Here is a 72,089-nt window from a genome sequence, read left to right as displayed (position 1 = left end):
GGTGGCGACCCCATCCATGCCCCCCAAAAAATAACAAGGGCTAGCAAGCAAGGAACACTAACCTGGAAAAGAAAAAAGAAAGAAAAATATAAGTAACGTCAACTAAGGAGTTGCAAATGCTAAAATGGTAGAGAAATGGAACTAAACAAAACTATCGTTAGTAAAGAAAGAAGCCAAAGAGGCTTGGGCTAGCCTCTCTCATAAAGATCTTTGGCCAAAGATCCACTCGTCTCGTCGAACAAGATCCAAAAAAAGCGAACAGTTGTGCCCATCATAGGAACTATAAAAATAGAGGAGGAGATTCTTTTCTGTTGAAGAGGAAAAAAAAGCAAGAGAGTAGAGGAAGGGATGACAACGGCTAGTTTGGCAACCAGCCCTGTTTTTGGCTAGATAGAAAGCAAAGTCAGTGGTTGTACTGTTTTATTTTTACTATCATTTTTTAGCTGGCTGGAACCACGAAAAGAGAGAATGAGATGGTTTTATGTTAAAGGGGAAAAAAGCAAGGGAAAAAGATACCAACATTTACTTAACTTTCAATAGTGAGAAATCAGTCACTAATCATTAATATTTTTGAAAAACGATAAATTAATTATCCGAGCCTATTTTCTGGTATAGACCTAACGGGACAGCTGGCGTGGCCCTTTAGGCTATCATGTTGGACATTACTAGATGTCCATGTTGGATCTGGTGTCCTAAGTGTAGTATTTTCATCAAAGTACACATGTAATTTCCCGACCAAATTAGTTAATAAAATTATTCATGAATTACATTAATACTTTGTATATTATCCTCAAGTATTTTTGTACGCAAACTAAAATGGAAGTAAATGTTACTCACTAGTTGTCTATTATTTAATTAATATTTAGCAGTATTACGTGGTCGGATCGTAATATAGAAAGACAACTTGTATTAATAGACAAACCTAAACATGTCCTTAGTCTAATCGGAAATGAACAAACCGATTGAAAGACTAATATTTCATCTATCAAGTCCAATTTGGGAGATGCTTTATCTTGGGCATCAGAGCAGATGACTCCCAGAAGATAAAGACATAGATGTGACTGACTGGACTGACAGTACATCAAACTGGATCCAAGTCGAATAGATCCTAAATCCGTTTATGGATCTATTCCCTTGTGACGTTCATAGTGTGGCATACCTAAATCCTAGGTGGATGGCGGACTATGCATGCGTGACTCATATACTTTGATGTAAGTAAAAGCCCGAGTTCAAATAAATAAGGAGCCGAAAGTTGGTACATTGAGTATACGGCTTCTACATTATGTAATGTCATTCACAATAGTGGAATTCAAAACCTAAGACATGGGAAAATTATATCCTTTTATAGGCATTACATGGTTGCTGAAAAGTAAACGTGGCCACGGGTCATTCGTCTTTGTGATAGATGACTTGATCACTATTTGATCATCATTGACTTTTCATGAAGGAAGATATAATGGTTACCATGAGATAAAATAGGATTATATTAGGAAAACGGATATTATCTTAAAGAGATCAATGATAAACTATGAGGGTAACACACTTATGACAAGGTCATTGGACGAATGCTGAATAGTTGCTTTCGTAATGGTATGCCATTAGGGAGGACTCAACCACAATACTATAGTGAAATGTCTTCATGATTAAATGAGTTTATAATTAATAGATGAAAAGCCAAAACTTAATTAAAAATCATTTGAGCCTTAATTACATATGTCTAATCGATCCCTCTAATAGCTCGTTGAAACCAGAAATGAATTACGTGTTTGAATCAAAATGAACAGAATGAATAGAAATAGAGAAATGAAAAACATTCAAAAATGATTATGGTTTTCTCTAAAATGGAGAAATGGAATTGTTTGGAAATAAATGTGGGTTTTAAAAAAATGGAAATAGAAATGGAAATGAAAATGAGAAATGATCCATTTGCAAATATATGGATTACTCAGAAATGACCGGAAGAATGAGTTTATATTTTTGAGTAGTTTTAAAGCCCAAAAATGAAAATAAACCATTCAGTCATAATGAATAAGTTGAGTTGTGAAATATTAAATATATTTTCTTGGAAATTTTACCAGGGGTAAAGTCGTCATAATTTTACAGGGGGTAAAATTGGGATGAGAAAATTATTTAATTGGAAAATTAATATTTATTTTGGAAAGTAGAAAAATATGTACTGGGTTGGATTAAATTATAAAGTGTTGAGTTAAAAATTTAGAAAACACATATAATTGGGTTCAATACAATGGAAGGCTTGAATCCCCATCATAATACATATGAGGGGAAGCACACCCTATTAGCCCATCTCCCTTTCCTAGTTGGACTAGAAAGTTATTTTTCAATGTTAAATAAAACTCTACAATTCAATAAAGGTTCTACATTCTCTCCCTATAAATAGATGGCACTGGTAGATCTATTTAAATAACTTTGAGATATTGTTATAATACCGAAAAATAGAGACGATTTATTCTCAAATATTAAAAATATTTTTTTCAGAATAACAATTATACCAGTTTCTATTAAAGAAGACAGAATTTTTGTTTTTCATCCAAAAGATAAAAGAAAACTATTCTACTTCTGTGTTTTGATTCAATTGGTTCGACTCCACACTCAAAATAGTTCGTGGTACGATAATAGCGGAAAAGATCATTTGGAACGATAAACTGGTGGATATGATGGATAGAAAGATAAATGTCCAATTAAACCTTTTGAGATATAAATCTTTACAAACTCAACTAATGGCTCTAATCAACCCTCCAAGAAATCATCATTAACAAATTGAAGGGTGAAAAATGAATTACCACGACTCCTTGAGGGAAATCGAGAAGAAAACTACTTCTAAAAATCATAAAAAATAAATCTTGCACAAAGAAACAAACTTATAGAGTTGAAAAATTTATTAATAAAAACAATTGTCTGCTCAATGAACAATGAAGAAGACTTTATATAGGCTAACTAAATAAATCTAAATAAAACTTTTAAGTATACTAAAACTCTAATTAATCTAAATAAGAAGTAGTTTTAAACTAAACTTTCTTATTGACATAAAATTCCTAAATAACTTAAAATACTTAATAATAAATTTAGAATAATAAAATAATAAAACAATAAGAGCTGATGAATACAATATTAGGCTCATATATAATAAAAATTACTCCTATAACCTGAACCCAATATGATTTAAACTCGAATTAAAAGTCCAAAACTTGTAATTCTTGTCATAATCACGTCCAAAAATTCTACTCGCACAATCTTCACTAAAACAGTTATAACTTGAGATTCCGAACTTAAAGTTGAGTGATTCAAAGTGCGTTTCAAAGCTAAGAGATAGGTCTTTGAACGCCATGAAGAAATATTAACCAAGAAATGTCTGGATCCCATCCAAAAAGTCGTCACAAGTCTAATGATTTCCCAAAATTGAAAATTGGCGGCTTCGTTTAATGGTTAATGAAATTTAATAAATTTCACTCAATCTGTGCGTGTATCATTGAAAGCGGAAAAACGTCAAGGATCTGCCTATCTGAAAACACATGTATGATTTTAGTTCAAGGTTAATTGCTATAAATATCACAAACTGGGCCAGTTTTTAAATTTTTAATTATCCGCTGTGAAAGAAAATCATTTTCAAACCAGATTTTTTTCCAACGGTCCATTTAATGGGTGATTAATTTCCACCGTGTGATTCGAAAAAAAATTAACTTAATGTGCCAAAAAACAATTAAAACATAAGAAAACTGAATAGGAAAAAATGATTATCGAGATAGAGGGCTAAATTGAATAGTTTACAAAATATGGGTGACTTTGTAATTAATGTGATTTAGACAAATTTTGATATTATACTATGACTGAATTATTATTTGTAGCTAAAAGACGATGTAAGATCGTTGAAAGGGAAAGGAAAGACACGAGTCGACAATGAGTGACGCAAGCTTTTGATTTGTATTCTTATGGCCCGAAGTCAATTTAGTTACTGCATATTCATGATATACTATTTTATACAATATTAAGGTAAGCTATTAATAGTTATTGAGTGAAATGTTGTGGTTGGAATTGAATATCGAAACGGAACCTAAATTTAATAAAATAGAAAGTTGCATGACTTAATTGATACAGAAAATTGGTATGAAATTTTGCTGAAATATATTATATTACATGATGAATTGGTGTTGAATTAAGAACAATGGGATGTGAATTTAACTATATGATGATATTGAAAATTGGTTACTCTATTAAATGTACAAGTCTATAGTTTGATTTAGCAGATGATATACTACAGGACTAGTTTGAAATGCAGATTGTCTAATTTGAGTATTCATCTTGAAAATACAAGTTAGGTTATTAGGATTTTTTTTTGTAATTTAATGTAAACTACATGTTGTAATCATAGATAGAGTATGTGAATCAAATGAAACCAAATCCTGGAGGCCGAAACGAATTCAAACGAGTTGGAAGACTCCAGAAATGAATGAATTGGGGGATATTATAAGTGGTAAATTAGAAATAGGACTGATAATGGAATGTTTTATTATTGACATGTTTGAAATGTTGTTACTATAATCATAATGAAGTGTCTATATAAATTGAATTGAAGTGAGATCAATTGGTGCTAGTTTTGTACACTTAACATGTTTATACTGAAGATGTAAAGCTTGGTAACTCCAAGTTATAAGTATATGGTAGATATGTGGTTTAGAATGCATGATTTGGCATTGGTGATGCTTAGTTGAATTGGTATATTTCGACATGCAAGTTTGAGATGTATGGTGTATGAAATTATTTGTTTTATTGTGGATTGACATAGGTGAAGTTGATATGAAATGTGGTAGGAAAATGAGATGTATATGTGTATATGCATGCTAAGCATGGAGAATGAATAGATATAGTTGTAACTAAATATAGTACTTGAATAGAGTTAAATGGGCCATGAAATTGGTTGACTTGAACACAAATCTAGTGAGTTAGGATGTAAATTTATTATATACTTGCTTTGAGAAAATGAATATATGTTTCATAAAATGGTATGAGATTAATTTAGAAATGAAACAGATGCATGTTGCGTATCTTTATTTACTTTTTTGAATCATAGATTTACCACTGAGTTTATTACTCAGTGTACGATTTTGTTTTTCATGCGCAGGTTAGATTTGTACGAGATCCCGAGCATCGATATCAACATCCAGACGTAATCTCGGACTCAACAAAGTTGGTGAAGTTCTTTTGTTAGATAATTGGCATGAACCTAATAGAGTCCTTTTTGTATTTTGATATGTTTGGAATGTTGAATTTAGAAGTTGATATGTATATATATGTATTAGGTATTAGCAAGTTGGGATGAAAATGTGATATAAATGGATAATGGCTTGTTGGTAATGACATGTTCGGTAATGATTGAAATGCATATTTGGTGTATGAGATGGTAACTTAAAGGTTCTGAATTGGTATTGATAAGTGAATTGGTATGGAACCATTTAGTAGTTGGATAAAGTCTTACATATATTCTTGATAAGGAAATTGTATAATTGAATATTAAAGTTGGTAGGTAGGATGCATATGATTAGTGATGTATGTTTTGAACATGTTTTTGGTATGTTTCATCTAGGTAAGATTAGTTTAAGTGTTGGAAAAATTGATTTGCTTCACTTTGAGTACCAATTGGTACATTATGGCCAAAACACTATGTGACGTCTCAACGTCGTTCGAACATCATTGCGATGAGTGAGTGACCTATAGGGTCATGGTGTGACAAGATACCTATCGTTTCGACGAGGCTATTACAATAAGTAACATTTCACACCCTTTTCAAAATTGCACAATTACCCCAACTTTTACAATTTCTGCAAATTAGTCCCTCATTAATTAGCCCATCAAATAAGCTAATTTTTCTCAATTAACATTTTATCTAAATATTCTAAGCTATTATACAGCCTTTGATAAGCAGAATTTAATACAAAACCCTAAGACTTAATCTTTTTCAAATTTTAGTCCTAAAATCAATTTTTATTGAAATTACTTGATAAAATCATCATATAAAAAAATTAGAGCTTCCATTCCATGTGAATTCATCATAAACATTCAGCACTCATCAATGGTGACTTTCAAATTTATCCATGAAATCAAAAACTAATGAAATAAGTAGTTGGACCTTATTGTAGAAGTCTTAAAAACACAAAAATTTCAAGGAAAAAACAAGAATTGAACTTACATCAAGTAAAATAAATAAAACCATCTTAAAAACCTTCTCCTGTGGCATTTTTGGCTGATAAATTGAAGAAGGATAGCCTAGAAAAGTTTAGAATTCAATTTATTTAAGTTAATTTCACAAAATTTACAATTTTGCCCTTTAATCACATCATTTTTGTTTTCTTTTCTGCTTTTGCCGCCTCATGCCTTTATTTTAGGCATAATTGCTCCTTAAGTCCTCCTTTGTTCATTAATTAAACCATTTAATCACTATTTCTTTAATTAGCAAGTTTTGCACCTTTTTCAATTTAGTCTTTTTTAGTTAATTAACTATCGAAACGTTAAAATTTTCTAACGAAATTTTAATACTACCTTAATGACACTCTGTAAATATTTATAAAAATATTCACTAATTCATAAGCCTTCCTAAATTCATAATCGACTCATAAACACTATATAATAAAATTTACAAGCTCACTTGTCAAATTTAGTGGTCTCAAACTACTATTTCCGACACCACTGAAAATTGGGCTGTTACAACCCTCCCTCCTTTAAGAAATTTCGTCCACAAAATTTGTTACCTGGAAATAGATTCGGATATTGTGATCTCATCGATTCTCTGTTTCTCAAATAGCATCCTCTAAACGATGACAGTGCCATAATACTTTTACTAGTGGTACTCGTTTATTCCGTAATTCTTTAATCTCTTGAGCTAAAATTCTCACCGGTTCTTCCGAATACATCATATCCGATTGCAGTTCAATCTCACTATAAGGAATCACGTGTGAAGGATCAAATCTATACTATCTTAGCATCGATAAATGAAACACGTTATGAATTTTCTCAAGTTCTGGAAGCAGAGCTAATCTATAAGTTATTGGGTCGATTCTTTAGATAACTTCGTATGGTCCAATAAATCTTGGGCTCAGCTTCCCTTTTCTGCCAAACTACAATAGTTTCTTCCATGATGAGACTTTTAAGAACACTCGATCACCAACCTCAAAATCTATATCTCTTCTTTTCAAATCTACATATGATTTCTGACGGTCATAAGCAGCTTTTAGAATCTCCTGGATAATCTAAACTTTTTCTTCAGTTTCCCGGATCAAGTCGACTCCCACTAGTTTGGATTCACTCAATCCCAACCAATACAATGGTGTCTTACATTTCCTCCCAAAAGAGCTTCAAAAGGTGTCATTTTGATACTGATTGATAACTGTTGTTATATGCAAATTCGACCAACGGTAAATAATTTTCCCAGCTACCACCAAACTCGAGTATACAACATCTTAACATATCTTCCAAAATTTGAATTACTCGCTCTGTCTGCCTGTCAGTCTGAAGATGATATGCTATTCTGAAATTTAATTTTGTACCCAGGGCTTCTTGTAATTTACTCCAAAATCTCGATGTAAGCCTCGAATCCTGATCTGAAATAATAGATATGGGAACCCCATGTAACCTCATAATTTCTGATTATACAATTCCGGTAACTTCTCAAGTGAAAAATCTGTTCTGACCGGGATAAAATGTGTTGACTTAGTTAATTTATCAATAATCACCCAGATTGAATATTCTTTTTCAGAGTCACAAGTAATCCAGATACAAAATCCATTGTGACATGCTCTCACTTTCACTCAAGAATCATAACAGGTTGTAACAAAACCGTTGGTACCTGATGTTCTGCTTTCACCTGCTGACAAATCAAACACTTTGCTACAAATTCGTAGATTTCCCGTTTCATACCAGGCCACCAATACATCTATTTCAAATCATAATACATCTTCGTACTACCCGGATGAATGGAGTACATGCTACTGTGAGCTTCAAAAAGAATATCATTTCTCAGATCTAAATTATTTGGAACACAAATTCTATTGTAATAACGCAATGTACCATTTTCATCAATGTTATACTCTGAACTCAACCTGTCTCGAACCATCTGTCATTTCAACACCAATTTTGGGTCCTCATATTGCAACTCACGAATCTGTTGGAGGAACAAAGGTTTCGTTCTCAATTCTGCTAGTACAGAGCCATCCTCATTAAGAGACAAATGAGCGTTCATTGCTCGAAGTGCAAACAAAGATGACTTTCGGCTAAGTGCATTTGCAACTATCCCCGAGTGATAGTCCATAACTAAATAATAATCTTTAAATAGCTCTAACCATTGCCTCTGTCTCAAATTCAACTCTTTCTGAGTCATGAAATACTTCAAACTTTTATGATCCGTAAACACGTAACACTTCTCGCCGTATAAATAGTGTCTCCAAATCTTTAAAGCAAATACAATTGCAGCCAACTCAAGCTCATGTGTAGGATAATTCTTCTTATGCGGTTTTAACTATCGAGAAGCATAAGCCACCACTTTTCTTAACTGCATCAATTCACAACCCAAACCATTCAGAGATGCACCACTATAAACAACACACGGTACACTCGATTCTAGCTAAGTCAAAACTAGAGCCTCTGTCAACATCTTATTTAACTAATTAAAGCTCTTTTGACACTCATCAGACTACATAAATTCAACATTCTTCTGTAACAATTGAGTCAAAGGTGAAGCAATCATCAAAAAATTCTTGACAAAACGTCGATAGTAACCTGCTAGACCTAGCAAACTTCGCACTTCTATAATATTTTTTAGAGTTTTCCAATTCACTACTGTAGATACTTTGCTTGGATCCACTCGAATTCCTTCAGCTGATACGATATGACCCATAAATCCAACCTCGTGAAGCCAGAGTTCACATTTGCTAAACTTTGCATATAACTGCTTTTCTCTCAAAATCTGTAACATAATTCTCAAATGTTTAGTATGTTCGGACTCTGCCTCTGAATAGATTAGTATATCATCAATAAACACAACCAAAAATATATCCAAATAAGGTTGAAAATCTGATTCACTAAATCCATGAAAGTAGCAAGAGGATTAGTCAAGCTGAATGGCATTACCAAAAACTCATAATGACCATACTGAGTTCTAAAAGCAGTCTTTCACACATCACACCCTCTAACTTTCAACTGATAATACTGCAGCACCTTTTAGTTGGTCAAACAAATAGTCAATATGAAGCAAACGATATTTATTTTTAATTGTGACCTTATTCAATTGTCTGTAGTTTATACACAGTCTCAAAGAACCGTCTTTCTTTTTAAAAAATAAGACAGGTGCACGCCAAGGAGACACACTCGGCCTGATGAACCCTTTGTCTAAAAACTCTTGTAATTATGTCTTTAACTCTTTTGACTCAGCCGATGCCATACGATATGGTGTCATTAATATAGGAGTTATTCCCAGGATCACATTAATTACAAATTTTACTTCACGATCAGGTGGTAAACCCGACAATTCCTTAGGAAACACATCAACAAACTCATTAACGACTGGTAACTGTTCTAGCTTTGATTCAGAATCTCAAGTATCAAGAATGTAGGCTAAAAATGCCTCATTACCTTTACGCAATAATCTCTAAGCAGAAAAAGCTGAAATAATTCTAACAGTATCATTCAAATTCTCTGACCCAACCGAAATTATCTCCCTTGTCTGACATTTCAAGTCAATACGTTTCTCTCGACAATTTACTACAACATTATGCTTCGTTAAACAATCCATTCCTAGAATAACATCAAATTTCTGAAAGGGTAGCAACATCAAATCAGCAGGGAATTCACAGCCTTTTACTTTTAGTGGACAATTTTGACACACTAAATTAACTATCACACTTTGGTCTAATGGATTAGTGACTTGAATAGCATAACCAGTAGACTCAACATACATTTTCTTTTCTGTTACTAATGCAGTGCAAATATAAGAATGCGTAGACCCAAGGTCAATCAATGCATATACAATATCATCAAAAAGATAGAATATACCAGCAATCACGTCCGGAGCTATAGCTTCCTCCCTCGCCCGGATGGCATAAGTACGTGCAGGTGCCCTAGCCTCTGACCGGGCAGCAGAATCTTTCATACCCGAACGAGTAGTCTTAGTAGTACTATTTTGGCCCGAATGTTTACTTCTTTGGAAAGTGGCCATCTATTTCTCTTTTTGCTCTTCTTCCTCTCTTTGCAACTGAGGGTAGTTTCAAATAAAATGATCAGTGGCTTCACATTTATAACAAGCCCTCGCCTTACCTCTGCACTCACCCTGATGATATTTTCTACAATATTTGCATTTAGGCCTAGGAGCATTCTGTATACTGCCCACACTAATTGAAGGCTAATAGTTACCCTGAAATCTTGTTGAATCACTTTATTTTTATTTGATCGTTCCGACATTGGGGTGGCTCAACTGAAATCATCTCTAGACTTTTTCGCAGGTGCAGTTGAAAATGACTTGGAGGAACTTCTCTTGTAAGATTCTTTATTCCTTCTGTCTCTCTGCATTTTTCTTTTATATACCTCTTTCAATTCTGAGCACGATCTGACAAAACAACAAATTCTCGTATTTTTATGCCCCCATTCATCATTTTGATTTCAACATTCAGTCATTCCTCAAACTGAATACACATTTCTTCTTTGATTGGTACAATTTCTTGGGAATATCTGCTGAGGTATACAAATTCCCTCTTGTATTTAGCTACTGACCGATTTCCTTGTCGTAAGTCAAGAAATTCCTTCTTCTTTTTATCCAAATATCTCTTGCCAACATATTTCTTTTTAAATTCACTCTGAAAGAATTCCCAAGTGATTTTCTCTTTTGGCACCACAGCCACTATAGTCATTCACTAATTATAAGCTTTTTCTTTTAGTAGTGACACAACATGTCTCAGATAATCTTTGGAAGAACAAGCTAATTCCTTAAAAACTCTTATTGTGTTTTGAAGCCAGTACTCAGCTTTGACAAGATCATCATCTGACTTACCTTGAAATTTTTTGGCCCCACATTTTCTAAGTTTTTCGATTGGAGTACATTTATTGGATTTAATCACTGGAGGAGGGAGAGGTGCAACAGGAGGCATTTCGGACGATGCAGTAGGGGGAGAAGGTTGTTGAGCTTAATTTCTCTCTTGTATATATTCATTAAACCACTGATTCATAAACCCATAAAACATGTTTTTAAGTTCTTGTTCTTGAGCTGGATGAATTGAGACGTTACTGCTTGTCCCATGTTCAGATGATTGTACTCTACTGTTGGCCTTATCATCATCAGTATGTTCAGATCTATCTGATATCTTTATAATCTATAAGAAAAACAAGGGTTAGATCGGATCTTACACATCACACTATCACAGATTTATATGGCATGTATTTGTAGACACTTTAAACACTATATTTGTTCCAAGAATCGACTAAATCGAGCTCTGATACTAATAAATGTAACACCCCTAACCCTTATTCGTCGCCCAAATAAGGTTACGAAGCATTACCAAACTTTACAGATTAATTACGAACATTTCACAACCTTTATTATTCATATCAAGAATCAATCATATAACACTCATATTGTCCCTTAAATGGGCCCTCAAAGCCCAATATACTCCTTAGAAGTGAATTGGGACTAAGCCAGATACTCAAGAAAATTTTCCCTAAATCTCAATAATTTTCTTAGGAACAGGGGACACACACCCGTGTGGTCGGCTGTGTGGCTCACACAGCCATGTGACACGCCCTTGTCTTAGGCCATGTGGGCATTCGATGTGAGGCACAAGGCCGTGTCCCAGCCCATGTCCATACCCGTGTAACTCTCTGACTTGGGTCACATGACCATCCACATGCCCGTGTGATAGGCCGTATGAAAGGTGCAGGGATCACACGGTGAAGCTACACACCCATGTGCTAGGCCGTGTGTAAAAACCTAGGTATTCTGTTTTGAAATTCAAGGTGTAGGGGACACACGGCTCAACTACACGCCCATGTTCCAGGCCATGTGTCACACACGGTTGACATACACGCCCGTGTCTCTACCCGTGTGGACGAAAATAGGCCATTTTAATGTCATTTTTCTCACCCTTTTTTAATCAACCTATACACAACATTTTAATACATCAAATAGCCCCAATCAAACATTCAACACAAACCAAAAATCATGTTTTAAACATAATATATCAACACAAAACTCAATTACCTAAACTTACCAAAATAACTCAATTCATTGATTTACCAAAATCTACTACTAAACACATGCATACAAACATATATATATATATAATTCACAACCATACTTCAAATTTAGTTCTTTTCCAATCCAGCCTTAGACATGCCATATAAACCATAAAATGTATAACAAAATCTACCAGAGCAGCTGGATGGTGTGACCTGACGTGTTGATCCGATCCTCTGAACTTCTTGAAAATCTACAAAGAACATTAAACAACACAAGTAAGCTTAATGAAGCTTAGCAAGTTCGTTGGCTTTAACATAAATCCTACCGAACATACTATAATAATTTATTTAGGTAAATCATTTCATAAACATTTCCTACCAATCACAACTCAATTGATGAATTCATTTATTTGAGCTCAATATCAATAATAACTTAAAATCTTCCACATTAATTTCATGTAGCACTTACCAATCCTTATCAAACCAGAGAACTTCTTACAGATTTGAGTACATCGTAAACAGAAGCCCGAAGGCTGCACAGAAGCACATAAGTGCTAAACAGAAACCCGTAAGGGTTGAACGGAAGCTCATTGGAGCTGAACGGAAACCCATAAGGGTTAATTTGAAGCTAAGAATAGCTAAATTGAAGCCCATTAGGGTTAAACTAAAGCTCAAAAGAGCTAAACTGAAACCCAAAAGGGTTAATCTGAAACTCATATCATTTAACTAAAGCTCATGAGGGCTAAACAAAAAGAAAACATGAGAGTTCCCAAAAAATGTTGAACCTCGATTTACTTGGGTAATTTTGCTGTTAATTCCTCTTTTGCACTGAACAATTGTACTCAATCCTGCATTCTGTTCTCTTCGAACACTTGATTCAATTTCATAAATTTAATAATAATTTTATTTTCAACAAATGTTACGAATAAATACAAAATATCATTCATCAATTAACACATAAAATTAAAATTTAACCATACAAACTTACCTGGGCTAAATTGTAAGTTTGTATTAGTTAGGGACTACTCTGCTAATTTTTCTATTTCTCGTTGATATACGGGCTCTTGATATAAAATACAAAATTATTCATTCATCAGTATATATTTCAATTATAATTCACTTCACAATTTATACCCCTCAATTTTTGAAATTGCAAATTATCCCAACTTTTATAATTTTTACAATTTAGTCCCTCAGCAATTAGCCCATCAAATAAGCTAATTTTTCTCAATTAACATTTTATCTAAATATTCTAAGCTATTACACAGCCTTTGATGAATATAATTTAATACAAAACCCTAAAATTTAATCTTTTTCATAATTTAGTCCTAAAATCAATTTCTATTGAAATTACTTGATAAAATCATCATATAAAAAAATTAGAGCTTCAATTCCATGTGAATTCATCATAAACATTCAACACTCATCAATGGTAACTCTCAAATTTATCTATGAAATCAAAAACTAATGAAATAAGTAGTTGGACCTTATTGTAGAAGTCTTAAAAACACAAAAATTTCAAGGAAAAAAGCAAGAATTGAACTTACATGAAGTAAAATAAATAAAACCAGCTTAAAAAATTCTCTTATGGCATTTTTGGCTGATAAATTGAAGAAGAATAGCCTAGAAAAATTTAGAATTCAATTTATTTAAGTTTATTTCACAAAATTTACAATTTTGCCCTTTAATCACATGATTTTTGTTTTCTTTTCTGCTTATGTCACCTCATGCCTTTATTTTAGGCATAATTGCTTTTTAGGTCCTCCTTTGTTCATTAATTAAGCTATTTAATCACTATTTCTTTAATTAGCAAGTTTTGCACCTTTTTCAATTTAGTTCTTTTTAGTTAATTAACTATCGAAACGTTAAAATTTTCTAACGAAACTTTAATACTATCTTAATGACACTCCGTAAATATTTATAAAAATATTTACAGCTCGGTTTATTAAATCGAGGTCTCGATACCTCGTTTTCAAAACCAATTAATCTAACAAATATTTCTAAAGCATAATTCATTAATTCATAAGCCTTCCTAAATTCATAATCGACTCATAAACACTATATAATAAAATTTACAAGCTTACTTGTCGGATTTAGTGGTTTCGAACCACTATTTCTTACACCACTGAAAATTGGGTTGTTACACGTCAAGTGGCCTAACATCATGACGTGACAAATTGTTTATAGACGTCACGATTTGGAATTGACTCTATTTCTATCTTGGGTTAACTTTAGAGCTTACATAAGCTTGTGTAACACCCGAAATTGACTCTATTTCATGTCGAATGTATGTTTTAGCTGAATTTTAATTATTGACTGCTATGAATTGGTTATGCTTTAATCGTAGTTGCTTCAGCAATAAATGCAACGTCTCATAACTCAGACCCAACGATTGGGTTAGGTATCGGGGTGTTACAAATATACTAAATAGGCATTTTGAATTGATCTTGAAGTCCAACGGCATTCAAAGTCTCATATCTTAACTCAATCAAGTGGTTGTAATGTTCGTTTCGAAACTATTAGTAAATGGCATGTATTGAAGTCTTAAGGTCTTATGAGTCTTCATAGATTAATTTTGGTTAGTTGGAATATCATGATTATGTGAGTATATATTGGTATGTATTGGTTTCCATGTCCTTGTGTGATTTAAGATTGCTTGTGTACGCCTATATGATGAGCATCTTTTAAATTGATGAATGACTCAATTCAAGTATATTCTTAGGAAGAAATGTTGCTCGCAAGTGGTAACTCTTTAACATGTCTTATGTTCACTAAGTTTGAAAGTATTTGGTATGTACTTTTGACATCTTAAATTTGATTTTAAATCGTATATTTGAAATTATCTATTATCCTTGTTTTTATAAAATAAAAGGTTTTAAAAATACATCATTTAACTTGAGGCAATGAATTATAATAGTCTAAGTTGCTTTGACAACATATGTGACATCTCGCATTCAAATCTGCCCTCTAGATCGGGTGCTGAGTGCCACAAAATTGCTCTAAAGAAGCATTGTCTCGAGACAACAAGCCATGTCTCGAGGTAAAAGCTTGTTTTTCTTGAGACATAAACCATCGAAGTACCCTTGATGTCCCGAGACATGCATGTTTTGACTTGAGACTTAATGCTCTAACGGTCATATTTTGTTCATAATGTCTAAAGACACCCCTTCTTTGTCTCGAGACATAAGCTTGCAAACTCCATTAAATGTGTAAAATTAATGCTTCCAACACCTAAAAACTCCTTCCAATAGTTCCAAACATCTAAAAACCAATAAAAAGGTACAAATATGGTTCAAGGACACTCTCAAGAATATAATAAACAAGCTCAAAAGATTAAGAACAAAATTCAATTATTTCTTATTGTTATTCTCTTTCACTAGTAAACACTTGTAGGTTCAATTCTTATTTTTCTTTTAGGTGTTATTCTGTAATTGTGAGAGCTTTATCATTATATATATTCCTTTTAAAAGTGATAATTCTTTCTCAATTGTATCTCCTATTAGCCATTATTATTTTTTTGAGGGGCATAGATGGGGCCGCCGCCGCTTAAGTTCCTCGTTGGTCGAAGCTTGATAGTCCTTGGGTTTCGTCACACAAACTCTATTTCTATTAGCGGCTGAGGCCATTTTCATGGCTAATGGGTCTCTTATGTTGCTGCTCATGACTAGCTTCAACGGTGGTCGATAACGTCCTTTTTTGAGTTTGGCAGAGGCGTGGTCTCCTGCCGAAGGCATTTACGCTGACAACCGGTGCGGCTCCCTTGCATCTCTACTGCCCCAACATCCTTTGGCACTTCCTTTCCCGCCTACTCTGATGACAGCAAGGGTGAAACAGTTGAATATTATGGGGGCTGGGCTTGTTTGGACCTTGTTTCTATTATTGCATCTTTTGAGCTATTTTGAGACATTTCTATTATTGGGCTTTTTTGGGCCCTTGCTGTTCTTGATCCCATTTTATCGATGGATGCTGTAAGTTGAAAAGAAAAAGGAAAAACAAGCGGTACATATGTGAGAGGCATTGCGGCAGATTACCCAGAAAACAAAAGGAGAATCAAACGAAGACAAAGTAAAGAGAAGGAAATCTGAGCAAAAATTCCAAGAAATAACGAAAGTAATAGTTGTACTGCATAAGGCTCTGAAATGGGGGATAACAAGGAATTGACGCCGTCAAAGTATGACATGAACGCAAAATGGGACGCCTGCATCGATCTCACTCTCCGCCGCTTCGTTTATTCATCCTTGGCTGGCGCTTTTGGTGGCCTCCTTTTCTTCAGTTTGTTCTCTTTCCCTTATTTCTTTATTTCTTTCTCCTTTTAAGATATGTTGTTTTCGATTTGCCCCATTGCAGATTAGCCTAATTGGTTCTACAAATTTTGTTTTCTCATATCCACTTTTTATCTTTCTTCTAGTTGTTTCTATGTTGTTCTGCACTCGGCAGCGTTGGCTCTTCCAGTTATATATGCGCCTGCTCTATATTCATAGCTGTAGATGTTAATGTAAATATGATGTATATACATGTCCAAAATATGTAGGGATTTAAATTGCAGTCGTGGATACTTTTTTGGATGGATGTGTTGTGTTTATTGGTTGCGAGTGCGAGGTATATTACTACACTCAATTGCAGCAAATATCTACAGTGAATACTGGTGTCAAAGAGAGCCACAAATGCAAATGGCAGCCATAATATCGTGCTATGGCTGCTATTTACGTTTGTGTTGTACACTTTACTATCCATTTAAGTGGAAACGTTTGAGACCAAGTGGCTTTCTTAAGCAGAACCTTGCATCCCTGCATGTTGGTTTTGATTCACCTTATATTCCAACACCAGAAGTAGCTCCTTTTTGCCTTTGTTGTAAATCGCCTAGAAATGACGAGGAACTTGATTAAGGCTTTGCTTTGTGGGGAGAGTGGAAAGGAACTGTTTATGATTTATGACTCATAGCCACCTTCAATCATCAATGCTACCAAGCAAAGCCTAAACGGTTGAAGTGATTATGCATTTGAACTTTTTACTAGATGTTAATCTAAGCAGTGGACAAAGTAAACTGAGTTCTTCCATTTTGAATTGCTTCAGTTTTCTTCTAGTACTCGTATTTCCAGGCATTGTCGCTATCATGCCTTTCCGTTTTTGTGCTTTCTGCTTTGCATGTCTTCCTTAATCCTTCCTTGAATTCATAACTTTGATTTGTCATGCCAGGGAGTCCAGTGACTCGATGGGCATCTGTAGCTTTTGGTGCTGGGATTGGGATTGGATCTGCATACACTGATTGTTCTAGTCTTTTTGGTGGATATTCTCCGAAGTTGGCTCCTCCTAAGCTTGATGATGCTCCTGCACCCAAGGTTGGACTAATGTTTTATCGAACTATGGATTTAATCTTCTGGACTCTTTCTTTTCTAGGTTGCACATTCATGTTTTAATTGTTCGGTGTAATCCTTTGTCCTTTACAAATGTTAAAATTTTCTTCAACCTATCAACAGTCATCTCAAGGTATTAAATGAGAGGATATGCATCAGCACTGGTGGGGTCATTCTGGGTTAGGTTATGAATGCCTGCTAACTGATTTTGTGATCGTCAACTTCAACGCTCACACTCAACCAACTTTATTAGAGCCATCTAGGAGTAATCAATCTGAATTAAAAAAATGGTGATGATGAGTGAACTTTTTTCGTAGGTTAATTTCTTATAACAATGACTAGAATTAGATACATATATATATAAACTGAAATATTGTGGAAAGTGAAACTGTGATGCTGATGAATCAAATATGGGCATTGGCATATATTTCAATTACTGAGCTGAAACGACTTTCATTGAGCTTTTCTTGGATAATTGCTTAAAATGTCATAAACCATCCAGTTATTAATTGTTTTTCACCTAGAGTACGCCCTACTCATAGGCCCTTGACCTTTGAGTAGCCCTTTTAAAATAAAATATAACGACCTATAGGTTGAAAATTGAAGGGGGTGTTCAGATTTTTATGGAGTACTCCACCCACGCCCATCTATGCAAAAACATAGGCATCAGATCAACTTATATTTGAATAGGGACTGGAGGTCTCTAGTATAAATTATTGCTTAGCTGAAATGTTTTAAACTTTTACGAAAGGCGTTTTGATGGGAAAGTTGTGTGGAAAAAATCTGCTGCTGCAAGGGGAAAAAATATTTTTTGCCAGTGCCCAAGCATAACCAATTTCGCAGGTGAAAATGTCTAGTTGGTTATTGGCCCCAGTGTAGTGGATGATCTTTGCATAGACCCTTGGCAGTTTAGGGCAACTATTCTTGTCCAGAGTAGATGTTGTTGTTGATTTTTCTGACACTTTTACAGTCTGGTCTATTAAGTTCTAACTTTCTCAAAAATCTGCATAGCGAGGATGCTTCTATATTTTAGTTTATTTCAGTATTATTCTACATATTATATGTTTCAAGAATCTCTATAAGAAAGTTAATTTAGTTCTCTTTTCTTTTTCCAGGAGCAAGTGGAGTGAGTTGATGTTGTTGAAGTTCCTCTAAGATTATATGTTGGTGGGTAAACAATTAACTTGTTGCACCAAAAGTTTGTTATGGATCACATTATCTTTTATTATGTAATTCTATCAAATGAGTAAACACAATTTGAAGCGGAAAAATAAAAACAAATACTTCTCTTGCAGTCCTGCATTTTGCGTGATTATTGTTGAGAGTTGGACTTGATTTATCTGCCGTGTGTTGATATCTAGAGTTCTTTTTCAGCTGCCTCATGTCATGGAAAAATTAAGGATGCATGTGTAGGTCATATTTTGTCCCCATCTTTTCTTTATTTCTTCTCCTGCCCTAGTTGAACTCTCTGCCCTAGAAGCTAGCTTTTGAGATTGGGTTGGAGCTTCTTTAGCTTGGTATCATAACTATGTTCCTTGCCCGTTTCGCTATTTTGCTTGTTGTACCATGTTTCATGAATTATTGAACTATTTTCCTTACAAGCTAGCTTTTGAACTTAGGTTTGAGTTGCTTAAACCAGAGTTAGGATTGTGGGCGGTGCAATTAGCCATCCAGAAACCACACTGCACAAACAAATTATTGTTCCACCCTTTCCATTTTTTGTCATCTTAAATCCTAACATAACCTTGGAGCTTACTTCAACTATGTCCAAAATAGAACGAGCTTAGCCTCAGCACCTGAATTATGTCAGTTATCTTTGCCTTTGTTAGAAGTTAAAGCTAAGAAGCTAAGATTGAATGCTCTTTCATGAGTCGTTGGAAAGAACAGAACAAATAAATACTAGATGGGTTTAAAGCTACCAGTCCAAAATTTGAGGGTTTAAGTCCTAGTTTGAGACTTGTCTAGTTTGGTTAGGATCAAGCTGAACCAGTTTTCTCTGCATCCAAACCAGATTGCTATTTTGAGCTTTTAGTTTTAACTCTGAAACTGGTAAGTTGAGTTGGGTTTCAGTTGAATTCTTCGTTAGGATGAATATGCTAAATGAAATGCCAACATGTTTGCAGTTTAGATACAGATGCAGCAATTTCTTTTCAAGTCTCAATCTGGGTGCTTCTAGTTTGCCCTCTATTATAATTTTTCTATGCAAAAAAATGCTAAAATCTTGCATCATTCTATTGATGCAAACTGAAAATTGGGATCTTCCACTCAGAATCTGTTCATTTGAGATGCATTTATCCTTCAGGATTGAGTTTCACCTAATCTTGAGCTTAGCTCAATTAATTCATGTAGCTGATATCTAGCAAGTCTTAATCTGGATCTTAATCTCTACGACCTTTCACCTATTCACAATCATGAATTAAACCCCCAAAAGTTAAAAGGTTATCCTGAAAATTCTTGTAATATAAAAGAGATGAAAAACGACATTAATTAGCGTATATACATCAATGGGCATGAGCATCGTCAAGAACAAATTGCTTGTTCAGAGTATTGCCAGAAAGATGCACCAATTCTACCTTAAGCACCCTATAAGATAACCAATGAACATAGATGCGCTCAACTGTTTACGAGTAGGCCATCATGAAGCCAATTCCTCATCAAGGTAAATGCCTGCTCAGCATCTGCATCCTCTTCTGTAGATCCTGGTCGATGGGCAAAGGCATGACCTCTTCCTTTGAAGATTACAACCCTAGAGCCGTTGCCAATGATCTTCTCAAACTTGCTCAAAACACCAATCGGACAGAGCAGGTCATCATCCCCTGAAATGAACAACACAGGCACCTTTATTTTAGATGCCGCTGCCAGATCCATCCTGGTCCCATAGAATGAGACAGCAGTGCTAAAACAAGCACCCTGGTCAGCGGCTAAAACGTCGATCACACGGCCACCTCCAAAGCAAAATCCAATGATACCAAGTTTCTTTGAAATTCCTGCAGCTCTAAATTCATCAACCATCCATTTTGTTGAGGTTGCTATGTCATTTGCAACCCTCTGAGGGTCTTGGCTAGCCAGCCATTGTTCAAACATTGGTTTTGGTCGGCCCTTTTCCCAGGGGTCACCACGAAATAGGTCTGGAACAAGGACACTGCAGTTTCATATAAGAATATGAGTAAACAAAAAGGAAGAATTAATACACACCTCAAATCTAAGTAGAGTTCACAGGTTCACAGCCATATAATGGAAAGAAGGGTCAATAAGCAAAGAAAATAAAACTTAAGGGGTTACAAGGTTAAGAATCATACTTGTAACCATGGCAGGCAACTTGGTATGCAAAATCTCTTGTGGCTGAATCTTGAAACCCAAAGATATCAGATAAAAGCAAAACACCTGCTCCATTATTGTTCTTCACTGCCTTAAAGAGATAAGCTTGGATGTTATCATCTCCTTCCCCAATTGAAAGCTCAACTCCATTCACTAATTCACATGCTTCATCTTCCACTCCCACTCCCACTCCCACTGCACTACACCTTACTCTTTCACCTCCCTTCTTTCCTGATGATCTTTTCCAATTCAAATTGCATTTACTCTGAACATAAACTGAAACTTTATAGTCAGTTACTTATATATGATCAATTTGAGAAACAACTGCATGACCTCATAGTTTTTTTGGATATTAAAACATTAAACAAGGTAAAAGGGTTTGTCTTGTTGGATGAAAAATTACAAGGATATGCAATCAATCCCTAAGCCTTAAGCCTTTCCCTAATTGATGTCTAATTCTCTATTTCTTTGTGATAAAAGAAACCAAACACATTGTCCCTAACAAAGTTTTATTTTAGCTTTGGTTTTCAAGTTCAGTCGGACACAGTTGGATACAATTATTAAATAATATAAAGAGAGCTGAAAAGGGATAAAAAATGATTGAACCGTACAAAAGTTGAGAGGAAGAAGAAGTGATGATGGCAGGGCGGAAGAAAGCCTCTTCTGGCAGGGCATAGGGAGGCGGAGAGCAAGGAGGAGGAGGAGGAGGAGGAGGAGGAGATGGTGGTGGCTGAAGCCAACCCCATATGTAGTGTGAGAGTGAAAGAAGGGGGGTGGGAGTTGCAGTGTTGCGCAATGCTAAGAAACCGATGAATTGATTGAAGATAGATATTTTTTGTATTTGTGGACAAAATGGCCTTTCAACAGCAATGAGGATTCATTTTAAGATAAAAGATATTTGCTTATTTTTTTAACTAAAATATTTGTTTGTTTAGTAATTCATCACTGTTTTAGGATAAAAAAGAATAAACTATCCAGTTGGTGACTTAATTTTTAAGGTGTGCTTATTTTAGTCACTCTAACATTAAATCTTTAACAACAGTTAACTGAACAAAGAACTTAAAGGTTTTCATACTACCAAAGGGCCGAGATAGGAAGGCAAATATTTGAGATGCTTACTGCTTCTATGATACAGACTAGCTTTAGTCTTTTTACTTCAGCATACATGTTAGCAAGGAAAGAGGACTAATCTTGAAGGTTATGCATTGATTACAAGCAATTCAGCATCAAAATTATTGGAGTTTGTAGGAGATTCCTGATTATTTCATTTCCTAATGCTAATAATGTACAATGGTCAAATAGGCTCGACTAGAAAAAATCACTGGAGAAATTTCGTGTCATATATAGTCAATATTATGAGGGTGAAAAATAAATTTCCAATCATAATGGTTGATGACTTATTGGATGAACTAAAGGGGGTTGAGTACTCCTTTAAGATTGATTTAATATCAAGCTATCCTAAAATGGCTTTCAAAACCCACCAAGGCCAATATAAATTCAAGGTAACTCCCTTTGGCCTTAGCAATACACCTGTTATCCTTGATGAGTGATGTGTTTGGTCCTTATTTAAGGAAATTTGTATTAATGTGTTTTGATGACATACTAGTGTATAGTCCTCCAAAAAAACACATTGATCACTTGCACTTGATATTCTTAGGCATCATTAATTATTCGTCGAGAGAAGTGCTTCTTTGGCTAGTTTAAGGTAGAGTATTTGGGATACATGATATCAATAGTAGCTATAGACCCTTCAAAAATTGAGGCTATGGTTAATTGTTGGAAGCTTCCAACCTCCCATAAGTCTTTGTTTTTCTTTTTATTGAAATCTATTACAAACTGAAATAAAGTAATAATGTTACAACTTAAATATGACTTAATTATAGATGATATGAAAATATATTATATTTTGTGCTTTTTAGATACAATCAACTTGTGCATCGCATGATTGTGCAAATTGATTTGTATTATATAAAATATATAATATGTTAGCTTTGATATGACAAACTTTAGATATAACAACATTTAAGATTTTTATTTTATTTCTCAAGTTGTTTAGTGATCAAAACATTTTCATAAACTTGTAAAATGCTAAAAACACTAACTTCTAATCTCTCAAGTAAATCACATGTGATTTATTGGTTTGGAAGGCAAAGTTCAAGACTTGTCTAGCAAGTATTGATACATTGCTTAAAAGTCTCGAGACTTGCTAGTCAATAGTCTCAAAACTCTTCTAGAAGGCAAAGCATCGAGACTTGCTTAGCAAGTATCAATACTTGGCCTCCATGTCTCAAGATTTGACATATAAGTTTCAAGAATTGCCCATGTAATGGATATAAATGACTATTTTTTAACTAGTTATTGATACCCCTTGAAAAGTATCAAGACTTGGGTTGTAATGTCACTTTTTCAGCTCGAAATTAATGCTTTCAATGACTTCAAATCATCCCCAACGATCATAAATGTCCACAAACTTATTCCTTGGTATAAATACAAGTCAAATACATTTCAAGACTCAAGAAAGATATATCCAATCATTGAAAGCAAGATAATTTACTTCAAATATTCTTTCTCATATTATCCAGTACACAGTCTCTTAGGTGCTTATTGTAATATCTTTCTTCATTTACATTTAAATTTTTTTAGAGAGTTATCACTTGTAAACATAAACATTTGAGATGTCTTTATTGTTTACATCTTTTCTCTTTGTAATTAATGAGTGAGCTTGAGGTTTTATAGTAGAAAACCTTAAGGGGATTTAAAGGGTTGCTAGTTGAGCCTTGTAAAACCTAAAGAGTTCTAGCTTAACCATAAAAACTAGGGGAAATGTTCTATCTTAACCTTTATAAAAAGATAATGATTGTAAATTGTAACACCCCTTACCAGACCTGATTACTAGGTCCGAGTTATGGAATGCTACAGTTAGTACCAGAACAGTTACAATATTTAATAATCGATTTATACCATAAATGTCACATCCCAAAAACTGGGATAGTAAAAATTGGGTTAATGAACCGAGAGAGTGGTCGCCCAAAATTTATTTATTATTTATTTATTTTAGATGATCTTTTGATATTAATAAATATCAAGTATAGTGGTTAAGTAGTTGTGGAGTTGTCCATAATGACTTGTGTTCAAATCCCTTCCCTTACATTATTTTTTATGTGGTGCAATTTTGTCTCAAACCGTAGCAAATGTCACACCATGTTTTTAAAATAAATGTGGTAGGAATTAAAAAAAAAAAGTGAAGTGGTCAAGTGGTCAAGTGCTTTTAATCTATCTTAGAGGTCCTGAGTTCAAGTTTTTTTCTTCTCATATTTTCATTTAATTTTTTAACACAATTTCCTTGTGCTTGCTGTCTACCCCATTGTTACCATGTTTAGGAGGACTTCTTTCCCTCTTTATAAGTCAAACTTAACCATCTGTTGAGGTAACATGATCTCCTTTTTTACTTCATATCTCCTTTCCTTGCCAAAACTTCATATCTTGTTTTTTTTTTTGTGGTTCATTGAACCTAGTCATAGTTGACCAACCTTTCACCACCCTTTGTCGTCCCTACCTCCCTATTGCTCCCATTGTTTCACTTTTTCATTTATTTTCTCATCTATTTTCTCTCTTTTCACAAAATAACCACCACTATTTTCTTTTAGTCTTTGCTTTTCCTCCACCACAACCGACCATAGCACCACCAACGTCACACCTTTTAGCCACCTTAGCACTGCATTTTCGCTTATCTTTCTTTTTCTACCACCACCATCACTGTCGTGACCACCGCCACAAGCCACCGCGGATTCCTCTCCTCCTTAATTTCTTCTCTATCATTCTTATTTATTTTTCTTACTCATCCCCTATTGTGCCAAAACCTCCTTTGGTATTGTTTTTCATTCATCGTCAAAGCACCCCCTAGTAGCCAAACCATCGCCAGGCCACCGTCACCACCGTTGCCAATGACCAAAATTTTTCTTTTCTCTGCCTCATCCATTTGTCGTTTCTTATATTGTTTAACTTACATCTTCTCTTTGCTCTATCAATTCTTTTAGATCGCTCAACTCATTGATCTCATTCCTTTCTCGATTCAATGTCCATTCTGGCTTAATTGAGTTGTAAGTGTGGGTTATTTGAATCGTAAAATATTTCTCTTAATGATTTCATATCATGGCCGAATGGTATAGTGGCCATAGGGACAACATAATATTTTGTTATTCATTTATTATCGTACTAATACGATTTTATATAGACTTTGAAGGGCCAAATGATGTAGGGGAGATCCCTAACTTCGCAATTGGAAATCCTCCTTTTGAGAGTCTTAAATCGTGTGGTAAGTGTTGATGAGATTCTTAATAATCGATTTTTTAAGTGATGAAAATAAGGATCCTAATTAATAAATGTTACTTATGTGTTAGGCTGTTTTGCGAGATAGATCGAGTGAAATCGTTAAAAAGGATTGTGGCAATCAGATCTACAATATAAGGTGTGGGATTTAAACCTTTAATTTGTGTGTAATATGTTCACTTTCATTTTAATGATATGATATTAAATAATTAATTGAGAGTGCATTAAGTACTCAAAGAGGAGTTGAAACACTCATCAAGAAGAAACCCAAATAAGTGATCCTAACCCATTAGTTTCATGAAAGGCATGTTTTGTGATGTGTTGATGTATGTGATGATGACATGTGTGCAAATCTCATCTTTACATTATGTGATACATGGCTTATCTAGTATGTTGATGATTTAAATGTGTGATATATGTGTATGTGATGAGATCCATGATTTAATAAGAAAAAGTATATTAAAGTATGCTTAAGTGAATAAAAGCGAATATTATGTGATATATGAAAATGTGGATATGTTTACATACATATGTGTAAAATTGAGAAATATGTGTTATATGAGATTATGAGCATTATTCTGTGAAAATGTGAAAAGTGAATTATATGTGTTAAATTTGACAAGTGGTCATATCACATGCATGGGATGGGTTTTGTGAAAGGTAGAAGTTATGTGGCAATTTATCTACGATTATGTGGCCGTTTATTAGCAACTATGTGGTGGCTTGTCACAAATGGTGTGTTATTAGATGGACGAGTTTTGGGGAACTCGATATTGGTGTGTAGCGGAGATGGGTAGGAAATTTTATAAAATGTGCATCGTTTTAAAATATGCATCGACATGTTCATGCATAAATATCAATGATAGAACTTGTGATTATTATGATGATTGATATGTTGAGATTGATATTTTAATATGTATGTGATTATATTTGTGTTGATCTCACACTAGGCTTTTTAAAGCTCACCCACATTACTTGTGTGTTTCAGATAATTCTCGTGGTTAGGACTCAGATGTGGTCATCAGTGAGGCTCTCGGGAATGGTTTTATATAAATATGGATTTCTATTATGTTTCAGAATTTTGTGGATTGTATTAATATTTGGGAAATTATTTTATTTTAAACTATAGAACTCTGGCATGAGAATTTTTAACTTTGGACATCGGACAATTTGCATGGACTTTTATTATGGACTAAATAATTTGGTATTTTCTTAATAAAACTGTTTTTCGCAAACTTAATTTATCGAATTTGAATTTAAAGATCATCAAGTTGTTTTACAAATATTAAACAAGGTTTCTTTTAATATTTTATTAAAAATATCGTATTTAAGATCATACTAGCACGTGTTTTTCAAAGATTAAACCAACGTACTTCAACTCAAGTTTTCACCATAACTATGGCTCATGTAATTGCTTAGATTAGGCCGTAACGTCTAGGTCTGGTTTAAGGGGTTACAATAAAACACGCATTCATAATCGTAACAGTTCATAAAAATGTCATACGATGTTTTTCGAAACTTGATCGAGCTTACAAAAGCTCATTTGCTAAACCGAATATGAAATATGACCAAATTGTAAAGTTTTCAAAGTTTCCAAACCAAGTATCAATACTTCTGTAAAGGTAACGATGCCATTTTTAACTTCGATGTTTTAGGAAAATAGATCAAAATCAATAGTACCGATACCTAAATTATGGTATCAATACTTCATTTATAAAGTACCGATACCAATTTGCGATTTTGTTTCTTTTGTAAAAACAAAACAAAGATCAATTGTATCGATATCCTTGTAAAGTATCAATACTCTGATATAAGTATCGATACTTTAGTCCGGTATAGATACCATTTTAGAACTCGATGTTTGAAAAATTGATTGAAAAATACTAAGTACCGATACCTTCACCTATGGTATAGATACCTCTATGCCAAATATGTCAAAACCTTATATTTTGGTCTATTTTCATGCCCAAACTTTCACAACTCAAATGGTGTATAATACACCTCAAAACCTGTATCAAAACCATACTAAAACATACCAATTCATATACCAAAACATAGAATCAACCAATTTCCAAACAACTAAACTAATGTACCTTAATTTGACACTCAAATTATTTTCAACTACTTAATCAATTCCTACAAATAAACTATGCATATAAACATTGTATACCATCATGACCTCATACTATTTTAAGTTCAAATGTATCTTCAGGAAGCCATTCAAAATCACAACTTTTTTCCAAGTTAAACAGATATACACGTGAGTATAATTCTTCCTAAAATCAAACATTAGGTAATATTTCAACTAAGTTAATATTTCAAACCACTATATGTAAATGCCTATGTACATGCCATATAACCAGACTAAAAAATGATTAAAAAACTACCAAATAGATAACTAGATAGTGTGAGCTTTAGGGTGATTCAACCGACATGTTTTACAACCCGGCAACTACAAAGAAAAGAAATAACAATAAGCATAATGAATGCTTAGTAAGTTCATATGAAATTAACTTAACTTACCTTGACATTACAACTAGTTTAAATAATTGAAACACAAATGTACTTGACATGACATTCCTTTGGCATCCTTATACAACTTCACAGAATAACCAGTAAGTTAGTTCATTAACATAACAAGATCATAGTATTCAATTCATATACAAGTAATATCATATCACTTTATCATGCTATTCCATTTTGCTCATTTTGTAAACTCAACTATTAATTTCATAATCAATCTTTTCAACCTTTTCATTTTCATTTAATTACCATTTTCATATTTGGGCTACTTACACGAGCTTCAAATCAGGGTTACTATACAAGCTTTACCTGGTGCTGCTCACATATGCTTAAAAGAATTCACAACATGTGTCGAATCTCAAGCCATCGATAATGTATAAATCGATTATGCTCACACAATTTTCAAAGAATCTGCAACACGTGCTGGATATCAAGCCATCGATAATCAATGATTCGATGCTACTCATGCAAGTTTCAGAGAATCTACAACTCATGTTGGATCTCAAGCCATTGATCATGAAATCCCTAATCAAACACCCGATTCTTTTTGGGCCTTAAAATATTTACTAAGTTTCCATGATTATCGTTACCATTTCCAACTTTATAACATCATCATATATGTGTCATTAAATTAAACAACCATTCATATCCACTCGTTTCCATATACCTATTTGTATTTTTCATACATTTTATATTTTACGATTTAGTCCATTATATGCTAAAATTATCAAAATTACCATAAACCTAAACTACTAAACATTAAATATATTTCAAACATAGTATAAAATAACATAGTAAGTTCCATATGAACTTACCTGGCAAAAATAACAAAAAAATAAGGTGTCAGGGACTAATTTGTAATTTTTCCTTTTCTGTGATTATCATCCAATTGATTCAAATCTCGATCTACACAATAATTCATTTTAATTTATCAATTCCAAATACTTTGTAACCTCCTATCAAATGCATATGGCAATTCAATTTTCACTTTTATTTATTTTAGAAAAAAAAGGAACAAACTTAAATTATCCCAAGTTATTTATTTAAAAGTTTACATACTATCTTAAACTTAATTTGTAAACACCTATATGATGAATTGAAAGAGCGCTTTACTAGAATTCCTAAAGTAGAATTGGTATGGATACCAAATGGTTTATTATAACTAGGTTTGTCTAAATATTGGGTTACTTGCTCAGATTGAATTACTTTTTTAAATATTGTCAAATTTAGGCTAATTCAACATTACTCAAATTATTGGTTATTAATAAAAATACATTATTTTCCTTTTAAAAAATAGAAATACATTATTTTATTTAAATTTAATAATAAAATTAAGTTAATACTAATAAAATTATTAATTATTTCTGTTTGAGACCTTTGATATCTAGTAGACACAAGAATCTTAACTAAATAAAAATTCGAAGTTGGTGGGATTCCATTTCAAAAACCAAGTTCATGCAATATTATCTTTTTCTTCATAAAACTAAAATACGAGATTTTACTTAAAGGATATCCATGTTATTGTTATTCAATTTAACTTGGTTTGATATTATTATATAAATAATGAAATGGTGACTTAAAGCCTATCTAAATATTTACCGTCGGCAAGCGATTTGAAAAATTTTCGAGATAGGAGAAACGAAAAAGATTAATATCATAATTGACTTTTAAACTTTCATCTAATATGTACTGTGGTATTTATAGAAAGAAAATGTCTAATTTAGTAATTGTAACATTCTGCCATATATTAATATAAGCTCAAAGCTTTAACATGGTTCGATTACACACTTATTTGACAACAACAAATAGATGAATGTATGTGTTGTTATATGTTTGTTTTTGGGTTTTGAATAGGTTGATTAAATTATTTGATATTTTCCTTTCATTTATATTTTTAAGAAGGGTAAGTTACACAAACAATCACTCAACTTTAAGGTAGCTGACAAAACAGTCACCTAGGTTTCATTTCAGTCACTCAACTTTAGAAAAGTTACAAAACAGTCACTAACGTTATAAAAAGTGACAAAATAGTCATTGATTAATAGTTTCCGTTACTGTGTTAACGGGACTGCTGATGTGGCAAGTTAACTAGCTGATATGGAAAGTTAACTTACGATGTTGGTGAAGCATCTAATGGGTCTTGGTTTGGGGCGAGGTTAGGGAAAACAATTGAAGGGTTATGTTGGTTTAGGGTAAAAAATTAGAAGCTGGTTCTGATTAAGGGGATTTAGGGAAAAATTGATTTGGGAAAAAATAATTGTGATTTGGGTTGGTTTGGGTTCGAATTTGATTCGGGAATTGATTAAGAAGGTTGGTTTAAGGTTAGAAATTGATTTGATAATCGATTAACAGGGTTTAGGATTAGAAAAAGATTAATCTTTTTTATTTGGGGAGAAAAAAAGACGAAACCAGAAACCTATCAATGTTTTTTATTCTCAGCGACAATGGTCAATAGAAGAGAAACTACCAATGTTGTTACATCTATTGTAACGGGTAAGTTTCTGCATTTAGTTTTGTATTTTTTGGATTTAGGGTTATTTTGATTTAGGGTTATTTCAATTTTTATTTTGACTTTGATTTTGATTTAGGGTTATTTCAATTTTGGGTTTTATTTGTTATTAATGTGCATGACATATTAGGGTTTGGTTATTAAAGTGAATGACAGATAATGTGTATGGTATGCCATGTGTATGATGTTTATTGTTTGCATTAAACTGATGTTTATTGTTTGTATCTACCATTGTTTGTATCCTAGCTGCTATATTGTATGTGGTAATATCAAATTTGTTATTTACCTTCTATATTGTACTGGTTATTATCTGTCATTGCCTAAGTGTAGGGTTAAAGTGTTTGGCTATTGTCTACAATGTGCATGACAGAAATGATTGTGTTTGTATTAAATTATTTTTGTATTGGTTATTGTTTGCCATGTGCATGACTTAAATGGTTGCGTTTGTATTAAATTATTTTTGTATTGGTTATTGTCTGACAGAAATGGTTAAAGTGTTTGCCTATGTTTTTTGCTTTTATTGAGGAATAATTTGTTTGGTAGGTTTAATTGATGGCAATTTTAATGAGAATTAAGAAGAAATGTCTGGTAGTAAAGTGTGTGGCAGTGATGCATTTGAAAGTGATCTGTCTAATAGGATAATAGTTAATTTAGATGGTTTAAACATGGATGGTATAGAAGTAGATGAACTATGTGATAGTGATGATTTTGGGAGGTTAGATAGTGCACATGAATCTGACTCAGATGGACAAAATTGGCCTGAATTCAACCTAGAGAATGACATGAGTAATTTTAGACTTAAGGTTGGAACGTTATTTAAGTCTAAAGACAGTCTAAAAGAAGCTACCAAGCAGTATGGTAGGTTGAATAGTTATTTTATTAAGTTTCCCAAAAATGATCTAAAAAGGTTAAAGGCAATTTGCAGTGAAAAATGTTCTTGGTTCATATAGGACTCTAGACTAAACCCTAATGACCCTACTGACCAGACTTGGAAAATTAGGAGTTCAAACCCTAACTGTACTTATTCTAAAGTCTATAAAAATAAAAATGTAACCTCAGCTTGGATAGGTGAACATTATAAAGAAAAATTCAGTGTTGATCCTGATTATTTTCTGAAATCATTACAACAGGATGTCAAAAGAGATTTATGTTACATAGTCTCACTATCAAATGTAGGAGGGCTAAACTTAGGGCATTGGAATTAATTGAAGGAGCTCATAAGGCTTAATATGAGAAGATTTATGAATATTTGTTGGAGGTAAGGACCCAAAATGAGGGAATAACAACGATATATTATCTAGATAACAAGTTGTTTCAAAGGATGTATGTCTGTCTGCAGGCATGCAAAGATGGCTATAGGGCTGGTTGTAAGAGGATAATAGGTTTAGATGGATGTTTTTTGAAGGGCTACTATGGTGGCTACTTACTTGCAACTGTTGGGATACATGCAAATAATGTCATCTATCCTATTGCATATGTTGCTGCCAGAAGTGAAAACCAAGCATCACGGCTTTGGTTCTTGGAGTTGCTCGCAATAGACTTGGAAATTGTGAGCTCATACCAGATATCTTTCATGTCTGACAAACAAAAGGTAAAACTCCATTTATTTATTTTTTATGTTGTTTTCAATTTAGGGTTTAGGGTTTGTCAAATAATTAAACTGTATTTGTTTTAATTGCAGGGACTTTTAGAAGCAATATGTATGTTGTTTCCTAATGCAGAAACAAGACACTGTGTTAGACACCTACATGCCAATTTCAAGAAGGCTGGTTTTTGAACAAATGAGTTGAAAGATTTTCTTTGGAAAGCTACCAAAGCAAGCACTACAAGGGGTTTTGAGGATGCTATGGATGAACTGAAGAAAACCAATCAGCATGCTTATGATTGGTTGAAGGAAAAGAACCCTACTCACTGGTCAAGGTCTCACTTCTCAATTAGGAGCTATCCTGACATGTTGGTGAATAATCTTTCTGAATCCTTTAACAAGGTAAACCCCAATGGTTTATGTTTCTTACTAATAATTAGCAGTTCACTAATCCTTTATATTGTTTACTGGTAGATGATATTGGAAGCAAGAGGAAAACCTATTCTGACCATGATGGAAACAGTAAGGACCAAGATTATGTTGCTTATTGTCAATAAGAAAGAAGAAACTGAAAAATGGAAAGGAATGTTGTGTCCAAAGATCAGGAAAAAGCTAGATGTCAATATCAAATATTCATTAAGGTAAAGTTACCCTTTTTAATCTTTCTGATGCATTTATCCTGACTTTATGTTGCTGGTCACATGCTGTTTTAGTGAGTTTTTTAAAATATACATGCATTGTTTTTTAATTTGTTTGCTTATGATTGTTGGTGTGTATAACTATTTAATATGTATGCAGTGACTTTTTTTAGGTGTGTGTGTGTGTGACTTTTTTTTAATATGCATGTAGTGATTGTTGGTGGGGATGGTCACATGCTGTTGACTATTTTTTAATATGCATGCAGTGAGTAATTTTTTGTAATATGCATGTAGTGATTATTATTTAGGAGTGTGTGTGTGTGACTGTTTTTTTAATATGCATGCAGTAATTGTTGGTGGGGATGGTCACATGCTGTTAACTATTTTTTAATATGCATGCAATAAGTATTTTTTAATAATATGCATGTAGTGACTATTTTTTAGGTGTGTGTGTGTGTGTGTGTGTGATTGTTGGTGGGGTTGATCACAATGTTTTTTTAGTGACTGTTTTTTAACCAAGCATGGTGACTGTTTTTTAGGTGTGTTCCATCTCATGCTAGTGGGGACAAGTATTAGGTCGAATGTGGTCCAAGCAGCCAACATGTGATGGACCTAGTTGAGAATTCCTGCTCCTATAGGAATTGGGATCTCACTGGCATCCCTTGCATGCATGCATTGGTTATCATTCATCTAAAAGATGAGTTCTCAGATACCTATGTACAAGCTTGGTACACCAAGCAAACCCAGCTTCAAATTTACTCCAACTTTATAAGGTTAGTAAGGGGTCCAAAACTATAGGTCTCTTTGTCAAACAGGCTGCTAATACTGCCTCCTACACTAAGAAAGCTACCTGGCAGACCTACTAAGGTGAGAAAGAAAGAACCTGATGAACCACAAACAACAGAAAGATTAAGCAAGAGAGGGGTGGTCATGAGGTGCAGTAAATGCAAAAGAATAGGCCACAATAAGAGGAGTTGGAAAGGGGAAGTTGGCCAAAACATTCCAGTAAGTCATTTGCCTTAAGTTAAGTTATATTACTTCTGTTTATGAATTTGTTTGATAGATTTCACTTGTTCCTGTAGGTCAAAAGACATAAAGTTGGTGTTTACAACCAAGTGGTTGCCCCAACTCAGCAACAGGCTACCCCAAATCAGCAAGAGAGTACCCCAACTCAACAGGCTGCCCTAACTCAGTTACAAGCTGCCCCAACTCATCAACAAGCTGCCCCAACTTACCAAAAATATGTTGCTCAAAGAGAAAAGCTCCCATTCAAAAGGAAACCAACCACTGTTAGATGGATGCCTCCTACTCATGAGTCATCTATGATAGACCAATGATGACATTGAACAGACTTTATTTCGTTAACTTTTTTAAATTGTGTAAATTTGCCTACTACAGATTTATTAACTTAGGCAGATTAATTTTTGTAAATTTGCCTAAGATTGCTACTGTTGATAAACTTAGGCATATAGTCATTGAATTTTCTTTGTAAATTTGCCTACAATTCACATCTATTCAATTGTGTTGAATTGTAGGAAAATTTGGCAATAATTTGCCCCTCCTTCCTTTTGTAAATAGTTTGATGTTTTGGCCTTAATATATGAGCATTGATCCATGCAATTTGTGTTATCTCTTCTAACATATGAGTATTGAGAAAACAAATGTGTGAGAATTGAAAAATACAAATGTTTCTTTTTTTTTCATCTGTGTTATCTTTTCTGATATATGAGCATTGAGAAATACAAATGAAATGACGATTAAACATTCTTTCAAGTCATCAACTTTGAAATGAAATCAAATATTACAAAACAACTTTCTAACTGTTGTAAGCAATAACAATATTACAAAACAATTTGTAAGCAACAACCACATATTATCCCATTTCAAGTCTTTCAAGTTTGTAAGCAACAACATAAGCTGGTTAGCCATGTATACCAGCAGCCATGTATAACAACATAAGCAACAATATACCAGCAACAATATTACAAAACATAAGCTAGCTTTCAGTGCTAACAACAACAACATAAGCTGACTTAAGGTTTAAAAAACAACACAGTTACAAATATAAGCAGCAAAAACCATATTTTTCTCTCCCTTATTTTTGCATCTTCCAATGTCCTCACTTTTTTTGAAGATCCAACAACACAATTCGTGAACGGGGCGTCAATAGTGGATCAAACCAAGTGAAAAATCGACATGGTTTTCGAAATCCACAACCAATTTTCTTACACCCAAAAAAACCTCCTATCTAAGTTGTCATTGGGCCAAGACGTGTTTAATTTGGCTGGGTTTCCAGAATAGCACACCAGAATCACTTTAGGCATCTTTATTTTTCCTCTTTTCCTTCTTCCTCCTCTTCTTCTCCTCATCATCTTTTTCTTCTCTAACCCTAAATTAGTGCTGGTAGGGCTATTAAATTGAGAGTAATCAGCCATCTGGAGGATTTTTTTGACACCAAGGACGCTATCATCTGCCATGACGAAAAACGGCAAAATAGGACTGTTTTGTCAGTTTACTAAAGTTGAGTCAATGAAATGAACTTTTAGGTGATTATTTTGTCAGCTACTTTGATTGCCTGTAATTTACCATTTTAAGAAAATAAACAAAATTAAAGCCCGAAAAATAAAAACCATTTGCAGACCCAGTCGAAAAGGTGTGGACCGGCGACCCTTGCATAATAGCAGTGAGTGAGTTCAAAGCTACTACAGACGCGGTTGAAGAAGTACAATGTATATAGTATTGCCTCCACTCCTGTTTTGTAGTGTTTAGAAGTTAGAACCCGCCATGGAAATAGAACCGGCCGAAGAAGTTAAAGAGCCACCCAGGATCCACCGCCTGGACGAGCCTGTGGTCAACCGAATCGCTGCCGGAGAGGTAATCCAACGCCCTGTCTCCGCCGTCAAAGAGCTAGTCGAGAATAGTTTAGACGCTTCCTCCACTTCCATAAGCGTCCTCGTCAAGGACGGTGGTCTTAAACTCATTCAAGTCTCCGACGACGGCCATGGCATTCGAGTAATCAACTTCCCTTTTTCTATTTTACATTTCTTTTTGAAATGGAAATAAACATTTGTTGTTATTTTAATCTAAATATGTCCCGTTCGTAGTATGAGGACTTGCCTATATTGTGCGAGAGGCATACGACGTCGAAGTTGTCGAAATACGAGGATTTGCAGTCAATAAAGTCGATGGGGTTTAGAGGAGAGGCGTTGGCTAGCATGACATATGTTGGTCACGTTACCGTCACTACCATTACCCGGGGCCAATTGCATGGATACAGGTTCTTGGGCCTCTTCTCTTCCACCAAACCTTCACATTCTTCTTCTTCATTGTATAAAACCCCTGCTTTGTTGTTGATTTTATGGTTTTGCAGGGTGTCTTATAGAGATGGTGTGATGGAGAATGAACCTAAGGCATGTGCTGCTGTGAAAGGAACCCAAATAGTGGTATCGACTACATTTTTTCTTTCTCTTATTAATTTAGTTTCTTTATGAAACTGAGAAAACTATGAATCGTTATTTTTTAACTAGATTATTTTCTGTTTTGCATAGAAACTTAAAAAAAATAAAAAATTCAAGTGTATGGTTCTTGGGAAATGCTAGTAGAGGAATACATGGCAATGGGAAACTTAAGTAGTCTCAACTGGTAGTGATTTTATTTATGTTCTTGTTCGGAGTGTTTGCTGCATGGTTTTTCAGCTTGAACTTAAATGGATTAAGGAACTTAGCTTTATTTGAGAACTTGAACAATTGGATTGGTGCTCTAGCCTAAGCATTTCATAAAGTTGATTTATTCACTGAAACTGCTTTTCACATAATATACACTGAAAACTTCTGATCTATAGTTTCTAACCTATTTCAAACAACTTATGCATAAACATCATCCACAAAAAAAGTTAAGGTAATTAAAACTACTCCAGCGGAAAAGGTGAAAAGACCTTCTATATAACATAGTGAGATTTGTTCATGAGTCATAACTTTATAATAAGCTTTCTTCACCAACAATTTGCATGCTCAATTGACAAGCTACTTCTGACTTTTGTTTGTGGACATAAATGTTTGAAGCACCTTTCCATCAAACTCCACTCATTTATTAGACATGCTTAGGTTTCTGTGTTTTGATAAAAGATTGGTTTGTCCTGAGTAGCTTGTGAGTGGGTCATGAGCTACTTTTTTCCTGTTAGCTCTTTTACCTATTTGACATCTTTTATCTTGGTTGTGTATTTCAGATTGAGAATTTGTTCTATAACATGATTGCTAGGAGGAAGACACTGCAAAATTCTGCTGATGATTATACTAAAATTGTAGACTTGCTAAGCCGCTTTGCCATTCATCATATAGATGTGAGCTTTTCTTGTAGAAAGGTAAGCCTCTCCGCCAGTATATCATATCTTTATGATTAATTGTCTCATTTACATGACTGATGCTTGTATAGTATGAGTTTGTAAAGCCTTAAATTGTATGTTATCAGCATGGAGCTGCTAGAGCAGATGTTCACTCGGTTGCAACACCATCAAGGCTTAATGCTATCAGATCTGTTTATGGGCTTTTGGTTGCTCAGAATCTGATAAAAATTGAAGCTTCAGATCATGATCCTTCTAGCTCGGTCTTTGAGATGGATGGCTTCATCTCCAACTCAAACTATGTTGCAAAGAAAACCACAATGGTGCTATTTATCAATGGTATCTTTTTACTCTTCTATTTTTGAATATCAATACTATTTGAAGATGGAACAATTCTTTTACATGAAAATCAAAATTCACTCATAAAATACTCTAAAGAAAATGAAAGAGATTAAAATAAACAAGTTATAGGCTGATTTAAAGGCCCCTATCAACTTAATCTTCCTGCTGGACAAAATTGTCTGTGATGAGGACGAACTTCAAACTCTCAGTTTTTTCCTGCTGTATTTAACTCTTGCTGGATGAGTAAAACTGACTCTGATGACATACACTGCACATAACTTGTGTAAATATTAGATCTAAACATTTTTTTTTTTGATATCGGAAATCCTTTTGATACCCGAAATGAGTACCTAGCTATCCTTTAGGGAAGGAGTAGAGGTTTCTAGAAGAGGTGAAGGGAGGGGAAGAGTGGCATTTGCACTCTTAATGTCTCCTCCTCTCCTGGAACATTCGAATTGAAGGAGGGCCATATAATCAATGTAATCTCTCGAATTAGCTGCCCTTTTCATTTAGGAATGACAATAATCCATCCATTTTTATTAAAAATTTCCTGCTGCCTCAATTTCGGATCATTCATACTTGGAACATTTGATCAATATGTTGATCATCGATATTCATCTCTTTCAGTACCTTATAATCACCTCTTTATTTTCCCTTTTATCTCACTTTTTGTCCTCAAACCTTTCCTTATTTATTTCAGAAATACTTTAGGTTTCCTTTTTGGTTGTTCATTACAGCATATGGTTTGGGAATTCATCCTGGTCCTGCCTTTGCTGCTGCAACTATTTTTCTAGCTGTTGGCTAACTATTCTAGAAAGGTCATTACCTATATTTAGTTGACCTAGAAAATTATATATATTTAAATCTATCAATATCCTCCATTGTGCTAATCTTATGGCCTTTTTACTTTAGCTTATTGTTAATGGTGTGTGTAAGTGGTATATGGGTTCTCATTTGATCTTTTATATCACATTCTTTTGTTTTTCTTTTTTTGTCAATTACCTCAGATAGATTGGTTGAATGCACTGCTTTAAAGAGAGCTCTTGAAGTTGTTTATGTTGCAACCTTACCAAAAGCTTCAAAACCTTTCATTTATATGTCAATTACATTGCCACCTGAGCATGTTGATGTGAACGTGCACCCTACAAAGAGAGAGGTACACATATGGAAGATTTCTTTCTCTGTCTTCATGCAATAACTGCCCTTTTAACTCTGAACTTAGAGGTGAAGCTTTACGAATAATACGGCAGCAGTGGAAGAAGTCATCCACTAATAAATCTCTTAATGATGTAACCAAAAAGCAGATGGACAATCCATTATGCATTTGGGACCAGTGTCCAAACAATTAACCAAACTGTAGAGAAAAATGAAGGGATCAAAATCTGTAGTACTTACCAAAGCAACAATAGCTGCTGCTTTTTTTCCCTCTTGATATATGAGTTTGCAAATATAAGGAAATAGTTGTGTTATGCATTTGAAAAGAACTCAATCAAATGCATGAATCTGTTTGCTTTAGCATAAGGAACATTATAACTTAAATTTTTTAAAATAAGACGGAAATGGTGGTTATAAAAGTAGGTGCTCCAAGTTTGACCCCCCTAAAGCACAACATTATTACATCCAAAAACTAGTGGAAAAGCTCTATCTGCTAAAAAGTTTTGAGAAACGAGACCTGAAGAACATGAGTAGTAGTGGTTGCTCATTTTCGTCTTTACTTTGCGTGAGTTACTCTTATGGAAGGTTACTTCTTGTGCTTCTCACTCCTTTCGCTTTTTGGTTTTTTATACCTCACTTCCCCTCTTTTCACACACATTTTTGTGCAGGTAAGCCTTTTAAATCAGGAAGTTATTGTTGAGAAGATGCAGTCTGTGGTTGAATCGGTGTTGAGAAACTCGAATGAGTCAAGGACATTTCAAGAACAGGTAAATGTTGTTCTGTCTGTAATGTGGTGTCGTATCTAATGCTTTCCACACCATGGAGATCTTAGATTGTATACCTGCCTTTAAAAGCGTAATGACAAATAAAGAATCTCGTTCTCTCTTTTTCTTATCCCATCATGAAAATTTTGAGAATGTTGTAACCAGTTACTATATTCAAGTTAATAGCTTGTTCACTTTACATGTCTTTATGCAGTGATAATATGTTACTGTATCATCTAGACATTTTGTACCGATTTTGAAGCATGATGAGGTGGATATTTCTGATGCTTTTTGTGACATTTTACTTCTACATCTAGAAGTTTTTATCTGTATTCTTATTTCCCACCTTTTTTTTTATCCTTTTTCTTTTCTTTGAGAAGTGTAAAGATTGTTTTGGTAAACTTTTGAGCTAACGTTAGCAAATCATTTCTCTCCCATTTGGGGGCGAGGGGATGGTTAATTTCTTTTCATATAATCCCCCTTTTAATATCAAAGTCTATGACTATTAAAATTTTCATCTCTCTCTCTCACTCTATATATATATATATATTTGTGGAGGTGATTGCTCTTGTCTACACATTGGTAAAGTGTTGATTTCCTTTATGGGAATATAATAACCAATTTAACTTTGGTAAATATTTTCTATCAATTGATGTTCAGTTCTCTCTTATTGCATCCATTTTTTCATCCTTAATTTAGTGGTATTACTATTGTTGAAAATCTTTATCATTAAACACTATGGTGTGCATGATGTCATGGTCCTAGAGAGGAGCTCTGAATTCCACATTGACTGTGTACTAATGTTGGTTTTGGGATATAAGTGTGCCCAAACCATTTTCCAGCCTATGAAACTCCTTTTGTGGACAAAACCATGAGGCCCAATGGATGAAGCAAATAATACCTTGCAAGTTGGTACAACTTGTGACATTTTGTATTAGAGCTAGCTCTCGTGGTACTAGCAATTAGAGGTGCTCATGGGTCGGGTTCGGGCCAGGCCTAAGCATGATATTAACATACTTTATGCTTGCCTAAGCTCAGCCCGGCCCGAAATATGGGCCTAAAATTTTGTTCAAACTCGCTCATATTTGCAAAAGACTAACCCAAGCCCATATTAGGCCTGCCCATATTAATTTTTAAAATTTTTTTAAGAAAAATAGTTATATTATATTATTTTAATATTCAATAATTTTATACATTTTTTATTTATTGAAAATTTTTATATAGTCTATCTTAACATTATTTTAATGTTTACATTAGAGTAGTATTATATATTTAGTATAGGTTTAATTTTTTAATGTGTTCTAAATTACATAATATATAAAAATTAACATAATATAAAGTATTATAAACTTAAAAATGGATTGGGCTGGGCTTGGGCCTTAAATGTTCAAGCTCAATTCCGACCCATATTTTAAATGGGCCTAATTTTTTTGTCCAGACTCATTTTTCGGGACTAATATTTTTGCCCAAACCCTCCCAAATTTTGGGCGGGTCTTCGGGCCTGGGCGGGTAGCTTGGCCCATAAACAGGTCTACTAGCAATGTTCCACTAAGGTGAGTAGGCCTCTTTTTGGAGGGGGTTAGGATGTTATAGTCTTAGAAAAGAGCCATGAATCCCATATCGACTGTGTGCTGAAGTTGGTCTTTTGCGAGGGGTGTCTTTTGCAGACAAAACTGAGGTCCAATGTGCCGAAGCAGATAATTCTGTGTGGGTTAGTGTGAACCATAATGTGTGACATCTTACATGAAGAAAATATAGTTTCTAATGACTATATTTGGGAAAGAGAAAATGAAACAGAAAGAAAAAATGAACAGGTCTAGGGAGTCATGCCTGCTTGGTACCACAACAAATTTTCAGTATAAATTAGATGAAATCAATGATTTATCAAAAAGATGAATATAACACTAGCGGTAACAGTTGATTGAAAATAGATATAGGTATTGAATTTACTGGCACTAGTTGTAAAGCAAGAATTTTATGAGCATAGGTGATGCGCTTGTCTTTTTGCATTATTATTTGGTTACTCTACATGGCAGTGTGTTAGGATAGAAACAGGTACATAACTATAACGCAGATGCTTGCGCAATTGAAAACTTTTGTAGGTTATCTTTCTTTTGAAAGACTAAGCTAAATTATCCATACTCTTTCCTCTGTAAACTAGGAGTGGGGCTCAACAAGATAATCTTGGAATCTGATAGGAAAGTTTTCGAATAGTTGTAGAAACATTTGTGGCCTCTGGTCTGGGCAATTTACCATCTAGATTACAAAATGCTTAAAGAACTACTTACTGGCATATTTCTAGCTATTTCCTGTCTTAGAGTACAAGAAAACCGTTGGATTTGTATTTTGTGCTCAAGCTATTTTTTGGGTTCATGTAATTCTAAATGGATATTGCAGTCTCGCTTATACACTTTTCTCTTGCCATCTATTGCTTATGACAGACGGTTGAAGCCACTCCATCTGTTCCCTCAGTTACAAACAATGATTTACACCTTAGTCCCTCACCCTCTGGTAACATTATGGAAAACCTTCTAACTATATCAAGCAGTTGGATTTCCCACACTGAACATGTTTGTTCAATAATATTTATGCATCGTCTAGTGTGTATTTTTTAACTCTCAGGATCGAAGTCACAGAGAGTTCCAGTGAACAAAATAGTGAGAACAGATTCATCAGATCCAGCTGGACGGATGCATGCCTACTTATATAAGAATCCCCAGAAATACCTTGGAAGAGATTCTAGCTTGACAACTGTGAGGTAGGACCTCTAGTTCATGCTTATAAAAGTGTAAACTGCTTTTTTTTTTTTTTTTTTTTTTCTGGTTGCTGTACTGTTTAGGCTTATCAGAAAGAGATGACAGGGCATGTTCTTACCTTGTACCTAGCCTCTGTGTTACAGTCCATTTCCTATTATGTTTTAGTAATATGTTTTCCAGCCACCGTAAAAAGAAGTTTTTCTCATTTTAAAAAAAAAATTTATTTCATTCACTAACCTTTGTAAAGGTTTTCTGTAAAACACAAATGTATAAGAATGCTAAGGCTTTACGAGCTCTCAATGCTCATTTTTTCTACATAAAATAAATTACTTCTGACAGATTTATCGATTTCTAATATCCACACAGGTCATCTGTTAGACAAAGAAGAAACCTGAAGGAAACAGCAGATCTTACTAGCATTCAGGAGCTTATTAATGATATTGATAGCAAATGTCACTCTGGTAATTTCATAATAATTATTATACTAGAGAACTTGATTGGGTGGACTTGTACAGTACTTCTTACCAAAATATGCTATGTAGATCTGCTGGACATTGTGAGACAAAGCACTTATGTTGGAATGGCTGATGATGTTTTTGCATTGCTTCAGCATAATACTCATCTCTATCTTGCTAATGTGGTGAACTTAAGGTAATATTTCCACATCCATGAAATCTTACATGCTTTTATGATTGCTCATGCCTGTATGTTCCCATGTGCAACAATAGGTAAACCTTATGCTTTTTTCCCCCTTTTAGTATTGTGAATAAAGATGGGGTAAATATCAGCTCATCGGATTACCAGACATTAAAGCAACCAAATTGGATTTAAATTAAGGCTCATGAATGAACCCACCACCAAGACTGTAAAAATAAAAGCAATAGTTATATCACTGAACTGTAACCTTTTTACACAGTCAACAGAACTTCATCATCTTATTCATTTAGCTCATTAGACGTACTAAATCGCAATAATGAAGGAAAAAACTTGAGACTTAAGACAGAAACAATTTAAATCTTCATAACAAAATGATCTTGCAAATTGCAGCAATCCAGATGCAGAGCACAACTTCAATGAAAATCATAAACTAGCAGCTGCATGAACATGAACAGCACTTAAAATTAAAAGGAAAAGATTAATATACAGTTGGATTGTACGTTTTCTGTAATATGTAAATGGGTTGAGAAGAGTAGTAATGATTATTGAAACTGCATCTTTGGAACAGCATTGTAAAATGATGAATTTATTTGGATTATGTGGATTATGGTAGGGGACTAACTTTTTTCTTCAGAGTTTGCAATAGTTTGAAACAAAGATTACAAAATGTGAATTTACTTGGATTTTATGGGGTATTTGGTTGGAAACAAGAGTAAACTTTTTCCTTTGAGAGCTTGAAATCATTACAAAGATTACAGTTAAAATATTAGATTATGCAATAGTTTGGAAAAAAAACAATTACAAATCTAAGTGCAACAATATGCTTGCTAACACAACTTGTCTAAAAGTTAAAAGAAACACTGTTGGGAAACAAACTAAGCAACTGATGGTGCCAATTTAGATAATTGTGACCTACAATCTCAAACAAAATGAGAAAGGCAAATCTTTCAAATGATTCGTGTAATAACCTCATGGAAATTATAAGGGTAGTAACACGAACTGCTTAAAGTCGAACAAATTGCTCTAACTGTTTCACAGAACAAATCATAGAATTGAAAACTGTATTTTTGAAGAACCATTTTGGAGAAAAAGAGAGAAATAAAGGGGAAAGAATAATACACAATTACAACCAGGCAACTTACAATTTGCATGGAAGGCAAAATGAAACTTGACTTATTATAATAATAAAATTTTTAGGGCAGGGTGACTTATTATAATAATGTGATTTTAGGGCAGGGGTGAAGAAGGCATCCGTTGAGACCCACTCCAAAATTCAGCTCCTTGGTATCTTCTGCAGGTTCTACCACAATTAATTAAATAGGTTGATCAATCTAATATCACTTTGTTTGTCTCAAGTTGCAAAAGGGAATAGTGTTAAGTGGTTTAAAATATCAATAAACTAAACAAATAGGAGATCTAGATGTAACCTTTCGACATATGCTATCACTTTAACTTGTGCACACCATTCATGCACGCTCATATAAAAGCTGCAGGTATGGAGTTCTTTTATCAGTCTGTTAGCCTGTGCCATGAAGTCCTGTAACCTTATAAAATAAGAACTAGTGGAATGTATCATGTATGTACAAAGATCCTAGGGTGTGTTTTCTTTTTCATCAAAATGCGTTCTCTACGTTTGATGCACCCTTTTTTCCCTTAAAAAAATGGAAGAAATAACCATAAATAAACATAATGCCTTGCATCTGGCCCAATAAAAAAAAAACATAATGCCTTGCAAAAAAATAGTTACTTTTTTTGGTTTTGTTTTGGCTGACTGTGTGAACATTTTTATTCATTGTGATAGCAAAGACTAATGTCTTTACAAGGTTGGCTTTTCTATTAAAAGTTTTCGTCAGAATTGGACTGATAGTGGAATCAGTGTATTCATAAAGAACCAAGTACAAGTTTGGGATAAAATAGACATTGAAATCTTCTATACTTGAGTCTGACTCATGCCTTGCTTCCGTTTAGAATGTTCTCCCTAAAAGTAGTAGATATTTATTATTTAAAATTTCCTTTTTTCTGCATTTGCAGCAAAGAACTTATGTATCAGCAAGTTCTTCGTCGGTTTGCTCATTTTAATGCTATACAACTAAGTGAGCCAGCTCCTTTGCAAGAGTTAATCATGTTGGCCCTGAAGGAGGAGGACTTGGACCTAGAAAGCAATGAAAATGATGAGCTCAAAAAGAAGATTGCAGAAGTAATGTTCTTTCTGTGGGCATAATTTATTGAAATTTATGTCTGTATAATTTCTATCATGATTGAGATTGCCATAAATATTAGCTAATAATAGATATACACGTATTAGGGTCTTATTGTGTGTTTTAATATTGAATGCTTTTCCTGAACATGATGTTATATCTTTTGTCTAAGTAGAGGTAGCAATTGAGTTGTTCGGTCTGGGTTAGGATTGGGTTCTTTTGGGTTAATGCATGATGTTTCTGGTTTGAGCTTTCCTTTTTCTTTTGGGTGGAGGAGGGGGGAGGGGGGGGGGTTCAAGCCTCTATGGCAGTGGACCAAACTCGGGTTTTGGCAAGTTAGGTCGTGTTTAGATTTTATGAAAGATGTATCCGTTTTAACATCTTTTGTAGTCAGATTTTGTGTTTTGTTCATTTCAGGTTTGGTTTTTCCTGGATTTGGGTCATTTAGGGTTCAAATCCTTGACCTTTTTTTGTCAAATATAGTTTGAACACTTAGGTTTGATCTATTTTGAGTGGGTTTTGGGTTTTGATCATTTTGCTGCCTCTAGTTTAAAGGGCTGTACACCATATAAATTGCTGAGCAGGTACAGTTCCCCTTATGTCACTTGTTTGTTTTGTCATTTTATAAACCATACCATGTCAAGCCTGGTTTGGTTCGTTAGTGTCATGCACATTTCAGTCAGGTGGACCATCCCAAGGGGAAACCAGTTCAATTTGAGGCCCATCTTATGCAGTTTGGTGAACCACTTGAACTTCTCTGATTTATAGAGTTAAGAAGCAAACAAATTTCACATTACTATTTTGCAAATTCTTGCAAAATGCCTCTTCTTTCTCCACCTTTAGCAGAGAAGAGAAAGGTCCTAGCAAAAAGAAAAGAAAAAGGAAAAAGGGAGAAAAATGCTGTAGGACATAATCTCTTTCCTTTGTTGTTGCTTTTCTTTGCCTTCACTCTTTTAATAAACTGGTGCAACTGGTTCTCATTCTTCATATATGTATTAGTTGCTTTCATAAAAGTTTAGAATTTACTTCTGAGTACATAATAAGTTTCTTTTACTGCTGCTACATGTGTGCCTTTCTACCAACTATCTTCCACTTATGCAGATGTTTGTTCTTCTGCAGATGAATACACAGCTGCTTAAGCAAAAGTCTGAAATGTTGGAGGAGTATTTCTGCATTTTTATTGATTCAGATGGGAATTTATCTAGACTGCCAATTCTACTTGACCAGTACACTCCAGACATGGATCGTGTTCCTGAATTTGTGCTATGTTTGGGCAATGATGTAGGTAGCATTGTTTGATTATGGTAATTATTGATTTTAGTGCTATGGTTTCAGGTAGCTGTTAGAAATAGTGTGTTACGGGCTTAAAAATGTTTAAGTTAGCTTCCCTTAGGTGAAATCTCACTCTATGTTCAAGGTTCTGCAAATGGAGTGGCATGGCCCATAATTCAAAGAGTAAGACTAATGGGGTGAGCATTTGTTCATATATTCTTTTAACACATAAAAATCTTTCATATAACAACATTAGCAACGGGAAATTTTGCATGCAAATTGATCTTTGTTCTTTCTGCTCTCTTCTTCTTTGTCTATGTCTTTTTTCGTAACATACCTTTCTATGTTTTTTCTCTCCTAGACGTCCATGTGAACAGATCAAGTCCCTTATTGTTGCTTTCATCTTCAGTTAATTTCAGTCATTGGTCCCCAACATCTGTTTGTAAGTTTTTGGTTACATTGGGAGCTCTACTCTCCTTTTCTCCTCCCCTTCCTTCACTCCTTTCTAAACTTCTCCTCTTCTCTAGTGTATTCGTTGCCTCCCTTCAGTCCCCTTCTCACCTTTCTTTTTCCGGGTTTGTCTTATATCTGTTATTTGTGGGGGTGATAACGGTTAGGTGTGAGTGGTTTCGGACAAAAAACTGCAGCTAAACTATAAAAGAAGATAACTTTTTACATTTCTTTTTTCTTTTTAAATGTAATTAAGCATTATTAAAAATAGCTTGGTTCTTATAATTGTGTTTTCAACTTGTGATCTGAAAACCAAACTAAATAGCCTTGCTAGCTGAACCAAAAAGCAAAACAAATTCAATAGAACACATTTGAAACAAACTGAACACTATTTTTTGATTTAGTTTTTAGTTTATTTTTGGGCTCAGCCCTACTTATTTCCTTAAGTAAAAATTTTCTTCATCTTTATTACATTTCTTTCTTTCATGGTAAAGTTACCAAGTCGTGGTTATAATTATGTGATCTTGAATGGTAGTTTCCTCTTATTTGGCAGTGGTTGGGGGCCTTTTATTTGGACATTTTGAGTCAACTACTCAGATTTAAAAAGTTATACTAGGAGAGGGAAGGTTCAAATGTGTGATCTCATATTATCTTCTATTAGGCTTTGGACAAGTGCTGCAACTAAAGCAATTCCTCAACCTCAGTTAAAAGTGCTTTTTATTTGCAGTCCTTGTGATAGCCTAAGCTGTTCTACTTTTATTCCCTTTTTTCTTTTTGGCTATTGTTTATGGAGTTGTCTGCCATGTATCATATTGGTAGAGTAGCATATCATGTGTGAAGTGCTTGAGGAATCACTATATGCATGGATTAAGAAAATAAGTGGGAAATATATTTTTTGGTAGTTTCCATTGTTCTAGAATGTGTTCCTTCTACTGTACTAAGACTTACCTTGCTTACGTTACAGTACTAAGACTTACCTTGCTTACGTTACATTAGTGGTGATAGCTGATACTACTTTACATTAGTGGTGATAGCTGATACTACTTGCATAGTAGTGTCAAAACTTTGCAAATATATTGTTGTATCCCTTGATACCTGTTTCTCTAATTGTAATTTCTCCTATTTATTGTAGGTTGAGTGGGAAGAAGAAAAAAATTGTTTCCAATCACTTGCAGCTGCTCTTGGGAATTTTTATGCTATGCATCCGCCTATGTTGCCAAATCCATCAGGCAAAGGATTGGAATTTTACAGAAAGAGGAAACATGGGAAGCATACTCAAGACAAAGGAAATTATTCTTGTCATGTGGGTAAGTGTGAATCTCATTGTGTATGTTTCTCTTGAAGACAGGGCCCTTGTCTTCTAGTCTAGTAGGAAGCATGAGAATGGGGATATTGGTTGCAGTAATTACTAAATCACAGTTTTACTAATGCAGTACAAACCTTTGTCACTTGGAGTTTGGTGTGAGTCTCAGTATGTGTCCCATATGGGCATGGTTAGGTTTTTTTAGAAGTCTTTCAATGTATTTGGAGGATCTTTGGAGGCACATCTCCATACTCATGTCGGATATGAGTGTTGGACATGGGTGCTTCAAGAAAAGTGAAGAATCAAAGTAACATAGTAGCTGCTCTCCTGAAGGCCTGTTTTTAAGTTGCAACAAAGATAGAAAATCACTACATTGAAGATGGACTATCTCTAAATATTAGACTTGTCAATTGTCCTTGGTCTACTAATTTGGAAAACTCGTACTTATTGACAATGGGGATGTGGAGTGGTCATACTATTTAAGAAGATTCATAATGCAGAAATCAATACTATCTTTTGTTGATTACTCTTGTATCTTATTGTTTTCTAGTTTCGTTGTGTGTTTTTGCTTCAAAGTCTGCTGAAAGAGGTAGAGGGAGGGGTAATGAAACATTTTCTGCTTTTGCTCAAATTAATCACCATTCATTTGCATAGAAATAGGTTTTCCAGCTTGTGGTTTTCCGTCATATATGCACTATTTTACATGAACTTTTCACTTTCCTTGAATGTACCAGTCTCTGCTATTTCTTTGACACACTAATTTTGTGTCATCCGATGCTTGTATCCTTAAAATTAGTGTAAAACATTAACAAAATGACATAACCCACTCTATGTTTTGACTTCTGATCCTAGTCCATATAACATAGCATATTAACAGCCTATCGGGCATTATGCTATGTTGTTGTAAATGCTGCTTAATAATCAGCCATGGCAGACTTTATTTATATGTTCGACTATAATCAGCCTTGTTGCTCTTTGGTGTTTACAGGAGATGGTACAGCAGAAAAGGATGAATTCGAGCATGAACTACTGTCAGAGGCTGAGACTGCATGGGCCCAGCGTGAATGGTCAATCCAACATGTCTTGTTTCCATCCATGAGGCTATTTCTAAAACCTCCAAATTCAATGGCCTCTAATGGAACATTTGTCAGGGTAGGCAGATTTTCCTCCTAACAAAGTTTTATTAGTGGCAGATTTGTTCTTAATGGCTCTCCAGCCATGGGGTTCTTAATTTCTAACTGTCAACAATGTCCGTCTGGGACCTGTATGTATTTGTGTCTGACCCAACAAAGTTTCTCACGTCTTTTTATCCCAGTATGGAGGCCCATTGGTTACACAATGAAGGGTCGGGACATTCACTTAGGCTCGACTTAGACCAGGATTGGACATAAGATTTTAGGCCTAAGACCAACTTGAGAAAATTACTATTAAGACATATATTTAATTTTAAAGTACTTTTTATATGTTTTAGCCCTGGCCCATGGATATATATTCTCCCATCGTATAGACATGAGAGTTCAAACTTGAAGGTTGGAGGTTTAAATAGTGGAACATCTGTTGGAGATAATGATAGACTTCATTCTCAATGCAATATTCGACTGTAGCATGGTATTACCTTTTGAATTTGGATTACATGCATGGTAGACCCGAAAGACGGTGAATATTTATGGATTAGTAGCACAGTTATTGAACTTTGGTTTAGAAACTTGTTTTCATTTTATTGTCATGGTTCAAGGGACAACTCTTCTCTGTAAATAGTTAAAATTACACTAATGAGTAATCCGTGCCTCTCCTTTTTTTGACCTTTATTTTCAGGTGGCTTCACTGGAGAAGCTCTACAAGATTTTCGAGCGATGCTAGTCAAAGGGGCTGCCTTTGGATTTTTTAAGATGTTGAGAAAACTCAAAGATGACTACCATTAGCTGAAGGTCGCAAACATGCAGTAAGTGTGATGTATAGTGCTCAAGGACCTGAACAGGTATGACTACTATTTGCATGAAGGGTAATCTGTATAGCGTAGATGTCATCTATACAATTTTCTTCTCCAATCCAAAACTTGAAGTTTGGGTTGTTCTTCCCTTTTTTCTTTTCGCTTCTGTTATTTGAACATGGAAATGATGAATCCGGATTTACAAAGGTCTGAAGACAAAACTGTTTGTTGGCGATTAAGGTTTAATACATCCCAGAAGCTGTTGTGTTTGAAGAACAGTTATCTTTTTGGGTAAAATATACAACTTAGTCAACCAACTATTAGCGTGTTTTTGTTTTGATGACCAAACTATAGAAATTTTCATTTTCGTCACTAATGCTATCATTTGTTTCTGTTTTGGTCACTCTGACCTTTTCTAAATTGGTTTAATTACATATTTATTCGTTAAACACCAACATATTCTATCAATTTAATCTTAATTCTAAATAATTTAACAAATTTAACCCCCCACATTTATAATTTAAATTAGTTTGGTCATATTCTCTCTCACCATACCTTGTGCTATTAGTCAATTTCAGTTATTATCTCTTATCTTTTTTTGTTGTGTAATTAGACTAGTTTAGAAAGAAGATTGTGTTGATGATGATAAATCCAAGGCTTGTCTCTTAAAAAACATTCGCAGTAGCTGCCTGAGAGCTTTTGCCCAAGTATTCTAATTATTGTAGAAGCTTACAAATTAGAAAATATAATTCATAATATTAATTTCAAGTTCTTATGAGAAAAACAAAGACCGTAAAGCAAAACCAAATCATAAAATTATAATAGTTTGAAAAAATTTAAGTTATTTTGGCATAATATAAATTGAGGAATCACAAAATTGATATGATAAGATCATAACATAATAACGAAGTATATTTTGTTAAATATTAAGTTTTTATTTACGTTTGAAATCATTGTAACTGATCCCACAATTTTTAATCAATCTAATTCTTTTTTAATTTTGAAATAATAGATATCAGTCTAATCTGATTAATTATTGTATTTAAAGAAAATGTCATTTTGATTATTAAAAAATAATAATTTAAAACCATCCATCCGGCTTGGACATGTCAGGTGAAGGAAGAGGGAAACATCAAGAATTAGGATTTGAACAAGCCTTTGGATTTATCAGCATCGATACAATCTTCTTTCCAAACTAGCTCAATTACAAAGATCCAACAGAAATAGAGAGAATAAAAGAAATTGACTAATAGTAAAAGGTGTGGAGAGAAAAGGACCAAACTGATAAAAATGTAAATGTGGAGGGTTAAATTACTCATAATTAGAATTAAAAATTGATAGAATGTGTAAGCATTGAGGATTAAACGTGTAATTAAATCAATTAAAAATGGTCATGTCATCTTTTTCATCAATGGTTAAATGAGAAAAATGAAAATTTCTATAGTTGGATGATCAAGCTAGAAATACACTAATAGTTGGATGACTAATTATGTAGTTTATCTTATTGTTTTTTCCTAAGCAATTATTATTATTATTATATAAAAAGGAATTGTTGATCCTATGGTGTCAATTAGGATTTAATTTTAACAAAAGAGTGAAATTGATTATGTAGGTAATTTGTGTTTTGAGGGAGTACGAGATGGTTGTATTTATATATTTAAAGAAAAGGAGAAGGTATGGATTGTGGAAAGTTGAGTTGTTGACTTTGGAGTTGAAGCTTGAATAATAGGTTATGGAGGTTGTGGTTCAAACTCTAAGAATCATTTACCCCAAAGTTCTTTCTTCAACAAAATGCTTGCCGTTTTTCTACATCAATTAAATTTGAATTAATGGGACTCTTCGAGTTTCATGTTTAAATTTGATTTCGTCTGTATTTAGGTTTATTTAATCTTTTTTATAAATGTAATAATTCATGTTTAAAATATTGTTAGTATATAAATTTATTATTATCATATGTAATTCTTGCAATTTAATTTCATCACATAATATGTCATTAACATTTTTCATTGATAGATCAACATTGGGGTTGAGATATATATATATATATATATATATATATGCATAGTAGGAAAAATATTTGGTACATTATTACAAGAGTTTTTAGATTTTATAAGCAAAGTGAAGGTGTTATAAATGTCCTATAAAAGTATACTAAAATATTAAAAAAATAAATATTTAAAAAAGAGAGACATATGAGAATTTTTTAAAGCTACTTGTAGAATAAATAAAAATATAATGCACCAAATACTAACCCCTATATATTATAAAAAATGCAAACCCTTCAAAACTTAAAAACTAAATTAATTAACATAAAAGTCAATTTTGACTAATAGGAGAAGCAACATTCTTTTCTCTTTTAGGGTGAATTTGGATGGGTGGTGCGTTTACTTGCAGTTAGTGTAAAAACAGTGGTGGCGGTGAGATTAGATACTATAACGATACTGTAGCGTGAGACAAAAAGTAAGCTAAACGCACCGCACCGCATCCAATCACCCATCCAAACCCACCATTACTAAACTTAATTTTCTCTCTCACCTTTAAGCGCCACTCAAAACTTCCTCTACCTTTGTTCGCCTTTAGATGACCAACCACTTGTCGTCAATGGTTGGTCGTCCCTCACCTTATTCTTTTTTTTTTCTTTTTTGCCGTTTTGATGTCCTCCTCTAGGTTTAATAACCCCTTTGGAGGCCTCGTTTGAGTTTTTGTGGCTCATCTCTATCTTCTGAGCGGTGTTAAAAAGAGATAGGTGTGGTCTTCTGACGCCTGTGATGTTCCCTGCTTCTGGTGAATTCTTTTGCTGTAACTATGGATGGTAGATGGTTGGCGGCACCAAAAGCCTCAAGATGTTGCTTTGTTGTTTTGTTTCAACAGATTCCAAGATCTCTATCGCTTCAATCGTTGTATGGTTACAAATCCAGGTTTGGTGTCGCTGATGGGTGATTTCAGTTTGTCTGAGGTGGCTCCATGCCTTCGTTCTTTCCGGTGTCTTTGGCTTTTCGATTGTTGATGTTTGGCTCTATCTTGTGCGTAGAAGCCCAAATTTGCCCAGGCCCATACCAAATAAACCAAACCAAAATTAATTAACAATCTATAAGTCCAAAAAAATTTACCCAAATACAAACCCAACTACCTAAACCCAATTCAGCCCAAAATAAACCTAGCCCATAACCTAAACTAGTGACAGAAACCCTAACCTACCCTAGTGACCAACTGTTCTGCCGCCGCCGCTCCTTCAATGCCGCACGTCTGCCCTCTGCCACCACCAACTCAGCCACCAACTCAGCTACCAAATCTGCCACCTGTACGTGCAAAATCAAAGAGGAAGTGACAGCAAATAATAAAGAAAAAGTGTAAAATGGCTATAAAAGCCAAGCAAAAAATCAATGTAAAAGGGGGGGCCGAACTTCATTCTTGTAACAGGGGCTGTTCTTTTCTTTTTTTGGTAGCATTTACAGAAATAAAAAAGCAAAAAAAGTTTAAAGGTGATTGCCAGTGTTCTCTCTTATTTTTGATTTCTTCTCAGATATATATTTTTTCGTTTTTTTTGTTTATTTACTTATATACATGTATAATATAAAGAGAAAAGTGCGAAAAAATAAAAAAAATACATTTTTCGAAATTTTCGGCCATCGTACACGGTGGCCGACGCGACGCCGGCGAGACGCCGGAGCGGTGGGCCTTGGCCGGAATCTGGACTTGGTCTAGAGAGAATTTTTTTCTTTCTTCTATTTTTTTTCTCTTTTCAATGCTCAAATGATTTTTTTTTCTCAAAACATTGATTTTTATACCCTTGTGAAACGGCGCCGTTTTGGTTCAGCTCCCAAACACCCAAAACGAAGTCGTTTCACTCCCAGACCCGTGCGCGAGACCCGACCCGCTACAGGATCCGCGCGTTTTCGGCTATTGGGATATTTTCCGCTTTGGTCCTTACGCATTAGAGGTGCTCATGGGCCGGGCGGCCCGGCCCGGCCCGACGGCCCGCTCGAAATATGGGAGGATTTGGGTAAAAATATAGGCCCGAAATATGGGCTTGGGCAAAAAAAGAGGCCCGTTTGCCTCAGGCACCACTTTTTCGGCCCAGGCCTGGCCCGGCCCGATATAATAAATATATTTTTTTTTTTAATTTTAAAATATTTTTTACATACTTTTTTAATTTTTTAATTTTAAAATATTTTTAAAATACTTTTTTAATTTTTTAAAATTTTTAAAATAAAAATGGGCCTAGCCCGGGCTTATGATTTTTTCCCGGGCCGGGCCATGAGCACCTTTATTACACATTTTATATTTTTTTAATGCAGTTTATTTTTATTTGCATATTTGGCCCAATTATTTTTATTTTATTTTGATTTGGTCCCCGTTGGAACGACGTATTTTGAGGAAAGGTTAAATTTCCTTTTTAGTCCCTCCATGTTACATGCGCATTCAGAACAGTCCTTCCATTTTAATTTATTTATGATTTAACCCTAAATTTTGTTTTAAAATTTCAATTCGGTCCTTTTTTCGTTATTTTGGTTATTTTATTAATAAATCTATTATGATTATTATTATTATTATTATTTAATTTCCTCATTTATATATATACATATATTTCCAATTTCCAATTTTGCTAAACATATATGTACATGCATGCATTTTTATATTATACGTTCATATTTTTATAATTTATTTATTTATATATATACATACTTATATATATTTTTTATATTTTATAATTTTTATATACATTTTGTATACATATACGTGCATATACATATTTACATAAACTTTTATATTTAATAATTTTAAAATACATATATACATATTTTTCCATATTTTCATAATTATATATATATACATGTATATATTTACATAACCTTTTATATTTAATATCCTTAAAACATATATATATTCATATTTTTATAATTTTATGTATATACATACATATATATATTTCCCTTAAATGTACATACACATGTTCATATTTTATAATTTTCATTTATTGTTTTTTTTATGTTCATTTATGTATTTATTTATATGTCCTTTTTTATGTTTTAGTTTATTTATTTATTTATTTGTTTGTTATGGTATATACATGATTGATTTGTTTTTTTTATTCGTTTTTTGCTCATATTATTTTTGTTCACATTATCATATTTATTATTCCATTATGTATATTAACACCATACTTCAAAAAAAAATTCTAAATGAGGCAACATTAGCTTTTGAAAATTCGAGAAAACGTGCCCTAATGTGCTGGGTTTCGATTTTTCTCGTTCAACCAAATAGCTAAATATCCTTTTTAAAAATATTTCAAAATAAGGAAATGTTTGGCGTTTGGAAATTCGTGAAAACGTGCCCTAATGTGCTGGGTTTCGATTTTTCTCGTTCAACCAAATAGCTAAATATCCTTCCAAAAATTTCAAAATAAGGTAATGTTTTGCGTTTGGAAATTTAAGGAACGTGTCCTAATGTGCTGGGTTTCGATTTCTCGTTTAACCATATTGCCAAATATCCTCTTGAATTTTAATCCATGCCATTCGAGTTTTTTTTAAGGATCGTATTTTAAATTTCTTTAAAGTTTTCAATTTTTCAACACTAAGACATTAAGTAATCAACTAGGTACCCATTTGGGCGTATCGAGGGTGCTAATACTTCCTCGTGCGTAATCGACTCCCGAACCCGTTTTTCTGAATTTCGTGGACCAAAATCGTTGTTTTAATAAAATTAAATCATTTATTAAAAACAACCACTTTTCGAGGTGATCCAATCACACCTTATTAAAAAGGATTGGTGGCGAATCCCGTTTCATTTTTCAAAACCCAAGTCGATCCCGTTTTTATCAAAAAATGGTGTCAACAACTTGGCGACTCCGCTGGGGATGCTTTTAGAGAGTCAGGCCGTAAAATTGATTGTTTCTGTCTTATTGTCGAAAACTAAAAATTTGATTTGAAAAATTACGATCTTTTCTTTGCGCTTGTTTGCATAATTATTGTAAATTGATTTTTATATTTTGGCATCATTTTGCATGAGACTGTTTAGTCTTGTCCTTTTAAGTGGGAGTGAGAAACTAGTCTTTCATGAGGTTTTCACCTCCGTGCAGGATAGTGAATCACTTTCGGGATACATCCGTACCTATGTCTTCGTGAGATTTTCATCTCCGTGCAGCCATAGGGAAATGTATTCCCCTGAACTGAACTCGGTCTGTATGAGCCTATAATGGGTGAAGATTGAGGAATCTGCTCGTTCGGGTACCTTATCTTTAGAGCCAAACCTCATATAGTGGACTTAGGAACTTAGCCTAGATAAAGCCACTCCAAACCCCTAGTAGTCACCCGAGTAGGTACTTTCTGTTTTCCTTGTTTATTTTTGTACTAACCCATCTTGTTTTGTTTTGATTATGATTGCATTGCATTTGCATCTTAGAAAAGAGATATTGATTCAGATCTAATTACTAAATTAGAAAGCTTGTCATGGAATACGAATTCCTTGATAAAGTGGAAAACAATACGACAGCCTGAATATATTCTGAGAAACACAAGAAGGGGGATAGAAGAATTCGTGACCTTGCTTCGTAGCCTGAGGACTCAAGACGATTATCTAAGAGCCTTCGATGTTCCAACTCCCTTAAAGAAGCTGACGAGCCTTGTAAAGATGGGCAGATGATGGATCGCGACCAAGATTAAGAAAAGGAGCTAGCATTGGCATCTATTGGAAATTGGCGAGATTATCACAAACATGCGGATAAAGAAAAAGATTGATATTGTCTCTTGGAATATAAGGGCGAAGCCGTACATGCATTTGTTTTATGTAAAGGAATTTGCTTTCTAGAAAAGTTTCCTAAATGTAATTGAATCAAAAGCAATGTCTCTCTAGGCATTCATTTTATGCATCTGCATTACATGCATTAAAATCCATTGAAAGAGTCTAATTGAGTCAATTTATTTCAGCTAATTTGGAAAACCAACCAACCAAATACTCTTATAGCATCCAAGCAAAGACTAGAGGAATGGAACAAAGGTTGGAGAAATTAGAGCGAATGCAAATACAGATGTAGGAGAAATTGATCGAATTTCAATAGGAAATGAGAGATTAGATGCTAAAATTGCAGAGAACTATGATAAGCCAGTTCAACCGATTGCTAGCTGGAAAGTCAAAAAAAATGAAAGACCCGGTGGTTTACTTTGGGGTTGATCATGAGGATCTTGCCTATTCTTTAGATTGTACTCCGACAAGTGTCCAGGTCCAGCCAGATGGGCGCCCACAAGGGGCACTCTTTACTATCGGATCCCAATATTATCAGACTGGTACATCGACACCAGTGAATTTCCTGACAGGCCCAGGATCCAATTTGAGGAACAATTTAGCTAATCCTGTTGCTAATCTAGCAGAAATAAAGCAGATGAGGGTAGAGTACCCAAATATTATAAAGGTCCTAGGGAAAAAAAGGGAATAAAAGGGATAATGTAGGAGGACATAACAAGGGCCACTCAAAACCAATCACTGTGGGCAGGCTAAAGAGGGAAACCACTAGCCATCAGAGCCCTTTAAAGTAAGAATCTGGAGTAAAACCAGGTACTGAGAAGCTCCAGATCGCACAAATTCTGATGTCATATAGAGAGCTATATCAAAGCTTGTTCGATGCGCATGTTGTTGCTCCTTATTACTTAAAACCTCTACAGCCTCCGTACCCTAGATGGTACGACCTGAACGCACAATGCGACTACCATGCGGGAATTACGGGGCATTCAATAGAGAATTGCATTGCCTTCAAGAAGCTAGTCAAAAAATTCATCAACATGGGTATTGTCAAGTTGGGTGACTCATCTAGTACAGAAAGCCATCTACCCAATCATATTGACAACGGAATGAATGCGATGGGAAGCGTTCACATCAATGCCATATATGAGGACACAATTGAAAAGGGAACTTGTTAGATGACCTGCCCTTATAAATTTGGGAGCATTCTAAGCGATTGGACTGCAGAAGAAATCCCTGTAGTTATCAGAGCTTATTTAGAGTAATGTTCAGAACATTTTTGTTGTTTTTAGCCTAAAGCGATAGAAATCCCTTTGCGAAATAGGCTAATGCCTGAACGTTATTATTCTAATAAAATACATCTTTGCATTCACTTTTGAGCCAATATTTTTTCATTCTTTTTGAATAATTATGTCTGATTATTTCATTCATTTGGATTTTCTTCCACATCATTCATTCATTCATAATCATATTGTATAAATAATTATTCATAAATTTATACATTCTTTTGTATATTCTTTGGTACTTATTATGAGTCCCCAGATATCAATGACATGAGTGACACTGCTACAGACTCAGATTTTCCTCTTGAGCGAGGCATGTGTTTAGATGGATCTCATAACTTTGGAAATGACATAGATCATAGCTTATCTCTGAACTTGTTGAGGATGGTAGAACAAGAGGAGAAACAAATCCTACCTCTCAAGGAATCATTAGAAATTGTGAGCTTGGTGAAGATTAGAATTGACCTGACTGTAAAGACGAAGCAAGGCCTTGTTGAGTTACCTCTAGATTCCAAAGATGTCTTTGTATGATCATACCAGGGTATGCCTCGATTCTTATAATGAAACCTGCACAGCAGCACGTTTTCAAAAATTTGCAGTGAACGATACGATTCTTCGTCAAGGCAAATGCCTCTCTCGTTGACTCAACATAGCTTTGCCCATTTGAAGTCGAGCTTCCATCTCTTTAAGTTCTGTGGGATTTTATCCTGATTAAAGAGGAAGATCAAAAGTTTCCAGTTGTAGTTTCGCCCCAAAAGGCTCTATAAAGTAAATATGATATCAGAGAAGATTCTTTGAAAGGGATAACAAGGACTTGCCTAATCCCAAGAGTTCAGATCCAATCCAAAAAATTTCAAATCATCAAAATAAAAATCAAAGTAAAAAAAATATGAAAAGAGAAAAAAGAAAAGAAAAGAAAATGAGAGGCCGAGGCCGAGGCGAAAACCCGTAAAGGGCACTTTGTGACCAAAGGAGGAAACTCGAAAAGGGCGACTTAAATTTTAAGCAAATGGGGCATGGCTGTCATCATCATCGAAGGTTTCTAATGGGCATTTCTAGAGGCTGCTTCATGTGTCAATTTCATCATATGCCGGTATGGAATTATGGAGAAGACGATATCATGAATATTAGTATGATAGCTGAGGTCTATGATCAATTCAAAATCAGATACCATAGTTCATTACTGCAATGAGTTGCAAAAATGATTGAGACTTACAAGGACTGGCATGAGAAATCACCATTTGCCCTCCTTGCTTGCCAAGCATCTATCAAGATTTCTACCGGAGCAACGTTGTTCTCTTTGGTTTACGGGATTGAGGTAGTTTTACCTATTGAAATCCCCTCTCTCCGGGTATTAGAGTTGGAAGGATCCAATCACGATGTGATTAGTTGGACCTAGGAAAAGGGTTAAAAGTAATTCATCAGGGTCGGATGTACCAGAAACAAATTATATGAGCCCATAATAAGTAGGGTCGTCTCAGAGAATCCCATGAGAGAGCTGGATGTTGAAAAGATCATTCCTCAATAAAATGATTATAGAGGGAAATGAATGTTAAATTGGGAATGTCCCTATGTTGTAAAGAAGACATTTTTCAGAAGAGCATTGATCCTGAGTGAGATTGTTAGTCCTATAAACTCAGGTCTAGTCAAGAAGTACTTCGTTCTAAGAAGAAGAAAGAACCAAGGTGAAAACCTGCAAAGGGGCTTTGAGCAAAAAAAAATGAAAATGAAAATGAAAAATGGAGAGGCTAAGGGGAAAACCCGCAAAGGGCACCTTAGGCCAAAGGGGATTTGAGTTGAAAACTCAAAAAGAGCGGCTCAAATATTAATTGGAATGGGGGCATGAAGTGATCAAAGTGATTCGAATTTTGATGATATTGGGGCATGTGGTGATCTTGCTATGCCTGAATCAACAGGAAAGGATAAGCGACATCTTAGGGCATCGACAAAGTACTATAGATCTCCTAAACCCATGTCAAACTCAAAATGGTCTTCAGAAAGTTTGTACAGAGAAGTTCAAGCTGCGATATCTGAGGCACCCAATTCTCATATTATTTGTTGTTCTTGGAATACCTTTTTTTTCTTTTCCAAGATATACATTCCCAATCAATTTCTTTGTCATCCTTCTTTACTATTTTTGGATAACTTGTTCTTTCGAGCTATGCTCAGAACCAACTTTATTCTTATCTATTGTTATGACCCTTTTTGCAAGCATGTTGCATTGGAATAATGATTAATGGACTAATAAAACTTTCACAAAGGAAGTTTTACATATTACTCTGGAAAGTTTCTAAATATCACAGGAACCTGAAACAGGACGATTGTTTAGAACACACCAGGTAAAGGATGGAAATTTGAGAAGGAAGAGTCTAAATTTGGATTTTCTCTTTGGATTTCATTGTCAAATGCATTGATTGAACAAAATGATAAGAGGACGGGTTAACGACAAAGCTGGAATGAACAAGCAAGCAATAATCATCAGGCAGTAGGAAGAGGTTACCTCAGAGAAAAGAGCCTTCATCTGCGCATAAGTCTTTAGTATGGCACCCTGAGAATGGTGTAAGAAACCAGAATGATTTAGGTCATGTATCCTTGATTTGTGATAAGATAGGATTGAGATAAAAGCCACATATTTCTACCCTTGGATTGCAGTGGGAGAATGATGGCACAAATTGTGTGCCCTAATGGATTAAACTTTGAGGTTTACAGTGGGGGGCAACCTGGCTAAATGTTTCTTCAGAAAAGCCAGTAAAGCAAGAATGTGTTGTAACACGTCAGTCGTAAAACCTTAGTAAACTTCAAGTAATGACAACCTAAGCGAGATCATTCTTGAAAAAAAATGAAATTCTGCATTCATGCAAACACCATTCACACATGTCGGGTTAGGAGCAGTTGATTCATTTTGATCATGCCATTCTAATCATTAGGCATAATTAGGTTCATTATATAGGTCATGTTCCCTAAAGAACAGATCAGTAAAGATAGCAGATCTGACCTTCTTGCATTGACAGCGAAGTTGATCGAAAACAAAGCCTTACTTCCTAGGCAGTGCAGTAGAGCAGATTAAAGCCACAACGGTGAATCTTGCTTCCCCTACATTACAGTTAAAAAGATTAAAGCCACATCGGTGAATCTTGATTAAAGCTACAACAGCGAATCTTACTCCCCAAGCGATGCAGTGGAACAGATTAAAGCCAAATTGGTGAATCTTGTTTCTCCGACATTACAGTTAAAAATATTAAAGTCACAATGGCAAATCTTACTTTCCAAAAGTTACGAGTTACAAATCATATCTCCCTGATATTAAAGTGGAGTGGATCGAAGAACCAAAGTCTTATCCCCCTGAAGATGCAGTGGGGAAAATTGAAGGTACAAATCTTATCTCCCTGATTGAAGCAGATAATCCTATTCCCTGAAGTTGCAGAGGAGCGGATTAAAGTAATAGATCTTATCTCTCTGAAGTAGCAGTAGAGTAGATCGTATCCAGTCTTATCTTCCTGAAGTTGCAGTGGAGCAGACGAAAGAAGTAATCATATCTCTTCCTGAAGTTGCAGTGGAGCGGATTAAAACCACAGATCTTATCTCCCTGAGGTTACAGTGGAGCAGATTGAAGCCAGAGATCTTATCTCCCTGAGATTACAGTGGAGCAGATCCAAGACACTATCCTATCTCCCTGAAGTTACAGTTGAGCGGATTAAAATAAAGGATCTCATCTCTCTGAAGTTACAGCAGAGTAGATTGAATCAGGTCTTATCTCCCTGAGGTTACAGTGGAGTAGACAGAAGAATTTCAGATCTTATCTCCCTGAGGTTACAGTGGAGCAGATTGAAGCCAGAGATCTTATCTCCCTGAGATTACCATAGAGTAGATTGAAGCTAGTAATCCTAACTCTCTGAAGTTACAGTGGAGTGGATTAAAATAAAGGATCTTATCTCTCTGAAGTTATAATAGAGTAGATCACATCAGATTGAAGCTAGTAATCCTAACTCTCTGAAGTTACAGTGGAGTGGATTAAAATAAAGGATCTTATCTCTCTGAAGTTATAATAGAATAGATCACATCAGATTGAAGCCGATAATCCTATCTCCCTGAAGTTGCAGTGGAGTGGATTAAAATCACAAATCTTATCTCTCTGAAGTTACAGTAGAGTAGATCGCATCAGGTCTTATCTCCCTGAGGTTACAGTGGAGCAGACAAAAGAAACCGATCCTATCTCCCTGATGTAGTAGTGGAACAGACTAAAACAAAAAAACCTCACCCCCCTGAAGTTGCAGCAGAATGGATTCAAGCTACAAGCCGTATCTCTTTGAAGTGCGGTCGAGTGGATTGAAGCAACAAGACACAGTGGACTGGAGTGAAGCTACTTGAAGAAAAGCACCAGGACAAGTCCAAAACAGGCGAGACCGGGCAAAATTGGCCTTTCTTGGTCTTTGCTCTGTTCTCGTTACACGACAACGAGCAAAGAGGGGCAGCTGTAGAAGCCCAAATTTGCCCGAGCCCATACCAAATAAACCAAACCAAAATTAATTAACAATCTATAAGTCCAAAAAAATTTACCCAAATACACCCCAACTACCCAAACCCAATTCAGCCCAAAATAAACCTAGCCCATAACCTAAACTAGTGACAGAAACCCTAACCTACCCTAGCGACCAACTGTTTTGTTGCCGTCGCTCCTTCAGTGCCGCACGTCTGCCCTCTGCCACCACCAACTCAGCCACCAACTCAGCTACCAACTCTGCCACCTGCACCTGCAAAATCGAAGAGGAAGTGACAGCAAATAATAATAGAGAAAAAGTGTAAAATGGCTATAAAAGCCAAGCAAAAAATCATTGTAAAAGGGGGGGCGAACTTCATTCTTGTAACAGGGGGCTGCTCTTTTCTTTTTTGGTAGCATTTACAGAAATAAAAAAGCAAAAAAAGTTTAAAGGTGATTGCCAATGTTCTCTCTTATTTTCGATTTCTTCTCAGATATATATATTTTCGTTATTTTTTTGTTTATTTACTTATATACATGTATAATATAAAGAGAAAAGTGCGAAAAAATAAAAAAAATACATTTTTCGAAATTTTCGGCCAAGGTGGCCGGCGCGACGCCGGAGCGTTGGGCATTGGCCGGAATCTGGACTTGGTCCAGAGAAAATTTTTTTCTTTCTTCTATTTTTTTTCTCTTTTCAATGCTCAAATGATTTTTTTTCTCAAAAACATTGATTTTTATACCCTTGTGAAACGACGTCGTTTTGGTTCAACTCCCAAACACCCAAAACGACGTAGTTTCACTCCCAGACCCGTGCGCGAGACCCGACCCGCTACAGGATCTGCGCATTTTCAGCTATTGGGATATTTTCCGCTACAGGATCTGCAGTTTATTTTTATTTGCAATTTTGGCCCAATTATTTTTATTTTATTTCGATTTGGTCCCCGTTGGAACGACGTATTTTGAGGAAAGGTTAAATTTCCTTTTTAGTCCCTCCATGTTACATGCGCATTCAGAACAGTCCTTCCATTTTAATTTATTTATGATTTAACCCTAAATTTTGTTTTAAAATTTCAATTCGGTCCTTTTTTCGTTATTTTGGTTATTTTTTAATAAATCTATTATGATTATTATTATTATTTGATTTCCTCATTTATATATATACATATATTTCCAATTTCCAATTTTGCTATACATATATGTACATGCGTGCATTTTTATATTATACGTACATATTTTTATAATTTATTTATTTTTATATATATACATACTTATATATATGTTATATTTTATAATTTTTATATACATTTTGTATACATATACGTGCATATACATATTTACATAAACTTTTATATTTAATAATTTTAAAATACATATATACATATTTTTCCATATTTTCATAATTATATATATATACATGTATATATTTACATAACCTTTTATATTTAATATCCTTAAAACATATATATATTTTCATATTTTTATAATTTTATGTATATACATACATATATATATTTCCCTTAAATGCACATACACATGTTCATATTTTATAATTTTCATTTATTTTCCTTTATTGTTTTTTTATGTTCATTTATGTATTTATTTATATGTCCTTTTTTATGTTTTAGTTTATTTATTTATTTATTTATTTATTTGTTTGTTTGTTTGTTATGGTATATATATGATTGATTTGTTTTTTTTTTATTCGTTTTTTGCTCATATTATTTTTGTTCACATTATCATATTTATTATTCCATTATGTATATTAACACCATACTTCAAAAAAAATTTCTAAATAAGGCAACATTAGCTTTTGAAAATTCGAGAAAACGTGCCCTAATGTGCTGGGTTTTGATTTTTCTCGTTCAACCAAATAGCTAAATATCCTTTTTAAAAAAATTTCAAAATAAGGCAATGTTTTGCGTTTGGAAATTCGTGAAAACGTTCCCTAATGTGCTGGGTTTCGATTTTTCTCGTTCAACCAAATAGCTAAATATCCTTCCAAAAATTTCAAAATAAGGTAATGTTTTGCGTTTGGAAATTCAAGGAACGTGTCCTAATGTGCTGGGTTTCGATTTCTCGTTTAACCATATTGCCAAATATCCTCTTGAATTTTAATCCATGCCATTCGAGTTTTTTTTAAGGATCGTATTTTAAATTTCTTTAAAGTTTTCAGTTTTTCGACATTAAGACATTAAGTAATCAACTAGGTACCAATTTTGGGCGTATCGAGGGTGCTAATACTTCCTCGTGCGTAACCGACTCCCGAACCCGTTTTTCTGAATTTCGTGGACCAAAATCGTTGTTTTAATAAAATTAAATCGTTTATTAAAAATAACCACTTTTCGAGGTGATTCAATCACACCTCATTAAAAATGATTGGTGGCGAATCCTGTTTCATTTTTCAAAACCCAAGTCGACCCCGTTTTTATCAAAAAAATGGTGTCAACATTTTGCTTCACTGTTTTTCTCCCTCTCTTGTAAGCAAGGTCTTCAATGGAAAAGGAGGCAGCTCGATAATGAGGATTATACGCACTAATGTTCTATATTAGTGGCTGATGCCCAAGTGATTGGTGATGATTCCCTCTCTTTTTCTACTTTTGGAGGGGTTGACCACTTATGTTTGAAATCTTGATTGCTGGGAATCATTTTCTTTGGCTTAATGCCATTGTTGCTCTGTCTGTAATGACTATTGTTCTATGAAATGAAAATCTTTTTGTCAAAAAAAACAAAACTTTACCACCAGGGCAAAGCAGTACTGTAAACTTAATTTTGGGAATATTTTCTTAAAATTTTTAATTAATATTCTTTACTTTTCACTTTTCCTTACACTCTAAATTTGATTAAGAAAAAGAAGGGTTAAAAATATTTTAAATAACTTGAAACTTATTATTTTATTTATTATGCTTAAGCTTTTAATGATGTGAGTCTCGGGCCAAAGATGTGATGGACTTTCTTTAACTCAATGCCCCAATAATAATGTCAAATGCAAAGTAAATCAATCTCTAAGATTTTGTTACAAAGGCTTCAGAAGCGCATACAAAAGAAAAGAAAATCAAGAGTCACCTTCTTGTTTTCAAGAAAATCAAGAAATTAAATCTTAGTCTAATTTTTTTTATTTCAAGTGATTTCAAGAATTAAGAAAATCAAGATTTTAAGTCTTGAAATGCTTGGTCCAAGAAACCGAATCCTGGTTTATTTTCAATTACATCATTCTACAGCCCTCTAAATTATATAATTATAGAAATTTCATGTCGAATCCAACTATTTTCATTTTAGTCCCTAAACTCAAAACTAACAAACCTCACTTTACAATTTATTCCTTAATCATTTCTAAGCCTACAACCAAGCCATTTAACATAAAAAAACATAAAAAAACCATCAATGACAACATTTCAAAATTTTAACAGTTTTGTGATTTAGTACCCGAGTTAACTAGATCAAGTTGCAACGATCTCAAAAATATAAAATTTATGAAAAACGAGCTTTGAAAACACTTACATGCAAGGGCCGAATGTTTAAGAATGCTTGAAACTTTTCTTTCTACAATGGTGGTATTTCGATGGTGAAGAAGAAAAATGGATGAAGATCACCTTAGTTTATGTTTTAATGTTTTTATTATTATTAAATTTTACTTTATTAACACAAACTACGTCAAGAACATGTGCAATAACTGCCCTACCTATTAAAAAATGGCTAATTGCTACATAAAACCTCAAACAATAATCTTTTAAACCTTTTTAACTAATAAAAATCAATAGCGATTAACTTCTACGGTTTTTATGATTTAGTCAATGTACCATAATTAACCATTCAATCAACAAAATTACTGGACCGAAATTTAATATAACCTTATAATAGACTCGTAAATATTAATAGATAATATTTACTAACTTGATCATTAGAAAACGGGGTTCCAAAATCATCATTTTCGATACCACTAAAAAATGGGCTATTGCAACTCTCCCCCATAAGAAAATTTTGTCTTCAAAATTTATTACTTGAAAATAGGTTCGGGTATTGAGATTTCATTGGTTCTTTCGTTTCCCACATAGCTTCCTTTATAACATGTCAGTGCCACAATACTTTCACTACAATACTCGTTTATTTCGTAGCTTTTTAACTTTCCTAGCCAAGATTTTCACCGATTCCTCATTGTACGAAAAATCGGGTTGAAATTTAATTTCATCGGGAGTAATCACGTGGGAAGGATCTGATCTACACCGACATAGCATCAAAACATGAAAAATTGTGAATTTCTTAAGTTCTGGGGGTAATGTCTTACCAATTCTCTCTCGATAATTTCATACGGCCTAAGAAATCTAATAATAAATTTCTCCAATATGCAATCCCTTGGGTATGATCTTCGGAATACTTATCGATGTTTTATTATAACACAAATTTATATTACAATTTGACCTGTTCACTTGCAGATATTGCACAAATTTTAAATATAGTTATTTGCATGATTTCAACTCCAAATGTTTGCACATTTGGAAGCAGTCAAGTTGTTAAGTTTGATCTGCCACGGTTCGTTATGGAAAATTAGACTATTTTCGGCACGTAATAAGCTTGATTTCAATTCATTTTATGGTAGTTTGTTTCGTTTTCTGTTTTAGTAGCTTAGAAGTAATTATTAGCAAAATAAGCATTTTTACGCATTTTTTAGTGTTTCGATAACCTGTTAGGCCAACTCGGGCCTCGGGAATGACTAACGGGTTATTTGAGTGTGTAGGGTGCCATTTTAGGCCCCAAAACATAAAGGACGAAAACCATATCGAGACACTGAAGATCGAAGCAAAAAAAAAACAAAATCTTGGAACAAAACAGGCATCGATGTTGCAACATCGGAACCTAGTGTTGCGACACTGCCTCTTGTGTTGTAACACTGAATCCCAGTGTTTCAACACAACCTAGACGACATCATGACATAGTGCTAACGTTAACAACCATATTTTGGGTAGATTTTCTTAGATTTTATTTCTTACTTGCACTCAAAATATCAAGGGTATTTTAGGCACCTAAAACCATAATATTTGCCTATATAAACGCCCTTTATAACTCCATTAGAGGGGGAGTCGACTTGTAGAGACAATTTTACTTAGTTTTTCAGTTTTAGTTTATTTTTATGTTCGTGTAATCGGAATTCTTCCTGTTCCGCTGTGAAGACGATTGCGAGCAGAGATTGCTCCGGAACCACACTTATATTTATTCATGAGCTTTTTCCTATCTCTTATTCTTTTACTTATATTTTTCTTAACTTGATCAATTAGAGTTTTTATGAATAATTGAATAAACTATTATGCTTTACTTATATCTAGCATGTTTCGGTTATGGAACTGTTTAATTAATTAAGTAGTTTAATGAGTGGATGTGTGAGTAGTTAGGAAATTAACGAGGGTTTCTCATGAATTTATTGGTATAAATTCATGTGTGCTTAAACCCTAGGATTGACGACCCTAATAAATAATATAGGCAAGTGGATTGAGAGATAAGCTTACCGAGTATATCGTGGATTTATCCCAGTCAGGAAAGTGAGGCTAAGAGGTAAGCGTGTATTGGTCGATTAGTTAGGCAGTAAAGGCCGAGAGGTAATACCGTCTAGTTAATAATTGATTCGTCATTGGGAATTCTACTTGGAGTTTGGAAACTTTTTGTTGGAGGAGACCAATGTCTTTCTACAAATGGGTGGTAATCCTATCACTGGTCATTGAGGATCGCAAGGCTTTGATACCTTTGTTACGGATCGTTTCGGAAAGAGGAAAGAGATCTAAAAAGGAATGAGAGAAAAAGAAGAAGAGAACACTAAAGAGGAAGAGAATTTCAATCAAACTATTCCCTAATTGCCTACCGTCTCCAACAATTCTAAAATGGAAAGAATTGATAGTTACGAGGAAATCAGTTAGGAAGTTGTTACATGACAGTGGTTAATCCCTAGCCCAAAACTCATTGTTTTATTAAAAGGTGAAGTGCACCATTTAGCAAAACGCAACACCCATTAACCCTTCTGAAACGCACCGTTTCACTAACAATTTTCTTTTTGCTTAAACGCATCTCTGAATTAACTACCTTTAACGACCCATTTTATTGTTAATTTTTTACCATAACATCCAAGCATCTGGGTTTCCATTGTTCTTGTTTGGGCAAATTTTATTTTTACCTTTTCTTTTGATTTCATTTGATTTTAATCGTTGTTCTTTCAAATATGTTTTAACCGATTGCTTTCCCTTAATTGCTAGCTTGGAATTGTTCCAAATCCATCAAGAACAGGTCTTTGCATTTTTTAAATCAAGGCCTAATAACAAGGTCAAAAGCAAAGCATGTCAAGGAAAGATTGAATGGGACTATCCAAGACTTTGCTACAAAGGCCTTAGGAGAACATACGAGGAGAAAAGAAAATCAAGATTCACTTTCTTATTTTCAAGAAAATCAAGAAATCGAATCTTAGTCCAATTTTGCTATTTTAGGTGATTTCAAGAACCAAGAAAACGAAGATTTCAAATCTTGGAATTCTTGGCCCAAGAAACCAAATCTTGAAGCTAATGCTAGGGGTGAGCATTCGATCAAATCGAATCAAAAATTTTCGAGTTAATCGAGTTTTCGAATCTCATTTTATCATCCTAACTTTATTTGAAGTTTTCTCGAATCGAGTCTAGTGAGATGGAATTCGAATCGAATCGAATCGAATATATTTGTTCGAGTTAAATTTTAAAAAATAATTTTGGGTCCTTGTAACCATTGTCACCCATCGTAATAAAATTTGACCACCTTAATCAAATTTTTTATTAACTTTCATCACCTCATAATTTATTTATTAATTTTTTATATACTGGTTAGCTTCTTTGCCGCTTAGTTGTTTCAATTATCTTCAAATTCTTGTCACTATGTATTTTGGAATTAAAAAATATATTAAATGTAAAAATATGATTTTTTTAATAAAAGTTATTTTAAAAATAAAATGTGAAATTGATACCAATATAAAATTTTAACACGAATATTTTATGGCATAATTAATAATTCAATTTTAATTTAAATATTCAATATGACTAAACAAGTCAATAATATAAATAATATAAAATGTGAAATTTAATTTAATTATATAAATAGTAGATATAAATAAAATTATTACTATTTATGCTTAGTGATTTTTTTTGGGATAATTTTAATTTTTTCTTTGAGAGTAAAGGGTGAGAAGTAAAAGTTTAGGGGGAAAATAAAAAGTTTTGGGGAATAAAAGTTTGAGGGAAAGTAAATAGGGGGAGAAAAATTTTGGAGGAAAAATATTAAAAAAAATTGGAGGGGGGAGGGTTTGGGGTAGATGGGAGGTGGGATGGGAAGAGAATAAAAGTTTTAGGGGAAAAGTGGGAGGGAGTAAAAATTTTGGGGGAAATAAAAGGTTTTGAGGGTTTTTGGGAGTAAAATTTTGGTGGAAAATGGATTTTGGGTAGATTGGGGGGTTGGGAGGGGAGGGGAGTAAAAGTTTTGGGGGGAAATGGGAAGGAGTAAAAGTTTTGAGGGAAAAATAAAAAGGTTTGGTAATTTAGGGTAAAAATGTAAAATGTTATAGTTTGATATTCGAATTATTTGAGTTATTCGAATTCGAAAACTCAACTCGATTCAAACTCGAAATTCGAAAAAAAATTCGAGTTGATTCAAATAACTCGATTAACTCAAATAACTCGATTCGTTTAACTCGAAATTCTAATTTTTTTTCGATTTTTTCTAGTCGAATCGAGTTTTGCTCACCCCTAGCTAATGCGCAATGGATTGCATGTATAACCTTAAATGAGCCAATTTCAAGTACGAACAGATCACAAATCCAAGTTCTTGAAAATTGACCTATTAGGATGTCTACAAGCCCATCATGGAGTTCAAAGAAGGACTTAGCTGAATATCAGACCAAATTGTTGAAGTGACCCAATTTTTAAACATTTTAATTTTTTTTGTTTACTTTTACTTAGTTAGTGGATCAACATGTAAAAGTTCAGCCCAAGGAGCCCATTTAGACCCTTGGACGAATTTCCCATTCTATTCTACACTTAGATTTATTTTCACATGTTAGTTAGTTAGTTAGTTGATGAGTTGTCATGCTTAGTTGGCATACTTATCACATTTCTTAAATTTAGGAGATTAGTTAGGGGTTGGCAGGCTATAAATAGGGTGTGTCGCCCCTATTGTATTTATTATTCATTGATTGTTTTGATTTTGAGTTAATAAAATTCTCTTTGAGTTATGTTTTTTAAAGAATTTCTCTTGAGTTTTCTTTTAAAAGAATTTTAACAATCTATTTAGTTTGTAGGAATAATCTTCAAGCTTTTTCTTACCAACGAGTCTTTCTTGGAAGAGAAATTAGAACCATTTGAAGGAGGTTGATATTCATCTTGTCTCCAAAGCTCCTTAGGACTTTCTATGTGCCACTCTCATCTTTCCCATCTCTCTTCTTTCGTTTCTTTGCTTTTCTGTTCTATTCTCGTTTCAAGTGTTTGATTTATTTAATTCCAGGTCATTGTTCATCAATAAAATACGTTCTCCCACCTTAGTACATCAAGAATCATTCAAAAATAAGAGTTCTTTTCTTTTCTTGTTGTTTTGAATCCTTTTGTTACAAAACAATTTTTATATTGCCTAATTCTTCATTCAAATAAACTGTTTTGTTTTCTTGTTTTCAGATCTGGTTGGGGGCTTCTTTGAAGTTCAAGAATGATTTTTTTTCTCACTCATAAAACCCGAATTTGATCATTCTTGGACTATTTTCAAGTCGCCCCTCTTTTTCTTTCAATTTTGTTCAATGACTAATATGTTTTGTTTCTTTTATTTAGATATCCATTCAACAACTTCTTCTTCATCAAGAACAACCTAAATCACTCCAAACACATTTTCATTGTCTTTGGCTGACCGAATCTTATTTTGATGTTTTCTTTTGATTTCATTCGATTTTAATCATCATTCTTTCAAATCTATTCTAACCGATTGTTTTCCCCTAATTGGTAGCCTGTAATTGTTCTAAATTCATCAAAAATAGGTCTTCTCTTTCAAATCAACTTGGACTATCAAGAACTCTAATTTCTCAATTTGGTTTACTTGTTTCTTATTAATAATTCATTTTTTTACTTGTTTCCCTTTTATTCAATTAGATCTAACTTGGATTGTTACGTTTTAGGTTGAATCGAAATCCAAGTTTCCTTGTTCGTCTAGAGCACTAGACTAAATCTGTGACTTGGACAAGCTTGCAATCTTGTTCCACAAGCGCCTATATCACTTAATATTTTAATATACACTTTAATAAGTTGTTAACCTTTTAATATATAATGAATAATTATGTTCATTCTTAATAGATGTGATTATCCAAATAGGAGAGAAATTTTAGTGGTATGAAATACAAAGATATACCATGACACACCAAAATATTAAGAAATAGAAATTTCTATATTTCCCTCTATCTTTTAATACTCAAATATTGTTCTATAAAAGATTTCTGTTGAAGTTCTTTATAGAATTTGACACTCTTGCTTTTGAAAGTGTTATTTTGGTTTCTCGAAAATCAGGTGTGAGTTAATCATACATACCACTACTAGTGCCGCCGTAAACTATTTTTGTTCATTGTGAAAATTAAGATAGATTTTTTTCACGAAAACTATAAAATGATTAAATGAATAGATGTTGTTATAAATCAGATGCATTGTATTTGTTTTTTTATATAACATACTAGATTCCAATACATACAAATTCAATTTAACTCGCTATCTTATTAATTATATGATCAATAAATCTTGTATGATTTGTAATTTTTTCCTTATGAATAACTTCATTTAAACAAAGCTTTATATTTTATAGAGTGTTACTAAACTTGTGAACTTGCCTAGAAATTTAGGTATTATTATTATTATTATTATTATTATTATTATAAAACATTTTTATATAATTTTTGGAAAATTTTAAATTTT

At 33.9% G+C, this 72,089-nt stretch overlaps 4 protein-coding genes across 12 annotated transcripts in view; 2 read left to right on the top strand and 2 right to left on the bottom strand.

Annotated features, from left to right (window-relative positions):
• Nucleotides 1–435, bottom strand: part of LOC107918283 (uncharacterized) — a 3,333-nt gene extending 2,898 nt beyond the window's left edge. The window contains exons 1-2 of one of the 2 annotated variants that reach the window (XM_041108742.1): nt 194–348; nt 1–62 (exon numbers count right to left, since the gene is read on the bottom strand). The exon at nt 1–62 is cut by the window's left edge and continues 743 nt beyond it. The gene's annotated coding sequence lies outside the window, so the exon portion shown is untranslated. The other variant, XM_016847811.2, reaches the window with a different exon arrangement.
• Nucleotides 436–16,084: 15,649 nt separating this feature from the next.
• On the top strand, nt 16,085–18,876 carry LOC107920569 (uncharacterized). The gene is made up of 3 exons (XM_016850335.2): nt 16,085–16,500; nt 17,425–17,567; nt 18,698–18,876. The coding sequence occupies exons 1-3, from the start codon at nt 16,368–16,370 to the stop codon at nt 18,710–18,712; spliced, it is 291 nt and encodes a 96-aa protein (XP_016705824.1). The 5' UTR covers nt 16,085–16,367; the 3' UTR covers nt 18,713–18,876.
• Nucleotides 18,877–20,021: 1,145 nt separating this feature from the next.
• LOC107920568 (carboxymethylenebutenolidase homolog) lies at nt 20,022–21,789 on the bottom strand. Of its 2 annotated transcripts, none has more exons than XM_016850333.2 (3): nt 21,512–21,789; nt 20,882–21,165; nt 20,022–20,724 (listed from the first exon to the last, which is right to left on the bottom strand). In XM_016850333.2, exons 1-3 carry the CDS (start codon nt 21,644–21,646, stop codon nt 20,196–20,198), a joined length of 948 nt encoding a protein of 315 aa, XP_016705822.1. In that variant the 5' UTR covers nt 21,647–21,789; the 3' UTR covers nt 20,022–20,195. The 2 variants fall into 2 exon arrangements, with proteins under 2 accessions (XP_016705822.1, XP_016705823.1); XM_016850334.2 differs by having other exon boundaries at nt 20,882–21,176; nt 21,512–21,768.
• Nucleotides 21,790–35,106: 13,317 nt separating this feature from the next.
• LOC107920384 (DNA mismatch repair protein MLH1) lies at nt 35,107–49,923 on the top strand. 7 transcript variants are annotated; one of them, XR_005922688.1, is made up of 18 exons: nt 35,107–35,496; nt 35,589–35,761; nt 35,855–35,927; nt 36,710–36,844; nt 36,952–37,162; nt 38,173–38,321; nt 38,989–39,087; nt 41,526–41,595; nt 41,707–41,842; nt 42,207–42,301; nt 42,383–42,491; nt 43,729–43,794; nt 44,529–44,694; nt 45,815–45,976; nt 46,113–46,164; nt 46,329–46,409; nt 47,550–47,724; nt 48,709–48,727. XR_005922688.1 is itself a non-coding variant. In XM_016850080.2 (17 exons), the coding sequence occupies exons 1-17, from the start codon at nt 35,269–35,271 to the stop codon at nt 49,578–49,580; spliced, it is 2,256 nt and encodes a 751-aa protein (XP_016705569.1). In that variant the 5' UTR covers nt 35,107–35,268; the 3' UTR covers nt 49,581–49,923. The 7 variants fall into 7 exon arrangements, 3 of the variants coding, with proteins under 3 accessions (XP_016705569.1, XP_016705570.1, XP_016705572.1); XR_005922687.1 differs by having other exon boundaries at nt 46,089–46,164; XR_005922689.1 differs by lacking the exon at nt 46,113–46,164.
• The last annotated feature ends 22,166 nt before the right edge of the window (nt 49,924–72,089 follow it).

This window comes from Gossypium hirsutum, chromosome D13 (assembly GCF_007990345.1).
Source record: "Gossypium hirsutum isolate 1008001.06 chromosome D13, Gossypium_hirsutum_v2.1, whole genome shotgun sequence".
Taxonomy (NCBI): domain Eukaryota; kingdom Viridiplantae; phylum Streptophyta; class Magnoliopsida; order Malvales; family Malvaceae; genus Gossypium; species Gossypium hirsutum.
This window is presented reverse-complemented; position numbering and strand designations above follow the sequence as displayed.

Bases quoted from the DNA above. Each gene is read 5' to 3' on its own strand.
- LOC107920569 (XM_016850335.2), top strand. From the start codon at position 16,368: ATGGGGGATAACAAGGAATTGACGCCGTCAAAGTATGACATGAACGCA. The intron at 16,501-17,424 runs GTTTGTTCTCTT...TTGTCATGCCAG, and splicing joins TGGTGGCCTCCTTTTCTTCA to GGAGTCCAGTGACTCGATGG.
- LOC107920568 (XM_016850333.2), bottom strand. From the start codon at position 21,646: ATGGGGTTGGCTTCAGCCACCACCATCTCCTCCTCCTCCTCCTCCTCC. The intron at 21,166-21,511 runs GTACGGTTCAAT...GTTTATGTTCAG, and splicing joins TCTTCTTCCTCTCAACTTTT to AGTAAATGCAATTTGAATTG. The intron at 20,725-20,881 runs GTATGATTCTTA...ATGAAACTGCAG, and splicing joins GTTGCCTGCCATGGTTACAA to TGTCCTTGTTCCAGACCTAT.
- LOC107920384 (XM_016850080.2), top strand. From the start codon at position 35,269: ATGGAAATAGAACCGGCCGAAGAAGTTAAAGAGCCACCCAGGATCCAC. The intron at 38,322-38,988 runs GTACACATATGG...ATTTTTGTGCAG, and splicing joins TGCACCCTACAAAGAGAGAG to GTAAGCCTTTTAAATCAGGA. The intron at 39,088-41,525 runs GTAAATGTTGTT...TGCTTATGACAG, and splicing joins CAAGGACATTTCAAGAACAG to ACGGTTGAAGCCACTCCATC.